This window comes from Mesocricetus auratus, unplaced genomic scaffold, assembly GCF_017639785.1.
Source record: "Mesocricetus auratus isolate SY011 unplaced genomic scaffold, BCM_Maur_2.0 Super-Scaffold_100013, whole genome shotgun sequence".
Taxonomy (NCBI): domain Eukaryota; kingdom Metazoa; phylum Chordata; class Mammalia; order Rodentia; family Cricetidae; genus Mesocricetus; species Mesocricetus auratus.
Window position 1 is genome coordinate 83,463,047 of NW_024429196.1, and position 72,089 is coordinate 83,535,135.

The window sequence follows — 72,089 nt, forward strand, 5'->3', positions numbered from 1 at the left end:
GTTAAAATGCAGTGTGGACACAACGAAATGCTATTCAGTGAATTTATTTTGATGTAAGTATTTATATGTTTGAATTTATATCTAGAATTCTTCATTTTGTTTTTGTTTGACCAATGTGTCCTTTCATAGCCCTTATTTTATCTTTCTTTTATATAAATTAAATATTCATATAACATTTTAACTGTACAATTTCCTTACCAGCTTTAATTTTATCTGGTGATTTCATGATCTGCAATATGACTTTAACATGTCATAGGCTACATTCAATGATATGTCACTTTACGTAATTATAAAACATATTTCATTATAGTGCTATTTAGTAACATTTTAAAACCATTATCACACATTCCAATTTTCTTATATATCGATACAGAATAGTTTTAATAATAAATTTTCTTATAATAAAAGTTTTTAAGAAAATTAAATAGCAAATCTGAAGGTTTTTATATTTGCTATATGTATTGCACTTTAGTTGCCTTCATTTTTATGTGTAACCCTTAATATTCCACTTTTAGTCTTTAAATGTGTTTGAAGAAAGTGGTTTCTAATAATATTAGAGAGAAACTGTGTCTTAGTTACTTTCTCATTTTGCTATGATAAAATACCCTGGCAAAGTCAACTTAAAGGCCAAAATGTTTACTTTGGTTCATAGTTCAAGGTTTAAGACCATTATGAAAGGAAGTGGTGGTAGCAGGAGCTTGAGGAAGCAACTATGCACATTGCTTCTGCAGGCAAGAAGGAATGGGTGATGAATGTTGATATTCTGCTAGCTTTCTTTTTGTGCAGTTGGAACCTATGGCCATCAAATGGTGCTGACCATGTTTAGGGCGGGCCTTCTCATTTCAATTGGCCAAATGTAGAAAATCACTCTTAGGCATGCCACAGAGGCTCATCAGTGATTGTCTCATGGGCGAGTCTAGATCCTGTTGAATATCAGTATTAACTATCATAGCTCCTCATAGATATCCTCAACTTTTGTTCATTTGAAGAAATTTTTAGGTAACCTGTACTTTAAGGGAATGTTTGATGCATATAGATTCTGGGTGAAGAATTTTCATTGTTTATAAGCTATATACATTATCCCCATTGCTTTGTTGTCATGTCATTATTTCCCATGATAACTAAGTAATGAACGCAATTTTCTGGCCGGTTTATTTATTTACACAATCTATCTGGATATTACTACCTTTGTATGGATAACTTCCCATTTTTAATTATGAGGTTTTAAAATTTCTTTAATCTACTGATTTTTATTTTTATCAAATTAAAAGAATGATAAGAATTATTTGTTGAAAAATGTGTTAGCATATCTAACATGCTGAGATAATAATGATTTGTATTTCTTTTGGTTTAGAAAGTAATGATACGTGTTTTAGGATATACTCTTAGATGTATATCATTTTATTTAGTCATGTTCACCCCATTATCATCTCATGCAATTCCCTTTCCACTCCTGTTATTGTCTTGCATAAAGGATCTTTTCCTCTACTCACTTAGGCTTTCTTGCTTAATTGTTCTATAACACAGTAGAGAAAAACAAAGAAAGAAGTGGTCACACTTTTCATATACCCTATCATCTTATAAAGCATTTTACTGGGAATTAAATAAAATGTGTAAGTATGATAATATCGAACTTTTTATGTTAAAAATCCTACTACTTTAAACATTTTATCTAAGTCAATGCAATCTTGGACCAACTAGAGCATTTCTATTTACTACATAAAATCCACAATATCATTTATTAAAATAAGGTAAACTTCTGAATACCTTTTTAAAAAGCTTATTGTATGTAATTGATAACTTTCCAGATTGCAAGATGTCATTCACCCTATACTATAACATCACAAAACATCAACAAAAACAGAATAAAACAAATCAATAATTACTTAAGTTAAAAAAACTCACAAAACTTGAAGAGGGAGATATAAGTAAATGAAGCAATAATAATCTCTCCTTTATTTCTGCAGACAAGAGATACAATGACTGAGACACTAACCAACATAACAGATTACATGGATTTCTTGCTCATGGGATACCCAGATGGCCAAGTGCTGCAGACACTGTATCCCACACTTTTCTTCTTGATTTACCTTGGAGCACTGGTGGGAAACTTCCTCATTATCACCCTCATCACTATGTGTCAGCATCTCCAGACACCTATGTATTTCTTTCTGAAGAATTTGTCCTTGATTGATATCTGTTATATTTCTGTCACTGTTCCCAAATCCATCATGAACTCTATGACTAACACACATTCTATCTCCTTCCTGGGATGTGTTTTACAGGTTTTCTTTGTTATATTTTTAGCAGGCACGGAATTTTCTCTGCTTTTAGTGATGTCCTATGACCGCTATGCTGCCATTTGCTTCCCTCTACACTATGAGGCCATTATGAATAGAGGTGCCTGTGTTCAGATGGTGGTGGCAGCATGGCTCAGTGGGTGTATCTATGGGTCCCTCCACACCACAGGAACATTCTCTGTCCATTTCTGTGGTCCAAATGTAGTGCATCAATTCTTCTGTGATATTCCATCACTTCTCAGACTTGCTTGCTTTGGAGACCAAATTCTAGAATATGTGTTTATCATTACTAGCTGTTGTTTCGCTTTCATATGTTTTATATTGATGGTCATTTCCTATGTTCACATTTTCACTATCATCCTAAAAATTCCTTCTATACAAGGGAGGTTTAAAATTTTCTCCACCTGCATACCCCATCTTACTGTGGTGACATTATTTCTCTCTTCTGGATTTGTTGCATATTTAGGCTCAACAGCAAAATCTCCATCATCACTGAACCTCCTTATGTCAGTATTCTACTCTCTGTTACCTCCAAGCCTGAATCCTGTGATTTATAGTTTGAGAAATTCAGATGTAAAAATGGCCCTGTGCAACATTTTTGGTGATAAAATTACCACAAGTCTCTAAATCTTCAAAACATTAGCTAATTTAATACAAACTATGTAAAAGATCTGTTAATTCAAATCTGTATTAAATTTATTTGGTATGTGTTATATTATCATGCTCTTACAAAAATGATGCAATTTATATAAGGAACTGAACATTAGAAGTATTTGTAAAATCATATATTCAGTGGAAATTTTCCAAGTATTATGTCTGTATTAAATCTATAGATTATAGGCTTAGAATATTTTTTTATTTTGTAGCCGTATATTTACCAATACCAATCTCATTAACTTTTGTGGGGTTTTTGATAATGCATCCTAAATATAAATATTTTATGATACTTTCTTTTAGTCATTCTTCTAGTTTTATCCTTGCAGCAATTAAAATAAAAATTAATTCCTAAGTGGAGAAATACTAAAATATTTTTCTTGTGTCTTTTAAAATTAGAAATACATTTAATTTACTTGGAGATTAATTTATTAGTCAAATAAAGATGTTATAGATTGTTATCTTGTAAATACAATATTTGTATCTATATTTATGAGAATAGTTCCTGGAGTATGTTGATATTAGTTGACAAGGGCCAACAATTATAATATTAAGAATATAGATAGTATGGATTTTTAGGTAAAATGAATGAAAGATTACAGAAGTTTTTACATCAAAGGGGTGAAATGTCACATTAGAAAGTGCTTGTATATATGTTTGTCATTCAAGAAATAACAATTTCCAATTGTAGAAGTGAAAATAGCAATGGTGTTTTTTATACACTGATCTAAGGAGAGGAAGGAAATGTTTTTGCTTTTCATTGATGTTCTGCACAGTAATGGAATCTGTAAAAAGTACAATGTCGCCTGCCCTCTTAGTCAGGTACCTAAAATGTTTCTGAAATAAACACATCACAAGAGAAGACAAACTGAGTCTTTATAAATATTTGCAGATATATGAAATATTTGTATTTTTCACAATGTTTGTGTCATGCATCCCAAAAGATGAAAAATAAAAGTATCCATGAATGACAAAAATATTTTTTAAAAAATTGGAAGCTTAACTTGGCAGATTGAACACATCTGTACCTTCTCTCCTTTTAAACTCCCAACAAAATGAAATTAATAACATTTTAATAGCCTAAACATGAAATAGTAAGAGAAGACAATATCATCAGTTTCCAAAGCTACATAGAGAAACCTTGTCTTGAAAAACCAGAAAAAAAGAAAGAAAGGAAAAGAAAAAGAAAGAAATTTCAAACAAGAAATCCAAATCAGCTAACCCCAAGGCACACTGTGATCAACAGGCAAAAATCATACCAAAAGAGAAAGGAATGAAGCATTCATTCTGAGCTCTAAAAGAAGAGTATATTCCAACAAAAATATTGTATATAGCAAAACTATTTTTCAAAAGTGTTGGGAAGGTTCCAGTTGCAGAGAGGGAGGAATGATGAGCAAAAGGGCTCAAGACCAGGCTGGAGAAACCCACAGAAACAGCTGACCTGAACAAGAGGGAACTCATGGACCCCAGACTGACAGCTGGGAAACCAGCATAGGAGTGATCCAGACCCCGTGAATGTGGATGTCAGTCTGGAGGTCTGGGCAATCTATGGGGCCTCTGGTAGTGGATCAGTATTTATCCCTAGTGCACGAATGGGCTTTGGGAGCCCATTCCACATAGAGGATACTCTCTCAGCCTAGACACACGGGGGAGGGCCTAGGCCCTGCTCCAAATGATGTGAAAGACTTTGAAGATCCCCAATGGAAGGCCTCACCTTCCCTGAGGAGCAGAAAGGGGATGGGATAGGGGGGTCAATGGGGTGCGGGGGAGGAGGGAGGGAGAGGGAACTGGCATTGACACATAAAACAAGCTTGTTTCTAATTTAAATTAAAAAAGAATAATTAGAATAGCTGTTACATGAAAAAAAAAAAGGTAAGGTAAGACTTACCTTTGGGAAGGTAAGACTATCCTAGAAAAACAAAGGATGAGAGAATACATTACAACTTGATCTTCCTCACAAGAAATGCTAATGGACTCCTTTAAGAGAAAACGAAGTCAGTCATTCTAGACAATAACCCAAGCAGCTACAAAATACCAAATCTCTTAGATATATTTACATATATAATATAAAATTTTATTATAATTGTATTAAAACAGCTTTTTATGTCTGAGATTTAAAAATCACATTTATTTATTTTGTGTTTATATACACATACATGACATACACGTGGTGTCAGAAGACAACATGTGGAAGCTGGTTTTCTCTTTCTATTAAACAAGTCCTGTGAATCAGTTTGTTAGGAATGGTAGGTAACACCTTTAGCTGCTGAAATATCTTGTCAGACTCAAATAATTTTAATTATGCTATAAAATTCAAAAGATAAGTGAATATAAATAATTATAAATCAGGATAATAGATAAACTAAGCAAAATTAAGTGTAACATCATTTATATCAAGATGAATGGGATTATATATGAAAAAGATTTTGCATATGATTGAAGAATAATTAGCAATTAAAATTCATTATAACTTCAAGACATTTTTGTAATCATCACCATAATTATAAAACAAAACACCTGTAAGTATATATAAAGAAATAATAAAGCAAACTATGAACTATTATATGAAATAAAAACAAAATAGCATAAAACATTAAGAAAGGAAAAGAGGGACAAACTAAGTAGAGGACATATAAAAAACAATTCACACAATCAAAACATCAAAATCTCCAACAAGTAATTGCTTTCAGTGTAGCTAAGTACCATCTTTTCTTTCATGATTTCTTACAAATTAGTATACAAAAATACAAATTTCTTATGGATTTTTTATTCATGCTTTTAATGTTTACTACAATAATTTTATGAATCCTTTTAGAGTTTCATATAATGTACTTTGTTCGTATTCACCCCTAACTTCTTCCAGACCCACCTTCAGTCTCATCACCCCTTCCCAACATTGTATTCTCCATTTTTTAATAAACCACTTAGTTCAATTTATGCTGCCCATTTACTCCTAGGTGTGAAGCCATTCATGTAGTTTATCTACTTAGGAGCCATGTCTACCTAGAAATCATCAACTGTCTAAGTTATAGGTATAGGATTGTGAAACTCTCCCTCTTCCTTGATAAAGTATCAACTTACTTGATCGTATTAAGGTCTTACATAGGCAGCTATAGCTATTATGAGTTTATGAATGCAGTGTTCTGTCATGTTCAGAAGACAATTTTTCTTCTGTGTTTTCTGATTTGTGGTTCTTACAATCTTTCTGCAGCCTCTTTGGGGATGGTCCCTGATTCTTGGGTGGGAGATAGTATATATTCAAGATTATGCCATTTATGGCTGGGCATTCCATAGAGAATTATTCTCTTCATTTTCATCAGTTATACGTTTCCACATTAGATACTATCTGCTGCACAGGGGAGCATCTCTGATGGGAATTTAGAGTGGCACTTATCTATGGGTATAGTGGTACGAATTTAGAAGTTAGTTTTAAACTGTGTCCATTTAGCAAAATAATAGTAGTAGATTCATTCCTGGGGCCTGTGAATGTTGTGAGATGTTGGATCATACTGTGAACCCTAAGTTTGTGTTAATTTAAAAATCTGGGGTCAGGAGGTAGAGACAGCAACTAGTTAGCAGGGAGTAGCTATAGCAGGTTAGAGGAATCCCAGAAAATGGATAAAGCACAGGATGTAGCAGGGAGGGACTTTGAGTTTAGCTCTCTCTCTCTCTCTCTCTCTCTCTCTCTCTCTCTCTCTCTCTCTCTCTCTCTGTCTCTCTCTCTCTCTTTGGTTTAGGACAATGGAAGCAACACTCTATTGCTGGGTTACCAGTTAAGAAGGAGGGTCAGCTTGTTACTTCTCAGATTTTCTGAACTAGCAGATTTTGACCTCCAGTATCTGACTCTTGAGTCTTTATTGGTAAAATAGGAGACAGAGACTTATTTAAAGACTACATTTGGCTGCAGAAACAGAGGTAGTTCTGGAAGGATGCAGAAGTCCCACTGGGCCTCAGCCTATGCAGCAGGGCAGTAATTGCTATCTACATTCATAGGGTACAGCCACTGTGCCAATGATAAAACAAGTGAGCTCCACAACCATAGATTCTTGGCAAGATGTATAGTATGAAGCATGTGTTTCCTCCAGTGGAGCATACCTTAAATCCAGCCATAAAGTGGTTTGGTTACTCCATAATATCCATGCTATACCCATGGCATACCTAGTCACGCTGGCCATTGGTATAGTTCACAGCATTAATACCTGCCTACATACCACTTCTGGACTATGAAAGTTAGTCAGAAGGGAGGAAACTTCCTAGTCTGTACCAGCTTGTTTTGTTCATGTCCTGTATCCAAAGTGTGTGGTGTTTTCAGCAATTAAATTTTACCATCAAATTTTCCTGAAGAACTATAGTAGTGACAATAGCTTGTATTATTTTTGGGTTCTCCTGAACAATGATGACCAACAACTTGAGGATAGATATCCCATACCTTGTACTGTGTTGTTAAGAGAACCTGTGGCATCTGGAAGGAATATTATATTCCTGTGTATTATTATCGCCTGTGTATTATTATCTCCTGTGTAGGGAGATTCCAACTGAACTCTTTTAGTTTTATCAACTTGACACATGCTAGAGTCATCTAGGTAGAAGGACTTTCTCAATTGAGAATATACTTCTTTCAGGTTGGCCTATAGGCAAGGTTGTGAAGCATTTTTCATAATTACTGATATTGAAAGATCCACCAATGGGCAAATGGTCCTAGGTTGTATAAGAAAGCAAGCCAGAATGCATAGTTCCTCCATGGACACTGCTTCCATTCCTGCTTCCAGGTTCCTACTTTGAGTCATGGTCCTAAATTCCCTTCATAGAAAACTGTAAGCTATAACCTGAAATAAACCCTTTCCTTAAAAACAAAGTTGGTATTGGTCACTATTGGTGTTCTCACAATAGAAACCTCACTAGGATACAAGCTAAATGTTCATTAACAGGTGGTTGAATAAAAATATGGTCTGGCCAGGTGGTGGTGGCACATGCCTTTACTCCCAGTACTTGAGAGGCAGAGATAAGCTGATCTTTGTGAGTTCGAGGCCAACCTGGTCTGCAGGGCAAGTTCCAGAACAGGCTCCAAAGCTACAGAGAAACCCTGTCTCAAAAAAAAATCACCAAAAAACAAAACCAAAAAGCATGGTTTGTTTAATTTCTAAACAATGTTATTCAATCATAAAATCCTGAAATATTGATTTATATAATCACACAGATGAGACTTAACAATGTCAGTCTGCATACATTAAATCTAAAACAAAAAAAACTTTGTATATTTGTACTTCCATGAAATGTCAAAGAAGCAAAGTTAGAAAATAAAGGACAAATATGAGTATTTTGTAAGAGTAGAAGATAAGTAAATGGGAAATTGCTGTTAAAAGGCATACTTTGTTGTAGCTGATTCTTCTCACTTCTCTCTAATCTCCCTACCTCCACTTCCTGCTTTTACCTTTCTGCTCCCAGTATGAACCTTTCCACTTTCATGCATTTTATTGTTCTTTCACACCCTTCATCAGAAAATTCTTTGGAGTTGGAGAGAAGATTCAGTCATTAAGAGCACTTGCTGCTCATGCAGAGGACCCAGGTTTGTTTCCCATCACCCACATCGTGGCTCACTGAAATTGGCTTTTCTAACCTTTGCTCTTTGGGGACCTGCCATCCAGCTCCCAAATAAATACACAGATACTTACTCTTGCTTATGAAAGCCCAGCCTTAGCTTGGCTTGTTTCTATCCAGCTTTCATTAACTGAAATTTTGCTGTCTACCTTTTGCCTCTGGGCTTTTACCTTTCTCTATTCTATATATCTCTATTTATTTCTTTCTCCATAGCTAGCTGTGTGACTTTGTGGTTGGCCCCTGACATCTGTCTTCCTCCTCTTCTTGCTCCTCCCTCCTCTGCCCTCACTTTTTCTTTCTTTTATTTATTCAGTCTGCCAGCCACACCTATTTTTCTCTTCTGCCTACCTATTGGCCATTAACCTCTCTGTTAGAGCAATCAGGTGTTTTAGACAAGCAAAGTAACACAGTTTTACAGAGTTAAACTAATGCAATATAAAAGAATGCAACACATCTTTGTATCATTTTTTTTTTGGTTTTTACGAGACAGGGTTTCTCTGTATTGTTGTGGAGGCAGTCCAGCCTGGCCTTGATCTCACAGAGATCCGCCTGCCTCTGCCTCCCAAGTGCTGGGATTAAAGGCGTGTGCCACCACCACCCGGCACATCTTTGTATCATTAAACAAATATTCCACAGCATAAAAGAATTAAACACATCTTTAACTAATATCCTAAAACAGCTCACAGTCCACATTGAGGGTATCTAATACCTTCTGACCTCTGCTAAATCAGGCACACATGTGGTGCATTTATACACAATCAAAAGATACATATACATAAAAGAAATAAATAAATGTAATTCCCCTAAACAAAAACCTTTCCAGTATCTCAAGGCCCTTTTTCTCATTTAAACATATATACTCACAAAATTAGATCCTAATATGTATATTTTGGAATGTGTATTTTTTTACTTTCTGAACTGTTTCATTATCTTACTTTCATCCATCTGCCTGCAAATTTCATAATTTCATTTTTCTATATATCTGGACACATTCCATTGAGTATGTGAGCCATATTCGCTTTACATTCTCATCTGTGTGGACATCTAGATTGAGTCCATTTATTTGCTGTGGTGAATATAACAATTTTAGCTATAGAAATGCAAATATCTCTGTGCTAGGGTATAGAATCTGTGGTGATATATTATTCATTATTTAATAAAGATTGCCTAAAGTATCAAAATGCAAAACCAGCCACACTAGTTAGCCATATAAAGTGGGCAGTAGTGTTATACACTTTTAATCCCAGGACTCAGGAGACAGAGGTAGATGGATATCTCTGTGAGTTCAAGGCCATGCAGGGTTATACAAGATTGAATCAGTCTAAAAGAGAAACAGCTGACACAAAAAAGATCTCAGCACTTGGAATCACATTCCTTTAATCCGTGGACTAGGGAGGTGGAGACAGCAGTGTTATGGCCAGGCAGAGAGAGGTATAAGGAAGAAGCAAAGTCAATCTCAGAGATTTTGTCTCCAGTCATGTTGAGGAGAGGTAGCAGTCTGAGACTTGGAGGAGAGCTTGTGGAGACAGGATCATCCCTTTCAGTCTGAGGTAGAGGTAACAACTAGTGGCTCACTGCTTTACTTGTCTACTCATCAGCTTGAAGCTTGAACCCCAATATCTGTCTCTGGGTCTTTATTTTTCATGTTATAAGAATCTTTGGTTATATGCATAATCATAATATCATTGAGTAATACACTTCTTCTTTGGCTTTTAGGGAATTTTCATTTTGATTTCCATAGTGGTAACTAAAAAGGGTTCCCCTTTCCAAACATTATTACCAGCATCTATCCCCTTTTTCCTTGATGATAGTCATGCTACCATTTCATTTCCCAAAAGGCTAAGGATGCTGAATGCTTTTTAAAAAAATATATGTTGATCATTTGTGTTTCTTCTATTAAGAATTATCTTTCTATTTCCATTTGGCCACATATCAAATACAATTCTTTATGTACTCTAGCTATTAACTTTTTTCTGAAGTACAGATATCAAACATTTTCTCCCATTTTATAGGATACCTGTTCACTCTTCTGATAGTTTCTTTTCTGTGCAGAAGCCTTTAAATTTCTTATAATCCCATTTGTCTATTATTTTGATTATTTCTAATGCTATTTGGGTTGTATTCATATGTCTTGCCTATGCTTATACCTTGAATTGTTTCCCATATTCTAAGCAATTTCAGTAGTACTGCAGCCCTCACCCACTGAGCCAAGGATGGAAACCAGAGCATTGTATTTGTTCTACCACTGAGCTAAATCCCCAATCTCAAGACCCAGGATTTCAGTTTTAAATTAAGGTCTCTGTGCACTTTGAATGGATTTTTTTTGTGTTGAGTGAGATATATACATCTAATTTTATTCTTCTGCAAGTAGATACCCAGTTTTGTTTATGGCATTTTTAATAGGCTTTACCCCACAATATCTATTTTTGCTCCGTTTTCAAAATAAAGGGACAAGCATGTCCTCCATTTTCTTCCATTACCTGTTTGTGTGCCAGTATGATGTCGGGTCTGTCGTTATGGCTCTATTGGGCAGTTTGAAGTTAGGTGCTGTAATAACTTTAGTATTACTTTCTCTGCTTAGAATTACTTTGTCTATCCACGGTATTTTGTGTTTCTCCATGAACTTTAATTTTTTCTAGTTCTGTGAAGGATGTCATTAGAATATTGGTGGGGGTTGCACTGAGTTTGTAGATTACTCTTGTTAGTATAACCATTTTCACAATATTAACTCTACCAGTCCTGGAACAAGTGTCATCTATTTCTATTTTCAATGTCTTAAAATATTTATTGTTGATGCCTTTAACTGACTTGATTGCATTTAACTCGAAAGTATTTATTCAGGTGTTGTGAATGTGGTATTTTTCCCAATTTTTCTCAGCAAGTTCATACATATGTATATATGGTAGACATAAGAGCTATTAATTTTCGTGTGTTACTTTTTGTATCTTGTAAGTTTACTAAATGCAATGTATTAGAAAAAATGTTTCTGGTGAAGTTCACAGGGTTTTTTAAGTATCAAACAATCCCATCTACAAATAAGAATAACTTGACTTCTTCCATTCTTATTTTTATCCCTTTTATATTTTCCTCTTATTTTCTAGCTAAAACTTTGATGGTTTATTGAATACGAGTATAGAGATTAGGAACCCCTATCTTGACAACTTTTTTGAGAAAATATTCTATTTTCTTTAATTTAGTGTAGTGTTTGTTATAGGCTTGAATGTTGGTTTGAAAGAAAATAGCCCACATAGGCCCACAAGGATTGGTACTATTAAGAGGTGTGCCCTTCTTAGAGTAAGCATGGCTTTGCTGGAGGAAGTGTGTCACTAGGAGGTGGACTTTGAAGTCTCAAAATCTCAAGCCAGTTTAATTCCTGTCACCTGCCAATTCAGATGTAGAACTCTCAAATACTTCTTAAGCACCATGTCTGCCTGCATGCTGCCATGCTTCCTGCCATCATAATGGACTAAATCTCTGAAAAGGAAGCTAACCTCCGATGAAGTGTTTTTCTTTATAAGAGTTGCATGGTGATGATGTCTTCTCACAGCAATAACACCCTAACTAAAACAGGTGATCATATATGCATCTGTGTTTATCAGTGAAGTTGGTCTTCAGTTGTCTTGGTTGTTATTATGTTTTTATCCATTTTGGTGTCTGGGTAATAAAGACTCTGTTGAATGAGATTGATTGAGTTCTATCTTTTCCATTTTGTGAAACAGGTTGAATGTGTTTGCATTAGATCTTCATTCAGATTTTGGTAGAATTGAGCAGTAAATCCATCCCATCCAAGGCTTTTCTTTGTGCTGAATCTTTTAATGGCATATTCAATCTCATTGATGTGGTAATATATTATTTTTGCTTTAATAAAGCAATTGGAGATTAAAATGCAAAGCTAGCCACAGCCATAGAGCCAGGCAGTGGTGGTATATACCTTTAATCCCAGGACTCAGGAGACAGAGGCAGATGCTAGTTCCAGGCCACACTGAGCTATATAAAATTGATCCAGTCTAAAAGAGAAACAGCTAACACAAAGGTGATCTCAGCACTGTGATCACATGCCTTTAATCCCAGCACTAGGAAAGCAGAGGCAGAAATGATATGGCTGAGTGGAAAAAGGAATAAAAGGAGACAGGAACTGAGGGGATTGCAGTCTGAAGCTTGGTGGAGAGCAGTGCAGTCAGCATTGCTGAGGATGCGTGGAGACAGGATCACCCATTTTGGTCTGAGATAGAGGTAAGAACTGATGGCCTGGATGCTTTGCTTATCTGTTCTTCAGCTTGAACCCCAATATCTGTCTCTATGTTTGTATTATTCATGTTACACGTTGAATGCATCAATCTATTTAAATTTTTATGTACTTGTACTTTATTTGGCAGACAATATATGTTAAAAATGTAGCCATTTGTTATAGATTTTCCAGCTTGCTGAAATATATTTATAAAGTATTCCCTAATAATCTTGTGGGTTTCATTGTGGTATGTTGTAGCAACTCCCTTTTAATATTCTAATTTCATTAATTTTAATCTTCTCTCTTTATTTACATTAATTTGATTATAGGTTTACCAATTTTACTAATCTTTTCAAAGAAATAACATTTCACTTAATTTTATGTATTGTTTTTAGTCACTTTTATAAATGTCAGCCCTAAACTTAATTACTCTTTTCATATATCTGGTTTCTGTTTGACTTCTTTTTTATAACCTTGAAGTTCCTCACTATGTTATATTCTTAAGCTTTCCATGATTATTAAAAAAAGTCAGCACTTAAAGCTATGAGATTCACCCCCTGATTTCTTCAGTGATTCCTCATTTAAAAGTACTCTTACTCCATATAATTGTCTAGGATCATGTTAGTGTTACTATTGATTTCAGTCAGCTGTGGTCTGGTAAAATGCAAGATATTTCAACTTTTATATTTTTATTTATTTAATTTTACTTCTATATTTTAAAATTAGCTTATATAATAACAGATGTCAGTATAGCATTTTAATAGTGATTAGTTTGGCTGATTCTGCACCACACTCCTCCATATATTTTTCTATCCCTTCTTCTGGTGTAACCTTTATCTCCAGTATTTCCCTCTCTACTTTCAAAGCATATGTATTGGATTGACCTCCACCTCCATCTTTGAAGGCTCTATGGCTGTGGCTAGCTTTGCATTTTAATCTCCAATGGCTTTATTAAAGCAAAAATAATATATCACCACATCAATGAGATTGAATATGCCATTAAAAGATTCAGCACAATGCTTAGAAAGCCAGTAACAGAGAGGGAGGACTGATGACCAAAGGGATTAAGACTAGGCTGGTTTAACCCCCAAACAGCTGACCTGACAAGGGTTAGCTCTTGAATCCCAGGCTGATGCCTGGGAATCCAGCATGGGACTGATCAAGACCCCCTGAATGTGGGTTTCAGTGAGGAGGCCTAGGTAATCTATTCAGCCTTGGGCAGTAGATCAGTATTTATCCTGGGTATACAAATGGACTTTGGATTCCCATCCAACAATGTGAAATGCACTCTCACCCTGAAATCTTGGGGGAGGGTCTAGGCCCTGCCCTGGATGAAATGACAGACTATGGATACCCCCATGGAGGGCCTCACCCTCCCTGGGGAAATGATGGGATATTGAGGGGATGGGGGGAGGGCACAGGAGGAGGGGAGGGAAACGGAGAGGGACCTGGAACTGACTTGTGAAGCAACCTTGTTTCTAATTTAAATTTAAATTTAAAAATAAATAATAAAAAATAAAAAATAAAAAAATGATAAAAAAAAGAATCAGCACAAAGAAAAGCCCTGGATGGGATGGATTTACTGCTCAATTCTACCAAAATCTGAATAAAGATCTAATGCAAAAACATTCAACCTGTTTCACAAAATGGAAAAGGATAGAACTCAACCAATCTTATTCAATAAAGTCTTTGACTACTCCTATTTTTAAAAACAGGTATTATGATTTGAATTTGTCTTGTTTTGCTTTCAAATCCTTACTTCTAGGACTTCTTTTTGCTACTTTCCCAAGTTGCCTGAGTGAGCAAACTCTTCTTGTTAAAACAGATCCCTGAGGAATAAATCTCTGATGACCAACACCAAGGGAACTATATATTCTTCATTCTTATCTCTTATAACATTGTTCTGTGGAGTACATAATTTACTCCAGAGTTGAAGATGAACTCAAGAATCAGCTAGAAAGTGAAGGAGGGACACCACACATTTAGGTGAGGTCTATTTTGTAGAAAAAATAATGTTTTCTCAAAAACCCTGTGACCAATTATATTAAATATATTTAAATTGTAGTTAAATTGATTGAGCTTCTAAATCAATCATGATTTTTTCTGAGACTTACAATTGATTCATAAACAATCAATTCAAATGCCCAGGAGAAATAGCACATTCTTAACTATCAATAACAGTAGCATTGAGATTGTGCTTACTATGTGACAAGAATCTCTAAACTACTTTCACCTATAACATTTTTTGTCTTTACAGTTACTATCACTTTTAATACCCATATCTGACAGGTATAACTACTATAAAAGTAGCAATAATAAGACATTAGTTCATGAGAACCCAGGCTTTCTGATACCAGAGCCTTATATTAACTAGTACACTGAACTATTTCTCCGTGGCATATTGTTACAGCTTTGTGTATTAGAGATTCATAGCAATTTGTAAGCAACATGAAAACCAGTAGCTACAATTTTTCCAAATTTCATATACCCCCATACATACAAATACCTGCCTCACACACACGCACAGCTTAATCATTTACTTGAAGCTTTAGAAAGTCTCTCTTTTCTTAAAGAGTCTTATTTCTACATCAAAGTCCCAACTAACTGTAGTCCAAGTGTTTCTTAAGAGAGGATGCTTAAATAAATTATGGATTTTATGTGGTATTTCTGTATTAGCTCATGAAGAAGTTTGTATTAGAGATGAAAAGGAGGTAAAAGAAAAATTGTTTAACAATAGTATATTTAAGTAAGACACCATATCAACTAAAATGAACATGTCTAGTTTTTATAAGAAACTTACGTATTGTTTGATTTATTTTGTCTTATATTTTAACAAAAATCATCAGTTTGCTTAGAATATGTCCAATAAATATTTTCATGGGGTGAGTAGTGCCTCTCATGATATACATATCCTATTTTATATAGTTTATGAATATGTCATGATACATTATAAAAGGAAACTTTCAGACACAGTCATGAAAAATAATAAAATGTGATTATTCTGGAATATCTAAAAGGATCTAGTGTCATCATAAGGGCCTGTATAAGACCTAATGGGATACACAAATCAAAATATGAAATACTAAAACCAGAGAGGTTAGAAAGAGAGAATGCTAAGCATCTGGCTTAGAAAATAGAAAACATCACAGACCAAGAAATATAATGTGTCTTTGGAAGCTAAAATTTCTTTAGATCCTTAAAAAGGGAAAGGGCAGTATTCACATTGTGGGTCATGTCCACATAGAAATGGGGTTTTTGTGTATGAAACCTTTAAATCTAAGATAATATGTTATGGAAGAAGTAAGAAATTAGATATTGAGACACAGGACTCTAAATGAAATTATTTTTCATAGTACTTATCACTTGCCAACATCTCCCAGCATATCCAACATAGCAATTATTATAATACAGAACTGAATCAACAGTTTTGTCTAATGTATCCTCATGTCTGTCTTAGCGTTTTCTTGTATTGCTAGGGATTAAATTTAGAACCTTGGGACTACTAGGCAACACTTTACCACTGAGATATATCTGTAGCCCTTATTTTTGCTGTTTGATTTTAAGACATCCATATTTTTTCTAAATTGGGAATAAAGTAAATGCATGATTTAAAATACCTCACAGTTTCAGTTCTTGTGTTTTGTTGGTGAGATGAAATGAGCATAATATCGATGTGTTCATCAATGCTGACTATTTGTATGCCAATTCTTATTTATTTCCATTTCCTTTCTCCTGCAGCTGTGCCTTTTACTTTTTGTCATAGCATATGGAACACAGTAGACCAAGATTGTAAACAGAATGCTTTTAATGACACACAGATGTCTATAATTTAATTTAATCTTGTAAGTAATAAAGTATACTGGGTTTGCAAATTTTCACTTTCTTTTGTCTTCTCCTCTTCCATCCTTCTGTAGTGTGTTCATAAAATGACAAATTTTACACATGTCTCAGAATTTGTTCTACTTGGATTCAAAGGGGGTCCTTGGATTCAAATGGTACTACTTCTGATTTTTTTAGTTTTGTACGTTATAGCAGTGGTGGGAAATTTTGGCATGATTATAATTATTAGGATAGATGCACACCTGCATACCCCGATGTATGCCTTCCTCCAAAGCCTTTCCTTTTTGGACATCTGCTATTCTTCCACAATTGCTCCTAGAGCTCTGATAAACTGCTTGAAACAGGACCACACAATATCATTTGGTGGGTGTGCTACGCAATTCTTTTTTTTGTCTTTTTTTGGTACTACAGAAGCTTTTCTCCTGGCTGCTATGGCCTATGACCGCTTCATTGCCATCTGCAATCCACTTCTATACTCTGTGAGTATGTCTCACTGGGTCTGTGGATTATTAGTGTCAGGGTCCTACTCATGGGGTGCAGTGAATGCCATCACTCAAACCACAATGACCTTCACTTTGTCCTTTTGTGGGTCCAATGAAATCAATGACTTCTTCTGTGATGTCCTGCCACTATTAACCCTCTCATGTTCAGACACATTTATAAACCAGCTGGTTCTTCTTGGTTTATGTGGTTCCATTATTGTCAGTACCTTCTTGACTGTTTTTGTTTCATACATCTATATCATCTCAACAATACTGAAGATCCGCACAGTGCAGGGACGCCAGAAAGCCTTCTCCACATGTGCCTCCCACCTGATTGGTGTGTGTTTGTTTTTCGGTACTGTTTTCTTCATGTACGCACAGCCCAGTGCTGTCTCTTCCATGGAGCAGAGCAAAGTGGTGTCTATCTTCTACACTATTGTCATTCCTATGTTGAACCCCCTCATATACAGCCTGAGGAACAAAGATGTCAAGCAAGCTCTGATAAGAAGCAAGCAGAGATTCTCCACCTGATTCTGCAAACGTGGGTTTCACAAACTAACCTCTAATCCCTTTCAGTGGTTATGCTGTAGCAATAACTTCTGTGGTTATGCTGTAGCAATAGTTTCTTTGTTGATGCCTTTGATCTGGGAGATAGAGTATATTTATTTTATTTTGTACATATTTAATAATAAGAGAAATCAAGGCTGATGAGAAATACAAAGTAAAGTGGAAGAATGGATAATTGAATTGATATTTTTATTTCACCTCATATGCAGGAACCTGATCAAGATTCATCATAAAATGATTACACAATCAGAAAATATTTATTTTGAATACAACTCACGGAGTAGTAAAGCATATCCTTCCCACTGGATGGTGGCAGCGCTCCTTTAATCCTGGCACTGGGGAGGCAGAGGCAGGTGGATCTCTGTTGAGTTCAAGTCCAGCCTAGTCTACAGAGTGAGTTCCAGGACAGGCTCCAAAGCAATACAGAGAAACCCTGTCTCAAAAAACAAAACAAAACAAAAAAACCAGCCAAACAAACAAACAAAACCATATCCTTACCAAAGGTGAAGAAAACCAAAATGCTTAAATATTTTTAGTAATGTATAAATTAGCTATTGGTATTTTTCATATCAAAATTAATAATAAATTAGACAAATTTCATTGATAAATTATTTTAAACAGCCTCTATGGAGTATAATAAACATCCATAAAGTCATTCAATTGTATTATAAAATATGTTGTATTTTAACACACATATATACTTGTATGATCGTCGCATAGTCAAGGTAACAAACCTGTACCCTCTGCCAAATATTTCCTTAGAAAGCCTTTCTAATACTCTCTCACTTTCCTTATGATACAATGCCTCACTCTGAATAACTAGATCAGCTTGCTTTCCCTCAGGGGTCACATAATAGGACACAAAAGAGTTATTGCTCTCTTAATAACTACTTTGACATATATCTAACTTGTATTATTATCAGTAATTTATTATACATTATTTTTTGTAACATTTCAAGATATGAATATATTATATGAGGGTTGATGGTACAACAATTTGCTCATCATTTATGTGTTGCTAAATGTTTGAGCTATTTTCAGTTGGGGAGCATTACAAACACGGCTGTTACAGGTGGATGTGTGTGTGTGTGTGTGTGTGTGTGTGTCTATACTTTATCTGAAATAAATGCCTGGAGCATTAGTGCAAATTTTATGCTTTGAAAATGTTTGCCATTTTCCATTCTTTAGAAGTTCAGATTTTCAGTTTGTGTTTCAGAGCCTCTCCATTTTCATTAACGTGGCATTTTCTCCCTTTTGATGTAAAATATTTTGTTAAATTTTTATGGCATCTATGATTTAAGTTGCATTTGTTAAATTTCAAATGGTGTCCAAAATATTTTTCAAGTGCTTACTTTCTTTCACCATGTTTTTGTTTTGTGATGTGTGTATTTTTTATTATTGGGATTTGAAGTGCCTTGTGTATTTTAAATAGATATCCTTTATGAAATATGAGGATTAAAATATTTACTCAGGGTGTAGCTTGCCATTTCATTGTTTTAACAACCCCCTTGTAAGAATAGACATTTAATTAAATGCAGTGTATTAATTTGTTCATGTACTGATTGTTCTTCCGTTGTCTTATATAAAAGACCTTTGATGCTGACATGATAGTACATCCCTACACTCTAAGCACTCTGAGAGCTGAGGTAGGATGGTTATGAATTTAAGGGCAAGCTAGTTAACATATAGACAGATACTGCCTCAAAAATGGAATTTTAAAAGAGATCTTTGCTCAATTCAAACTTACAAGAACTTTCTACCATTTTTCCCATGGATTGTACAGTTGCAAGTTGATAGTTGGATCCAAGACAATTTTTAGTAAATTTTGTTTTATATTTTAATTTAAAATTTTACTTTATGAGCCTTACTCAAAACTTCACTTTTCACACGACTTCAAATGTTTCAGGACTATTTATGGAAACTTCAGTTGTTTTTGTTTCTATTGAATTATGTTTGGACTTGGGTCTGAAAGTTAGTTATCTCCATATGAATGAAGGTTTTATTTCCAGGAGTTTTTTTTTACTGTGTCCTGTTAACCGTCTACTTTTACACCAATACCACACATTTTGGTTTTGATTATAGAAGACTTCTATTAAATAAAAGAATAGATAATAGCAGCTTCTATCCCAGAAAGGAAGCTGATACATAATCCATAGTTTCTATTAGCTGTGATATTTATTAGATGGAAAGGATCAAAGTCTACCATGTGTCCTCAAGGTGGAAGGGAGAGAATTAGAAAGAAACAATACAATATACAGGTATCTAAACATAATGGGGGCTTAAAGAGAAGGAGAGGTTTCCCTTTAAAGTTATCTGGAAGGTACTTAATAGCAATGGGAACAAGAGAAATAGAGAGAGAGTCACATGAAAGAAATAGTGGAGCTCAAAGGAACTTCTATAGAGAGCTCTTTTAGTACATCCCCTGAACAAAATTCCTGAGTAGTCTCCAGACCAAATATAAAGAACGTAAGAGAAACATGACAGTTAAAAACAAAGGTCTATGTGAGGCAGAACACATCTCCCACTTTTCAAACCAATGGGTTTTCTTCCCAAATACAGAAATCCTGAATAAGCCCACAAATTTTGGGGAAAGAATAATCCTTATTTCACAATAAGATCATTGAATACTTAAGAGTTGCAAGTCAAATAGTTTATTCTATGGTTCTGCAGGAAAAAATTGGCTGGCATACTGTTTCAAACAAGACAGTCGTATTTTATATTCCAAATTCATTCCCCTGTTCCTTAAATTCCTCATTTGGTGAGTTCTTCTGGAAAATGCATTCTTTCATACTTCTCTAATATAGTCTTCACTCTGAATTCTGCATCCTCTTGGACTCCAAATCACCTTGCTTTCCTGATATGGGGCTCAGTTATGTAACTAATTATGTTTTTTCAACCCTAAAAGAAACTAAATAGTATCCATGAAAGCAAGATCCAGGTGCTAGCTAGGGAAGACAGGGTCTTAGTACCTCCTGTCTATCCACGATTCATTAATGATCTGTAAATGCTCCATAGTGAAAACAGAACATAATGACTTATTTCTTGTAGATTACATCCCCTTATTATCAGTCTGGGGATTTGTGAGAAACCCAGGAGTGGAGCAAGTCAACAAATGTCATTGCTTGGCATTTCTCAGACCCATAATCAGTTCTTTTATTCAAATGTACTAGAGGTTTTAATAATATAGACATTAAAATTTTAGATTGAATGAGTGCATAATGTGTTGCAGTTTTCCCTGTATATATTATTTTTCTGAGACTATGAGTGCTAGGCATCATGAGAGGGTACCAGCGTCAGCAGAGAGATGAGGGATCTGGGTAATAGGCTTTTTTATTCCAACGGTAGCATCAAGAGAAGATTGAAGAATTCATATGAGAGGGCCTGGGTTGTGAGGTGGGTGGTTTTGGAGACTGAGGATAATGAATGAACCTTAAAATTCCTGAGTAGGGTTTTGTTGGTCATAGGTGGACCTAAAAGAGGAAAGGATGGGTTATTATTTTTGACATTGTCCCTTTTTCTTGAGATTATAAGTATACTATTTTCCCTTCCCTTTCCTCCCTCCAAACTTTTATATATATATGTCTCTTTACTCAATCATATTCATGGTGTCTTTTTCCCTCGATGTGGTCACACACACACACACACACACACACACACACAGAGAGAGAGAGAGAGAGAGAGACAGAGACAGAGACAGAGACAGAGAGAGAGACAGAGAGAAACTTTTAAATAACTGGCTTACTCTATATAGCGTTACTCGTATGTTTGTTTCAGGGATGAACATTTGGTATTAGATAATAAATTGGTGTATTCTTCTTTCAGGAGTATTGTGTTTCTCACATTTAACGTTACTTTGTTGTCTATAGTTCTTTCTGTAGTTTGAGGCATTGTGAGCTTTCCTCTGTCCATTTTGGCATGTCTACTATTATTGTCGTTGTTCAACTCATCTTTTGGCAGTCATGTTGATGAGATATTATGGGTATAGCTTTTGACATTACTAAGAAACACAACCTCACAGCAAACTCCCTGATCCCCTGGCTCTTATCTTTTACTCTCTTCTGCAATGTGCAGGAATTGTTTTGTAGCTATACCCACTGTGGCATTGCTCCATAGCTCATTATTTTTGGCTAGAGTTTTCTGTAATGGTCTCTATCTGTTGCAAAGAGAAGTTTCCTTGATGATGTGTGAAGACTTCACTATCTGTGGATATAAGAAAAAATATTTGGAGTGTGGTTAGGTATTATGCGAGTTTAGTAAAATGGTGATTGTGGGTACTTGTCCATGATCCTGGACTTCACTAGCCATGTGTAGTAAGTTGAGGTTCCAGTGCCAGACATAGATTTCATACTGTTGAGCAGGTATTTAGTACATTAGAGATCTATTGGCTATCACCAAGTTGTGTATTGCACTATTTCACCTTGAGGATTATCATCCTATGTTGGTCTTTGTTGTGATTCATAAGAGTCATAACTGAGTAGGACTGTTTTTTCCCTCCTTTGGAATCTTCCATCTTATCTTCTGGTGCCATAAAAACTAGCTGTTAGGGAGGAAACATTTAGTTTAGTTTCAGTAGGGTCATTTAGACTTATGTCTGAAGTACATGGTGTCTTCAGCAATATTAATTTACCCTCCACCTCATAGCAATAGGCTCAATGTTTTTGGAGTCTCTTAGACAACTTTAAAAAATAACTTAAAAGAGGGCTTCTCTTGCCTGATGTTGGGGATTTTGTTAGGTGGTCTTTTGCTCTTGGAGAGAGGATTGTCATCCCAGCTTTAAAAAATTCAATTAAACTATACATGCGTATTTGTAAGTAAACTTAACATGTATCATAGTTTTTTGTTTTTAATAAACTTTTAAATTAGAAACAATCTTATTTTAAATATCAATCCCAGTTCCCTCTACCTCACATCCTCCCATGTCCCCCCACTGACTCCCCCATCCAATACCCAGGGAGGGTGAGGCCTTCCATGGTGAATGGGCTTCCCAAAGTCCATTCCTGCACTAGGGATAAATACTAGTTCCGCTACCAGAGTCCCCATTGACTGCCCAGGTCTCCTAACTGACACCCACGTTAAGGGGACCTGGGTAGTTCTTATGTAGGTTCCCCAGCTGTCAGTCTGGGGTCCATGAGCTCCCACTTGCTCAGGTAGGCTGTTTCTGTGGGTTTCCTCAGCCTTGTCTTGACCTCTTTGCTTATCACTCATCTCTCTTTACATCTGGATTCCAGAAGTTTGACTCAGTGCTTAGCTGTGGATCGCTGCTTATGCTTCCTTCAGCTACTGAATAAATGCTCTATGATGACATTTAAAGTAGTCATCCATCTCATTATAGGGGAAGGGAATTTAATGTAGCCTATCCACTATTACTTAGATTCTTAGTTGGGGTCATCCTTGTGGATCTCTGGATATTTCCCTAGTACCAGATTTCTGTTTAAACCTGTATTGGCTTCCTCTATTAAGGTATCTCTTTTCTTGTTCTCCTCTATTCTTCCCCTGATTCAATGTTCCTGATCCCTTATGTTCTCCTCCCACCTCTTCTTCCCTCCTCTTTCTCCTAAAGCTCCCAATTTGTTCAGGAGCTCTTGTCCCTTTTCCCTTCTCTGGGGACCATGTATGTCTCTCTTAGGGTCCTCCTTGTTCCTAGCTCCTTTGGATGTGTGGTAATCCTTTGCTTTATATCTAATATCCATATTTGATTGAGTACATACCATGTTTGTCTTTCTGTGACTGGTTTACCTTACCCAGGATGGTTTCTTCTAGTTCCATCCATTTGCCTGTGAATTTCAGGATTTTATTGTTGTTTACTGCTGAGTAGCACTCCACTGTGTAAGTGTACCACATTTCCTTTATCCATTATTTGGTTAGGGGCATCTAGGTCGTTTCCAGTTTCTGGCTATTACAAATAATGCTGCTATGAACATAGATGAACAGATGTCCCTCTGGTATGAATGTACATCCTTTGGGTACATGCCTAAGAATGGGATTGCTGGATCTTGAGGTAGACTGATTCTCATTTTCCTCAGAAATGCCATACTGGTTTCCAAAGTGGCTTGCACTCCACCAACAAAGGATGCATGTTTCCCTTTCTCTACATACTTTGCAGTATAAACTGTCATTGGTGTTTTTGATAGAATGGCAGCTTGAGTCTCCAAGTTACATGTTGCTCTTGGTAGAGAAAGGTGTGCCTGGAGACCTTTGATCAGGGAGATGAGAAAGAGATTGGAAATGGGGAAGAGACTGATTGATGAATCAACCCTGAGAAAACAGAATTCAGAGTATATTGTACATTTGCAAGGGCAGTTTCTTTTCAGTATTAGAAAGATCCATACTACCAGTCATGAGTCCTGGGAACAGAAGGTGATCCAGTACCAGAACTTAAATTCTACATGGTGATCCCCTTTAGAATATCTAAATGTGGCCACAGAATCAGGGTCTGGCTGGAATATGTTAAGCCAACCAAATTGCAGCTCTTAACAGTCTTTTTTTCTAGGAAATGGGCCAGAGGAAGGGCCCATGTGCCCTGAAAGGATCATATTAAAGGGATCAGTTACCTTAAGAGTACATGGCTGGACAGAATTTAGCATTCCGTTGGTAGGGTGGGATAAGTGGTTCTGTAAAACAAAAGTCTGGAGAGTGAAAGAAGAAATCAGGGTCAATTGTTGAAAGGAAATGTATAAGCAGAGTTCCTATGGGCCAGAAACCTAGTGGAGAGAAAAAGACTAAAGCAGTGGGGACTAGAGAATTTATTATTAGCTTACTATTCAATTTCATACAAATGTTAAATAAAATGAGAGATAGTAATTGGTAGTCAGTCTAGAAAGAAAGCTAAACCTAATTCATAATTCCACTTAGCTCTGAAACTTATTAGAATGAAAGGATCTCAAGGCCACAGTATATCCTTGCTGTAAGATGGAGAGCATTAGACAAAGACAATACTATATATGGAGGTCTAAACATCGGGGGCCTTAAAATGAATAAAAGACTTTCTTTAAAAATAGTCTCCATGAGAAGAATGACAGGAAGGGGCAGGAAAGCCTCTTCAAGGGAGGCTTCAGAGTGTCTTCCTGAGCAAACTCTCCCTGAGGAGTCTTCAGACAAAATCCCCAGAAAAAGGAAAATATGACTGTTTGAAGCCTTTTTTGACATTGTAAAAGACCTCTTTATTCCAAAGTATACATCCAATAATGCCCCAGAAGACATGAGTAATGAGCGTTCTTCCCAGAATAACAGGAACCCATTGCTTCAGAATTTCTGCAGAAATGTTATTAAAATGAAAAAGAGAAGTTGCTTGTACTGAATTGCAACTGTTGGTTTCAATGCTAAACTGTTTGTCAAGTGCTGTTGCCTGGGATCAGTGAAAGTTCATATAAGACCAAAATATGTCACTAATTGGTTGTGTACTATAAGAAATTCTGCTTTGGAGAAAGCTAAATGAAAAACTTTTTTTAATTTAAAGATATACTGTTATTTTTTTCAGGTAGAATGCATAACTGTCTCTTGAGAGTATTTTTAAGTAAAATGCACTTTTAAGATGAGGGAAAAGAGTGCTGTGGATGATAGGTAAAGGTTTCCAGCCTCCATTTGAGCTGAGGGAAGGGGCTGCTTAACTAACTTCTTCAGATAATAGATCAATAAAATGAACTGATACACTTACTATTTTTGGTTAGATTATCCAGCTGGGATAATGCAATTATTTATTTATTTATTTTTATTTAAATTAGAAACAAGCTTGCTTCACATGTCAATTCCAGTTCCTTCTTCCTCTCCTCCTCCCCCTTCTCCCCAGCTCTCCCCAACCCCCCAACCCCCACCTAATCACCACTACACTCCCCCAGAGAGGGTGAGGACTTATATGGGGCATCTCCAAAGTCTGTCATATCATCTGGGGCAGGACCTAGGCCCTCCCCTATGTGTCCAGGCTGACAGAGCATCCTTCCATGTGGAATGGGCTCCCAAAGTCCATTGGTATGCCCGGGATAAATACTGATGTACTACAAGAGGCCCCATAGATTGCTGAGGCCTTCTCACTGACACCCAAATTTAGGGGGTCTGGATCAGTCTCATGCTGGCCTCTCAACCATCTGGTTGGTATCCATGAGCTCCCCCTTGTTCAGGTCAGCTGTTTCTGTGGATTGTACCAGCCAGTTCTTGACCCCTTTGCTCATCACTCCTCCCTCTCTGCAACTGGGTTCCAGGAGTTCAGTTCAGTGTTTAGCTGTGGGTGTCTGCCTCTGCTTCCATCAGCCACTAGACAAAGACTTAAGGGTGGCATATAAGGTAGTCCTCAACCTCACTCTCAGGGAAGGGCATTTAAGATAGCCTCTCCACTATTGCTTAGATTTCCAGTTGGTGTCATCCTTGTAGATCTCTGGAAATCTCAGTAGTGCCAGTTCTCTCCTCAAACATTTAATGACTCCCTCTATCATGGTATCTCCCATTCTGCTCTCTATTCTTCCCCTGACTCAACCTTCCTGCACCCCCATGTCCTCCAATCCCCTCCTCTTCTCCCACTCTCTTTCTCCCAGCTCCATCTCCCCCACCCCGCCCCATGCTCCCAATATGCTAAGGAGATCCTGCCCACTCCCCTTGTCTGGGATACCATGTACATCTCTCTTAGGGCCCTCCCTGTTTCCAAGAATCTCTGGTGGTGGGGTTGTTTTCTCCATCTATAGTGATTGAAAGCTTTGCTGAGTATAGTAGTCTTGGCTGGCATCCGTGGTCTTTTAGTGTTGATAGAATATCTATCCAGGACCTTCTGACTTTCAGAGTTTCCATGGAAAAGTCTGGTGTGATTCTGATAGGTTTGCCTTTATATGTTACTTGGCCTTTTTCCTTTGCTGCTCTTAATATCCTTTCTTTATTCTGTATTTTTTGTTTTTTTACTTATCATGTGCCCAGGGGACTTTTTTGTGGTCCACTCTATTTGGTGTTCTGTAGGCTTCTTGTACTTTCATTGGCATATCTTTCTTTAGGCTGGGAAAGTTTTCTTCTTTTGTTGAATATGTTTTCAGCACCTTTGAATTGGGTTTCTTCTATGGCTATTATTCTTAGGTTTGACCTTTCCACAGTATCCCATATTTCCTGGATATTTTGTGTTAGGGATTTGTTGGACTTAAGAATATCTTTGGTCGATGAATTTATTTCTCCTAGTGTATCTTCAACACCTGAGATTCTGTCATCCAACTCTTGTATTCTGTTGGTAAGGCTTGCATCTGTAGCTCCTGATTGTTTACCCACCTTTTCTAATTCCAGCATTCCTTTAGACTTTTTTTTAATTGTCTCTATTTCAGCTTTCAATCCTTGCACTGTTTGAATAGTTTCTTGTGATTTTTTGTTTGTCTTTTCTTCCATTTCTTTAAAGGATTTTCTCATTTCCTCTTTTAGGGCCTCTATCATCTTCATGAAGTTGTTTTTGAGGTCTTTCTCTTCTGCTTCACCTGTGTTGGGATGTTCAGGTGTAGAGTCTCTAGACTCTGGTAGAGTCATATTGGTTTTTCTGTTTCTTGAATGTGTTCTTATATTGTCGTCTTCCCATCCCTTCTTCCAGTGGGTACAGGTGGGGTCTCTTCCTCTCTTGATGGGTATGGGTCCAAGGTTCTCTTACAGTGGGTGCATGCAGGTCTAATACTCTGATGGGTCTCAAGGTAAGTGCAAGTGTGTCTGAGGCACTCTGTTTTCTGGTGGGTGGGAGCTGGATTAGGACAGTGCCATCAGCAGACTTGTGGTTGCTTGGTGAGATGGGGGCAAGTCAACCTGTCTGTAGTCCCCAGGCCAGGAGATCCCAGAGTGGGTAAGCAGAAGTCAGGCCAGAGGTGGGAACTGAAGCTCACCTTTGCCCTGAGTGGCAGTGAAAGTCAACCTGCCAGGAGATCCCAAAGTCTGTTTGAAGCTTTTTATAGATGGTAGTTATGTTTTATATCACACGATTTAGTTCAACATAACATTTTTTCATATAAGATGAGTTATCTCTGTAGACCTATAGCACAATTAACATACAGTAATGCATTATATATTTGGAAATTTGTATCTTAAATGTATTCATTTAAAATACCTACCTATCTATCCAAGGTGATGGATATGTTAATGAGGATGTACTTTTTATCTCTTTTGTTTGTGTGGCCTTCACAGAAATTTAAGTATGTTGTTGATTAACATTAGTGAAAGAGGTACTTTTGATTTATTTATAATCCTGGATAGATTTCAATACTTTTCCATTGAGTGTGATGCTAGTTGTGAGTTTTTCTATTTAGGTATTTTAAATTGAGATGCTTCCCTTCCATGCTGCTTCTATATTTCCCTTCTAAACTGTTGTTGTATTCAAAGTTATCAAATATTTCTCTGAATTGATTGTAATGGTCAGGAGCCTTTTTATTTTGTCAATTTGACATAATATATTGATTGGTTTTCATAGATTATGCCATGTTGTATTGAATGTATAAATTTAACCTGTTCATGAACATAATTTTAAATTGAGCTATCAAAATTAGTTTTCTTGCATTTCATTTACAATATTTTCATTAATATTGCTTGGTGGTATTTCTCTGTGTTTCTTTTGTTTTTGTCTGATAGTGATTTTAGTGTAGAGACTAAGCTCTTAAGCTTTTCAATAGAAATTGAGAAAGATGCTGTCTAGTATTGAATCATTTGGTAGAATTCTATAATGATTAACAATTATGTTTAGTTTTTTAAAGAAGACATTTTCAAAAAATGACTCATTATAAATAAACTAAACTCTTAATGCTTTGTTTCCATCCACTTGAAAAGTTTCGAACATTAAGATAAACAGAATTACTTAGTGGAAACATTAATGGTTCTTTTTTATTCAATGAAACATGGTTTTGCTTATAACTTTACAATACAGTATTCTTTAGGTTACTTTTTCCTTCTTCAGTGGAGCATTTTTCCTATATTGTATTAAAATCATGAATTTTCTCAGCTCCACAGTGATATTCACTTGTTACCCTCTTAGTTTCCCAAGAGATCCTCATTTCATCAAATGTCTGCCTGTAGATGTTACTCACAAGACTATGATTCATTTTTGATAAGGCCCCCAGAGGACAAAACTTTAAAATCAGCTCTAGGAGATAAAGTTCATCTTGTTAGCTTAATGAGTCCCATGACTATTCTTCAAATAGTTGATTTAAAAATGTTTCACAATATTATAAGACCTTACCTCATTATTTCATGAAGTAATTCTTAAATTTTTTCTTCTTTTAATATCACTGTCCTATGTAGTGTTTTATCTATGCCTAATAGGATTAGAGATACAGGCTTTGGGTACTAATTGTCTACATTTTAGGACTGTTATACACTAATTTCAGGCTATGGTTAGGTTAGGGTTAGAGGAACACAGGGTAACTCAAGGAGATATAAACAAAGTCCACAGTGTCCTTGGGACTGATAACCACAGCCCCATGTATAGAAAGAGATGGGTTCTCGGGATCTGAATCCATCCCTCCCTAAAGACTCTGACTCCAGACCTTTACCAGCTCTATCAAGCAATTTCCTTGTTTTATAGAAGAAGCTCTGTTTCTTTCTCAATATATCAGGGCCTTAGAGAAAATTCACAAGGCCTACACATATTGCATAGGGGCCTAGTTTCAAGTGTCTTCTAAAAGTTCTGCATTTTGAATTTAACATTAAGGTATAAGATTCATTTGGAGTTAATTTGTGGAGTTCGTAAATGGCATCTCATATACTGGGTAGCACTCCACTACAAAGCTGTGATGTAGAAGAGTAGAATTGGTGACATAAAGGATTTACCAATGATTAGGAGCTAGTCACACAAAGTAGAATTTAGTTAAGGGAGGGCTGTCTCTAAAATAGCATAAAGATAAATAGTGTGTTACCCAGGGCTGTTAGAGCTCAGATGCTAGGATGTAAATGTTCATTCACTTTTTATGCATACTGTTATTGGTCACATGTGTGTAATAAAACAGGTAATGGGATTCTCATCCATGGAGAAGATAAAGAGACCTTCTGCATAAAGATCTTTCTATAGTAAGCTAGGGCCTCATAGTTTTAAGAGGAATTTTGAACATATGAGTTTACATTAACAAGACAAATGGTGTGCTTTTGTTCTTTTAGTCCCCTAATGATAAGACATTTTCTGGTTCTCTATAGCCATTATGCCTAGCTAACATCTGCTCCACTAATTTACACTCAATCATTCCTACTAAGTCTCTTTAATTAAATAGCTCTTCTGAATCTTATTCCCTAAGACTTCAATCATCCCACTAAAGTCCCAAAATTCAACTTGCTCTCTAGCAAAAAAAAAGTCATATTAATGAACTCCTAGACATTTTACTTCTCACTCTTCCTAATCTTAATTTCTCTTTTTATTTTGCATGTGTATTCATATGAAGATACACATGTGTGTATGGGATGCAATGTTCATGAGGGGGCAAGAGTACAACTTTACGTATTATTCCTCAGGCGCCATCCTGTGACTTTATTTAGGAATAAAGATCAAAGTGCATGATACCTGGAGCAGATCTTACCCACATCCAAACCATCCTTCTGTTTTATACCTCTGAACAAAATCATCATGCTTCGGTAAAAGCTGAACTTAAGAAAAGATAAAGTCTTGGGAGAGGATCAAATTATTTGAAAAGAGTAATACTAAAAGATAACTAATTGTGAGAGTTTATTTAGTTAGTTAGTTAATTTTTTTTTTAGTTTGCTACTTTATTTTATTTTCACTACATAGCTAAGGCTGGCTCTTAACTCATGACTTTATCTGGTTGGCTTTTCCTCAACATGACATAAGCTTGGATTATTTGGGAAGAGGAACTTCAATTATAGGGTGCAGGGAGAGATCTAATACCCATATTGCTAACCACACCCATTGGGCGTGGTCACCAGTATGTAGAATGTAGGGGGGGGGATAAAAGAACTTGGGGTAGGAGACACTCTCTCTTTAGATTCTGGTTAAAAATATGGATGAGCAAATTATGAGGAGCTCATTGCCAGGACCTAGGTCAGGTTTTTGGAATTTTCTGTGGTTCCTGTTATGGGAATACTCAAGGGTCTAAACTTCTTGGGAACAAGCATGAGTAGTCACAAACCCACACACTGACATCACATAATTAAATCTCTAACCAAACAGATTTTCACATGTGAATATTTTTCCTTGTAAGCAGTTATTCCTGTAACTCAAGTGTTGAGGCATTTAAAGTCTTAACAGTTTTCCTTCACCATGAATTGGTTCATGTAACAAATCAAGCACATAGGATTGGATTTAGAGAAACTTACTAATCTGAATGAGGTTTTTAAATGTAATTAAAGAAAAGTGTAAAATCAAAAAGGGTTACCTTATCATTGAATTCGTAGGACTTTTGTCCATACAAGCTTGTAGGTGCAAACAAAATAGAGACATCATAATGCTTGATCAGATTGTTGACACTTGTCAGTTTTCTCTCCAGAATCTTGTGTAACCAAATGTATGTTGACTGAACCTCGAACCAAATCCTTTATAATAAGATTCCCTTCAGTATGAACTTTCTCAATCCCTCAAAAATTATTGTGATATGCAAAGGCACAACTTTACCACACTGATTATATTTATAGGATTTCTCTGCAGTATGTTTTTCATGATTTTAAAGATGGAGGTTACATACAAAGACTTTACCCCATTAGTTACACTCACAGGTTCTCTCTCAAGTACGTGTTCTTTTATGACTTACCAGATTGCACTGTTGTGAAAGACTTTACCACATTGATTATTTTCATAGGGTTTCTCTCCACTATGTGTTCTTTGATGTGTTTGCAGACTACTGATATGTGAGAAAGCTTTACCACATTGATTACAGTCATATGGTTTCTCTGCTATGTGTTCTTTTATGACTTACAAGAATGCTTTGTTGTGAAAAAGCTTTAGCACATTGATTACATTCATAGGGTCTCTCTCCAGTATGTGTTCTTTTGTGACTTATGAGGGTGCAATGTTGTGAAAAGGCTTTACCACATTGATTACATACATAGGGTTTCTCACCAGTATGTGTTCTTTTATGTATTTGGAGACTACTGACATGTTAAAAGGCTTTACCACATTGATTACATTTGTAGGGTTTCTCACCAGTATGTGTCTTTTAAGATCACCATGACTTGCAAAAGCATAGGGTCTCTCTCCAGTATGTGTTTTTTTATGTTTTTGAAGTTGACCGTAACTTGCAAAAGATTTATGACATTGATTACATACATAGAATTTCTGTCCAGTATGTATTCTTTTATGTCTTTTAAGATTACCATGGCATGCATAAGCTTTACCACATTGATTACATTCATAGGGTTTCTCTCCAGTATGTGTTCTTTTATGTCTTTGAAGGTGGTTATGACTTGCAAAAGCTTTATCACATTGATTACATTCATAGGGTTTCTCTCCTGTATGTGTTCTTTGATGTACTTGGAAATAACTGAGTCATATAAAGGTTTTACCACATTGACTTCAGTTGAAGGCTCTCTCATCTTTATGTGTTCTTTTATGTCTTTGAAGCTGACCATGACTTGTAAAAGCTTTACCACACTGATTACATTCATTGGTTTTATCTCCAGTATGTTTTCTTTATGGAGTTGGAGAAAACTGTGACATGCAAAGATTTCACCATATTGAAGACTTTCATATGGTTTCTCGCTGGTGTGAATTTTTTCATGCCTTTGAAGATTCCTGTAACACACAGAAGTTTTAACACATTGAGTATATTCATAGGTTTTCTCTACTGTATGGCTTCTTTCATTTCTGCATAGACAATTGGCACATGTAAAAGCTTTACCATATGCATTATACTGATAAAACTTAGTATTTGTATAAATTAATTTTATAATTTGGCCTAATTGTAAAGAGGAATCAGATCTTAAGTTTTACATTCATGATGCTTCCCTTTGTGATAGGTTGTTTTGTGGCTTTGAAGATACCTGTGATAGTAAGACATTTTATTTCATGGCCCGCATTTATGGCATCTTTTTTATGTGAGATATTTCACATATTTGAAAAGAACTGGAGCAACTCATAGCTTTGCCATATTTTTTGCATTCATAAATTTTCCTATAGTGTGAGGCATACTATACTGGCAGGATGCACCAGGATAAATGGAAGTATTCTCACATTCCAATGCTTATAGGGCTTTTCTGCAGTGTTTGTTGATGTCACATTCAACAAATCTACTCGAAGTGGGAGCTCCTAAATAACTTTCATATTTACTAATTGTTCTGAGAGTGAAAGGGGGGCTACATTGCTTCTTTCCATATTCTAGGCTCACTTGGCTTGTATTTAGTGTGACATATGATATGGGTTTTTCTTGTTTATTTTGTGTAGCTTTGGAGCCTGTCCTGGAACTCTCTCTGGAGACCAGGCTGCCTCCAACTCATAGAGATCCACCTGTGTCTGCCTATGGAGTCATGGATTAAAGGTATGTGCTACCTCTGCCCTCCTTGACATGATATTCTTAATAAAGGAAGAATAACAAATAAAAGGTTTCCACATTGCATTCACACAGCTTGACTTTCTTTTCCTCATAGACATGTGGTATAGGAATTAAGGATTCTCAACAATAACCTTCTTGACTCTCATAAACAGAACCTTTCCATACACTTAGCAAAGTCACAAACATATGAGTAATGACAGCTTCACTATAGACTCTTTTTTTCTTAGAAAGTCTTGGACACATACATATCATCTATTCAACAATTATGCCACTTAAAATATCTGAGCAATATGAAACAAAATGGATTGGCATTTCTACAGCATAGCTTTCATGGGGCTATAATTCAAATGTTGGTATCTGTTAAGGCATTGTTTACTTGTCTTCTTTTTCATGGGAATGCCTTAAAACACATAATAGCTGATATTGAGGTACCTGTTTTATAAGAAATTAGGAATCATTAATATACTTTAAGCTATACTTATTTACACAGTTGCTTTCCTTTAAAACATCCAGGACACATTAAAATCTCTGCAGATGCAAATTTGGATAAACTGGTACATGAAAATTACCTTCTGTGTCTTCTAAAAATTTCACAATGTTCTTCAGTATTATGGCCATGTCAGCTGTAGCCTAAAATACAATACCAGAAAATACATGATTTATGAATAGAAATTGTACAAAATTTAAGATAATATCTTAAATAAACATTAGAACTATGTCTTATTCACCTAATTTTCCTTTTTCTCAATCAAAATTACAGAAGAGTATCAATAACCAAGAAACATTTGTCCCCTTATTTTAAATCGTGAAGATAAATTCAGTCTTACCTATGGCAGTGAGGTTCCCATAGGTCTCCAGCATCACATCTTCATAGACACTTTTCTGAGAAGGATTCAACAAAGCCCACTCTTCCTGAGTGAAGTTTATATGCACATCATCATAGGTCACTGCATCTTAAAATAACCCATACATGTGTAAAACAGGAAATGTGATACACTGTTTTTGTATACTTCTTTGACAGTATATTCATATCATTTAGGTCCTTCCCACACTTATTTCATTACATGAACATTATAATGTATTCATCCAGTCACTTTAGAAGGAAACTGAGTAGGAGGTTCACATGCACCATTTCTTGGTCCTTTAAGTAGCATATAGCCTGGAGAAAGAACTCCCAATGTACAGACATAAAGGGAGAGGTAAGTATGAGATCAACACTACTGAGAACACATCAGAGAAATTGTGTGATAGGGCCAGCCTATCACAGCAATACCCCAGTTCCTGGTACCAGCTTCTGTCTCTGTTAGGTATTCATTGCTGTGAAGAGATGCCATAAATCATGGCAACTCTTACAAAGAAAACATTTAATTGAGGTGTATCCCTTAAAATTTCAGAGGTTTAGATAATTATCATCATGGCAGGGGGCATTGCAGCATGCAGGCAGATGTGGTGCTGAAGGTCAGAGTCCTTAAATCTTGATTCAGGGGCAACAGGAAGTTGACTGACAGACACACTGGGCAGCATTCCGAGTATAGGAAGCCTCAATGCCTGACCCCACAGTGGCATGCTTTCTCTAATAAGGAAAAGCCCACTCCAACAAAGCCACACCTACTACTACAGTCACTTGTAGGAGCTCACAGATTATGGACTGACAGCTGGTGAACCTTCATGGCACCAAACTAAACCCTCTGAGTGTGTGTGACAATTACGTGACTTGATCTGTTGAGGGGCCCTGTGAGTGAAGCAAGGACCCATCCCAGGCTCATGAACTTGCTTTTTGGAGCCCACTCCCTGTGGAGGGATGCCTTGCTCAGTCGATACAGAATGGAGTGACTTAGACCTTTCTCAACTTGGTATGCCAGACTTTGTTGAGTAACAAAAGAAGACCTTACCCACTCTGTGGAATGAATGAGAGATAGGAAGGGAGAGAGGTAGGGGTCAGGAGATGGGGAGGGAGGGGAACTGGGGTTGGTATGTAAACAGAAAACTAAATTTTAAAAATAAATTTAAAAAGAAACAATGTATGATTTGTATTATGTACCCAAAGTTACTGGTTTTGCTCTCATGTTTTATAAGTAACAAGAATTTTAAAAATAAGTTTATACCAATTTTTATGTATACAGTTTGTGTGTGAGAGAGGTTTTCCATGTGTGTACATGTGACATACCAGAGAAGAGGGAGTTAGATAACCTGATCTAGAGTAGCAGATAGTTATGCACCTCCAAATTTGGGTGTTGGGAATCTGAACTCAGGTCATCTTAAAGAAGAATATGTGCTGAGCCACCTACCAAATCCCATAGTACTTTTTAGGCAAAACACTAAAAGTCTTTCAGAGAATAAACATAACAAGAATAAAAGAGCCTACATAAATAAAGTAAGTAAATAATCATTGGGAACTTGATGCCTCAATATTAAGACACTGTATAAGGTAAATTTGCAGCAAGAACCGAATACAATCCAAAGAAAATGTCCAACACCTTATAACAGGGTATCTGATTCTAAAGCTACATGCAAGTTGGAAACAGATAGAATTCTCAAGAGGATTACAAAAAAAAATAGTACACATATTGGCACAATGTGACTTCTATACTTACAACAAATCTGCAGCAATTGATAACATGTACAATATTTGGAAAGAATAAATGAGGTGGAGAGTAAAAGCCAAGAACAAAAGCAAGAAAATATAATCAACTTTTCATCAAAAAAAAAGGAAACTCAACCAGGTAAACTGAGATTTTGACAAATGTTACTCAGCTACCCATGATTCTATGTGTTTAGAAATTAAATAAACAGACTTCACAACTCCCAGAAAACTAACTCTAAAGGACCCTTAAACTGTTCTGCTTCTGACCTGCTAGCTATCGATATTTCTTCCAAACAGTCACTCCCCACGGTCTAGAGCTCTCTCTACAAATGAGGGTAATATCTTGCTATGGTTCTGCAAACTCTCACATCCCCTTGTGGTTTGAAGCAAACACAGCCCCATTGATACCCACACAGAAATAACATAGAAAAACAATCTAGCGTCTGCTTCCTGCCACATGTATCATGACACAATATATGGAATCTGCCCTATCCACCCACCCAACACTATGCACACCTGAGAAACTTCTGCAAATCGGAAATTCCTCTCGTTCCCTGGAACTCAACTTTCTGAATCACATCATGGTAGCTGGTAGTAGCAGAAAGTTAAAAGCATTCCGATCACATATTGCTGAAAGATGATCCCCATCACCTTCTTCTACCAATTTCTAAACTGTGGATATCACGTGTAAGACAAACTTGAAAGTGGAATGTAATTTTCATAAATTCTAGAAGCCACACTTTCAGTTTTCCAATGTATGATCCCACCACACACCTAAAGCAACCCTGTGATGCATACTGGACACTGATATTAGAAGTATCACAGCTTCCCACAGCCAGGGTTGCAAAGCCTCCCTCTCTCCCCAGGGAACTTACATTCAGGGAAGCACAGAGTACAAGAGCCACTGCCCAGGAGAGCACATGGCTCATGGTCCCTCACAGTCCCAGCAGCAATGACAGCTAGGCAGACCTGCTCCTCCTGCTCTGAAGCCTTCACACTCATTCTTCATTATAGCTCCTATAAGAGAACCAGCAGAGAATCTTGGAGAGAACGTGCCTCCAACTGGTCCTCCTGAGTGCTAAGCTTTCCCAGAGTGCCTCATTAGCTAGGGCCACAATGTTGGACCACAGAGCATCAGCAACTCCCCTCTCGGGTAGGTGGAGACCAAATAGCTCAGACAGCATAGGCATTCCTAGCACTGCCCTTCCATCCCAGCAGACAGAGCCCTAGTCTGGGAAGTTTGTATTTTAGTAGACATTCTCCCAATCTCCCAGAGCACTTTCTGTTCTCTTCCAAAGCACAAGGCTTTTTATGTGCACATGCCATTACACACTCAGTATCCAGGGAAGCCAATACTTGACTTAATTCTTGGAAGTCCCACAGCCATACACAGGTCACATTCAAACATTCATAGGTCACACAGTATTGTTACTGTGTAACTGATGTTAAAGAAAACAGGTCATTAACTAGAAAACAGTGAGGGGTCATAGTAGGGCTTGAAGGCAGGAAAGACACTATAGACACTATATATAGATATGAGGCAATTATAATCTGGAGAATTCTTTTGAAAAGTTGCAATAGGCTTTATGGCCATCTGCTCCAGAGATAAGGGATTTGGATGAGAGAACACCAAGGATCACTCATGTATTTTCTTGGGCTGTACATCTTAAACCAGTAGAATAATAATCCTATTAGGAAGGGTCACACCGTATTACACAGATTTTCTAGTTTGGTTGAATTAGTATAACTACAGCAATTTGGTTTCATGATAGCATCAGTCCTTTATCCAGATATTGTTTGCCCTTCTCTGTGGGACCCCAAGAAATGGGTAGTCAGGAATTTTATCAATCATCTAAAATTGATTACAAGACTCCATACTGCTAATTTCCACTGCTGAAGAGCAGGAAATTGCTCATGGTCCTTCCTTCTCCCACCCTTTTCTGCACTGTGCCTACACCAGCTTCAAAGCTGGTAAATGAACTCAATTCTTTCATAGACCTCTCTTTATTTGTAGTCCCCAATACAAGCCAGAGGGATTGGTAAACACTCATTAAATGGTCAATATTTCCTTCTCAATGACCAGTCAAAGTCCAATCTTGAAGGAATTGTAGCAGTGTCCTCCCAGCACTGGGTAGCAGAGGCAGGATTATCTGTGTTCAAAGCAATTCTCAACCACATAGCCTGGGGGCATGCCTGAGCTCAATATAACCTTCCCATATTGTGAACCCACAAATCCGGTCTGTCTTCATTCTTATGACATGAATTAATACATCCTGGAAATTTAAAGAAAAAAATCACTGAATCTTCCTGTCCTAGTTAGGATTTTTATTACTGTGAATAAACACCATGGCCACCACAACTCTTATAACAAACATTTAATTGGGGCAGCTCACTTACAGTTTCAGAGGTTCAGTCCATTAGCATCATAGTGGGGAGCATGATGTAAAGAATAATGCGGTGCTGGCTACATCTTGATATGCATGTCACAGGAAGTTGACTAATATGCTTGGCAGTATCCAGAGCATAGAAAATCCCACAGCCCATCACCAGTGATAATACACTTCTTCCAAAAATGCCAAACTCACTGCAACAAAGCCATGCCTTCTAATAGTGCCACTCCCTATGATATTATAGGGCAAATTACATTCAAACTATCACATTGCCACAATCAGGTCCTTTTTCATGATGGTGACTCAAGCAACTTATTTCCAACCCTGTTTCCCCCTTGCAATACACTCAACAAACTATTCTTTCAACTCTGGTCTGAAGGCAGAAACCTTGCTCCAAATGTAAATCCTTTTCCTGTGACTGCAATGGAAAATGAACAACATGACCCAAATGGATTATTTCAAAACTCTGAGGTCATAGAGTCACCTAATTTAAGAAGGGGTAAACAAGAGGGCATCAAGGTAATTGCCCTGGAAAACAAGACTGGGATCAAGTCCACCTGTGTCAACATGAGAGAGCTTGTCTCAAAAACATTTCCTAAAAGGCTGAAAGTGCAGCTGTTCTAGAATTACTATGCCTTTCCAATGAGAAATAACTCCACAGACTTAAGAGATTAATAAAGAAAAATCTCTGTAATGATAGCATGCATCCGTCTCTGGCTAATGTTCAAAGAGGAGAGAGCCTAAAACAGATTTGTTTTGTTTTGTTTTGTTTTGTTTGAGACAGGGTTTCTCTGTGCAACAGCGGTAGTTGACCTGAAACTACCTCTGTAGACCATGCTGGCCTTGAACTCAATGCAATCTGCATGCCTTTGACTCCTGAGGGCTGGTATTAAAGGCATGCACCACCAGCACCTGGCTCCTAAAACAGATTTTGCATTCCACATATGCTGTCATCTTTAAGTTCCTTTATGGTCAGAGTCCAGCTTACACTTTGAAAAATTTAAATAGTTGACAGGAAACTGCAAGTAGGGACAGTTAGGCAAATGAAAGACTTAAACAACAAAAGATATCACCATAATTATTTCATAGTACACGAGTAAAATGAAACATTACATCATACTTTACTGGCAGGTCTTGAGGTAGAGGTGCCAGAAGATGAGAAAGACAGGAAAAGCAGAACAAAGAAAAGATAAAAGCTGGGGCAGGTAGGTCTTACTTAAGCTATGTCTTATTTTAAGTAAGCTTCTTAAAAAGAATAGCTTCTTATATACTATTTCCAGGGGGAAATGGGAGACTTCTAAGAAGTCAGCAGAAACTATCATACAGTGGGACAAACTCAAGAGAAAGTTACTTAAACAATGCAGCACAAGGGGAACACAGGGTATCCCAAAAACATTACTGACTAAGCCCACAGTGACCTTGGGACCCATAACCACAACTCCACGTCGTGGAAAGAGTTGTATTCTCGGGATCTGAAGCGAACCCTCCACGAAGGCCCTGGCTCCAGACCATTACATTCTCTCCAAGCATCTTCCTTGTTTTAAAGGAGGAGTTCTATTTTATACTTGATATCTCAGGGCCTGATGGAAAACTCACAGGGCTATGTCCCAGGCTGTTACTGAATCTACCAAGCATGTTCCTGGGTTTGCTTGCTCATTCTCAACCCTCAACACAGCAGTGTTTTCTTTTCAAATACTTGTCATCGTATCCCATGTATCCCATCTGGCAAAACTATGATTTTTCTCTAGAAGGAAACTGGACCTTTATGGCACACCATGCCCTAATGTTCATTGTGACCACGTAATGCCCTCTTAAGCAGCTTGTGAAAGCCCTGTTCTCTGTAATGGGGATGGGCCGAGAGGCTGTAAATCAGGGGTTTCTCATTTGTCATGGTTTGGAACCAAATGTCTGGACAATCATGGAGAACAAATGTGTATTTTAGCATCCTAATCTCTAATAGGCCTAGTTAGCATACTACTTATTTTTGGGTTATGTTAGAGCGCTTCCTCAATTCAATTCTATTTTGTGGGACTCACTACTCCCTAAGAATTGGTAAATACTTTATATCAACAATTCTTCCACATCACAGCTTAGTTGTGGAGTGCATTCATTTACGGATATCTTTTGTGGCCTATGCCTTTAATCCCATCACTGGGTAGGCAGAGGCAGGCAAATCTCTATGAGTTAGGGCCAGCCTGCTCTACAGAGCAACTTCCAACTCAGGCTCCAAAGCTATACAGAGAATACTGTTAAAACCAAACATAAATAATATAAATAAATAAATAAATAAATAAATAAATAAATAAAAAGAATGTCATTTATACCATGCACAAAATTAACTCAAGTGTATCTTACACCTAAATGTTAAATGTGAAGTGCAGAACTTCTAGAAGACACTAGAGAAGCAAAGCTGCTCCAAGTTTGGCAACTTGCTTCAGTATGCACCAAAAGCATGTTGGTGTTGACTACAAAGATGTTTCTACACAAAACTCCCTGATTGAAATGCTTTTCACAGATTCAGCCCACAGAGTCAAGTATTCATAGGTCAGCGCCAGGGTCTCGTGAGTTGCTAGGATCATATGGGACCTCACAGAACACTGAACAGCAGGTTCCTACCCAGCCTCCAGGAGGGCCTGCCACACTGTCTCCTACACCTCCCCATTCTGTCCCCTCCACCATCTTTGGATAGTATCCCCTCACTCACCATGCTGTGGCTTCCGTGCTCATCCATTCTCCCCACAGAGTTCCCTATGACATCAGTCACAGGACAGCAATCAATCCACTAGTGCCTGTTCTGCTGTAAAACCAAATATACAGCATGGCTCCAGGAAGTGTCCTGAAAGACTTGTGACTGGCTGGTTGGCCTGGTGTCCCTAATTGGCTAGTGAGGCTTGAGCAACAAGAGCACTTCCTTAAGGGTTAGAGTGTGCTTAAAGAGACAGCACAGAGGTCCCTGGCCCTGGCTTCTACTCCAGACCCGGACCTTTTAGAGATCTGCAGAGATGCTCATTTCAATAAAACTTACCCCTGTTTCCAATAGATGAACCAGCTCTCTTCCTGAAGTTCATAGGTACATTCTCTTCTTTCTCCTACTCACAGTGTGCCTAATTTGCACAGACCATTACACAATGCGGACTTGAATGATTCTCCTATTCAACAGATAGAAGGGTGCCCAGGATATTAAAAGATAGAGAGATTTTTAGGACACAAAAGAAGAAGTTCTGGCACATGCCTTTAATCTCAGCACTCGGAAGGCAGAGGTAGGCAGATCTCTGTGAGTTCCAAACAGGCCTGGTCTACAAGAGCTAGTTTCCGGACAGCCTCCAAAACCACAGAGAAAGCCTGTCTTGAAAAACCAAAGAAAAAAAAAAGATGTTTGTTTTGTGGCTTTTTGCTAAGTTCAGGAGAACTGAGTCTACTTTTTACAGCCATGATAGAAATGCAGGAACCAGATCACAAACAAAATGATATATCCTTCACCTGCCAGAAGACTGGGTGAAAGCTCCATTGCATTGTGAGTTTTATTCCTGAAATTCATGTCAAATTCTTGAGAAATGAATAATAATGAAAGCATAGCCTTCGTGGTAAGTTTAACACTCAGAGGGAATGGGACTAAGAAAAATGCCTTTAAGAGCACTATGATGGACCTTGAGAGCTTGTTGAAAACAAGGAGCACAAACAAACTATTACCACATTTTACCTTTTTCATCTAAAATAAAAAAGGTTATAATTAGTATAAGAAAAACTATATAATAAATAAACTAACTATACACAATATATACAGGCAATAAATGCATCAACAATGTCTAGCCAATCAGAATTTGATGAATTCTAACAGACATCGTGTGTCCATAACCCAAAGAGGGTTGTTCTCTCTGCCTGGACTCTTAGGGAAGTGCCTGGACCCTATCCTGAATGAAATGATAGACTCTAGATATCCCCTATGCGGAAGGAATTGGCAATAGGGTGGGAGGATGCGGGGGGGATGGTGGGGGGGTGCGGGAGGAGGGGAGGGAGAGGGAACTGGGATTGACATGTAAAACAAGCTATTTAAAATTTAAAAATATATATATAAATAATTTGATGAATTCAGAAAAAAACTATTCCAGTCTCTATCTTCTTTTGCTGAGTCCAAAAGATTGTACCTAATTTACTTTCTATTCTAACTTGCATTGTCAAAACTATCTTTTTCTGTCTGTCAACCTTATACACTTTACATTTCTTAAGTGAATTTCTTTTCTGAATCTGATAATAAGTAAAACTATAACTATTGTTGCCCAATTTTGACAGCATTCTGTTAGCAGTTGAGGCAAGAGTACTTTCTTTCCCAGTGGCTTACTTTTACTATAAAGAAAGTAAAGTCCATATGAAGTTTCTTTAATGCCCATCATCTTCTCTGAAGTATATTGGTGTTGCCAGCCTCAGACATGCCTCATTTTTATTAAAACAAACAAACAAACAAAAAACTATGTAGCTAGGCAGTGGTGGTGTACAAACATAGCTCTCAAAAATCCATCAAGGCATGGGTGTTGGTGGCTCACACCTTTAATCCCAGCACTCGGGAAGCAGAGACAGGCAGATTTCTGTGAGTTCAAGGCTAGCCTGGTCTACAGAGCAAGTTCCAGGACAGCCTCCAAAACAATACATAGAAACCCTGTCTCAAAAAACAAGAAAAACAAAAACAAAAACAAAAAAAACAAAAAAGGAAAGAAAGAAATCCATCAAGTCAGGATGCTACTGGAATAAGGTATCTCCATTTAGAAGGTGATGTTAAATTTCATTCAGTACTTTAAATTTATTTATTTTTATTTTGTGTGCATTGGTGTTTTGCCTGCATGTATGTCTGTGTGAGGATGTCAGGTCGCCTAGAACTGTAGCTATAGACAGTTGTAAGCCACAATGTGTGTACTGAGAGTTGAATCCAGGTCCTTTGGAAGAGCAGCCTGTTTTCTTAACTGCTATACCATCTCTCCAGCCCCGTCATTCAGTCTTTTAACTACAATTGTAAATGGTGGCTTTAGAACTAGAGACAGAATTTACTTTCTTATTCCTTGGTGATTGGAACTTTGATGATGGTGTTTCCTTTTTAAGCATCGATTTACTTAATTTTTGAACTTTATTAAGTTTCAAAAATGAATGCCTATAAGTTTAAATTAATAAACAGGAAGTTTTCCACTAAGTAGCAAGTATCTATCAACTTGAAAAACTAAACAACCAAATTTAGTCATGTATCTAATGGCTCATATTATTTTAGAAATTTTTCATCAGAAATAAAACCCAACACTGTCTCCCATATTCTTTAGCTTTATATAATAGGAAATGATATTTTCTGCAAATTTATGTATTATGGCAATAAAGTACTTGCTAAAGTTTCTTATGTATAGTTAGAGTATAAATCCAAAATCTAAAAGTATAGAAATTTAATTGACTGGAAATCCCAGTGTATTAGTCAGGATTCTCTATAGAGTCTCAGAACTTAAGAATAGAATCTCTTTCTCCATCTATCATCTATCCATATCTGTCTGTCTGTCTGTCTGTCTGTCTGTCTGTCTATCTATTGTTGGGGAAGTCCTGTGTATATGTCAGTAAAGCACTGTTGGCCAATAGGGAAGCAAGATAGGTGGGACTAGGAGTTCAGGAGGATGCTGGGAAGGAGAAACACAGAGTCAAGATGTAACAGCCATAGGGTTAAGAAGCCTGGACCCTTTTCTCCAGTAAGAGAAGTACTTAGATTAACAATTATGGGGTAAATACTAAAGTCAGAGCTAGCCAGTAAGAAACAAGCAAGGCCAACAGCTTCATAATTAATATAGCCTCCTGTGTGTTTATTTGGGACTAATGCGACTCTGGAACCAGGCTGGCAGGAAGGCTTTCACATTACAAATGGTTGTCAGGAGCGGGATTGAATTTCCACGCAGAATGATAAAAGCTTTAAAGGAATTTTAGAAACAAAAGAACGGAGAAAAGCATGGGTTCTTGGTAGCAGCATTTTTCTCAGGTGGACTCTATTTTGCTAGCGACAAGCAAAAACTCACATGGCTTGCTTAAGGGAGTCTTCCTGACTCAGCATTAAAAAAAAAAACAACAACAACAAGGTTCTTTTAAGAGGCTCTTCTAAAGATTGAAAAGTTGTACCTACAGCTGGAAGTGGCAGTGACCACATCTCTAAGCCGGCAGTTTTTGCTAGATGTCAGCATAGACTCAGCGTGAGCTGGAGTTGCGCTTATGCCCGCTATCTTGGAAAAACTGCAGTTTAAACAGTCATGGTTTTAACAGATAAGACACGTGGTCAGAAAAACATAAAGATTTACAGTAAAGTCAGACTTGGATGAAGAAAAACTTCTAAATGTTTACAGTGTATTTAAAAATATACGTAGGATTGAGAGAGAGAAAATAAACCCCGCATATACTGGTAAATAGAGAAGCCGGCTGTTGTGCCGGTAGGATTTGCTGCAGAGGCAGAAGCAGACAGATTTCCAAAGAGAAACCCTGTCTCAGAGAAATAAATAAAGAAATAAAAGTAAAAAAAAATAAAGTAATAATAGATAAATAAATATGCCACATAAAGATGGAAAATACAGAGAAAGTCTGGATACTGTATACTATTGTGTTTTCCAGTTTTTTGATTGCTAAGGAAAGAACAACTACTAAAGTACACTTGATTATAAATGCTGCTGAATTAATTCAACTTATATCTTTTGAAAATGCCTTGACTTCAAAATTTAAGTATAAGGATATGTTACTTTGGAAAAGAGTTTTAGTTTATATTTCTACAGAAAATGAAAAGCTGAGGATTCCTTCCAGGCTTCTGTGGTTTGATGAACCAAGACCCCCGGAAGCAGTGGGCCAGGTATTCCAACAATTGAGACAGCTAAGATGATGGAGCTTTACAGACCATGAAAATAAGGACTTATACAGGTTTCTGAGTTTTGTCATGATCCTCATGGTATGAACAGCGCCCCCTTCCAGCATGAAGCAATTTGGAATGAGAGACGTCCTAATTCCCATCTTGTTTATAAATCTTTGTTTTCATTTAAATGGGTTGTTTATAATTAGTTAATGATCATAACCAATCTCTTTTTAAAGGAAAAAGTGGAGTATGGTATGGAAATGAGTACTTTGTATTGGTATTGTTTTTCATTTATTGATACAAATTCAAGGTCAGTTTTGTGATGTGTATATTTCTCCTCTTGATTAAATATTGTGCTTATACTGATCTTTTAAAATATAATGCATAATTAAATACAGCCTATAGATATTTACTTATAATAGTCAGAACTTATAGTTAGTTTTCTAGATATACAGAAATATATTTGAGATAGATAGTCTTCAAACCTTTCAAAGACTTTCAGAAAATGGCATTTAAAATAGTTTAGGGTTTTTCTTGACCATGGGAAATGTCTGCTCCTGGCATCACCTATTATGTCAGAGAGGAAGATGGGCATCGAAGAGACTCGTTAAGTTTGCTTTCAACATGGCAAGATTAGCCATTTGGGCAAGAAACAGCTCTTTCCTGGACTGCTTAACTGTTGCTGTATAAACTGGACATTCAGGACCCACAGGAAAGTGACTACTAAACTCAAATAGTCCTTCAGGGTTCCTGATTCATAGAAGAGTCTACGAGACTTTCTGAGGACACAGAAAAATGACTGACAGACTGCCAGTGCAGATGGACAGTTTGAAATTTCCTGCTTTGTTGAGAAATCTTCTGGACACATTGTGGCCTATGGGCTGAAGATGGATGCCCCAACATTACAGAGGAACTTCAGGTGACTGTCAATCCTAGTGTTTATATATTATCCTTCTGTGGTCTTTGATAGAGTTGAAGGAAGATAGTTATAATTATAGTTTTCCTTAGTTATGATAAAAGATAAGCTACATATATAACTTTGGACTCACAAGAATGGGATGGATGATATTTTCTTTAAATCTTGCTAAAATATTATAACTATGTTCTTACTTGATAACTGTTCTGTTATATATAATTTGACTATGTTAAAGTTAAGACCTTTCTTTTTGTTTAAACAGAAAAGAGGAGATGTTGGGGAAGTCCTGTGTATATGTCAATAAAGCACTGTTGGCCAATAGGGAAGCAAGATAGGTGGGACTAGGAGTCCAGGAGGATGCTGGGAAGGAGAAACACAAAGAGTCAAGATGTAACAGCCATAGGGTTAAGAAGCCCGGACCCTTTTCTCTGGTAAGAGAAGTACTTAGATTAACAGTTATGGGGTAAACACTTAAGTCAGAGCTAGCCAGTAAGAAACAAGCAAGGCCAACAGCTTCATAATTAATATAGCCTCCTGTGTGTTTATTTGGGACTGATGCGGCTCTGGAACCAGGCTGACGGGAAGGCTTCTCTTTACAATCTATCATCTATGTCTATCATCTATCTATCTATCTATCTATCTATCTATCTATCTATCTATCTTATATCTATCTATCATCTATCTATCTCTATGTGTATATGAGAATTTATTGCAATGTCTTACAGTCTGCAGTCCAACAATGGCTAAACTGAATGGAAAGCTGAAGAATCTAGAGTTGCTCAGTCCCACAAAGCTTGGTGTCTCAGATTTTTTTGATATGATGGAATCCCAAAGAAGTAGGCTTCAATGGCTGTGAAGGAATGCATGTGCTGACCAGGGGAAGGAAACCAAACAAATAACTAGCACACTATCTTCCTTCTTCCTTTCTCCTTCCAGCATAAGGTGTGCCTTACAGCTTCAAGGTCTGGATTAAAGGCATGTGTCATCTAGCATCAGGATTTGGATCAAAGGCATGTTATCTTCTTGACTCAATGTTCAGATCACAACTCTGCCCTCCATTTCTGAATTATAGTTCATTCCAGATATAGTCAAGTGACAACCAAGAATAGCCATCACAATCAATCCCTTGTCAGCCTGACATACAGTCATATCACCTTACATCATGATCAATTTCCAAATGAAAAGCAATAACCAGTTCATAATTATGCTTAAACATAACATAATTATCCCACACACAATCACAAATGCATTATATATTTAGAATAGTGGCAATGTCCCTTGGGGGACATCTTTCTAGTGTCTCACACTTACCTCTTATAACGACTGATATTCTCTTAATTGATGCTACCACATATGATGAGGAAACTGAAAGAAAATATTGTTGTAATTTAAAAATGTATCATGTGAGAGAAAGATGCCATATGACTTCCTTTGGGGTAAAATGAATGGGAAAGGGGGGAAGGAGAGAGGGGAGACCGGCCTCTGGGGACATGAATGGCAGAAGAGAGAGGTAGAGAAAGAGGGGGGAAACAAACAGAGAAGCAGAAAGAGAGAAGGGGAACAGACAGAGGGGGGAGAGAGAAATAGAGAGATGGGAGGTGGGCATGGCACTATTAAAAAGGGAATGTAGTAGATATGCATAGGGGATGCACTTAGTGACTGCAGCTAAGGTCATATTCTGTCAGAACCCCAAGGGCAGGCCAGTACAGATGCCTGAATACTAGGACATACAAATATCTGTACAAATAAATTACTCATAAAATATAACAAAAGCACTCATGTCAGTTATAATTCTCATTTTTGTAACTGGTCATGTAGCCTTAGATGGAATTTAGAGCTACCTTCCTCTACTACCCATTCTGTATTTCTTATACCCTCTGCAAGCACTTCAGCAGGTGACCCATACCTTCTGTCCTGATGGTTCTGTGCCTTTTGTCATCCTTCTTGGAATGAATTGTTGCAGTTTCCCATTAACTTTGATCACAGGGCACAGTAGCACCAAAAGATGCCCTAAAGGATCTCCTGGATTCCAGACACAATTCTTCTTACCTTTATTTTTGAGAGGCAATTCTATTTCCTCATGGTAATCTGAATATATCACTCCTCATGATGATGTTATTCCTTTCTTAGTCTGTTGGTTTAAGGGTGTTTGAAGCTCATTTGGAAGTCTGAGTTTCCAGTTCCATGGGAATGCTTGTTATTTCTCCTTGCAGGAGTACTTCCCCCTCTGTAACCAAACTTAGAGTTGCAGAAACAGGAAGCAAAACTTTCCTAGTTCACAACTAGGGGTTATAGTGAATGAATCTATTTCCACCACTTGGCTACTGGATCTTGATTCCTGTGAAGTGAGTTCCCTGGTAAGAAGCAATAATGTATGAAATACCACATTGGTGGATGAGACATTCTTTAAATCCACTGATGACAGTTTTGGCAGTAGCATTACATATAGGGAGAAGGTGTCCTTTCCATGGAGAAAGTGGTCCAATGTACCCAACCTGCCACTAGGTTGCTGGCTAGACACCCCAGGGAATGGGGCCATATCTGGGGCTCAGTGTTGGAAAGTACTGTTGGCTGATCTGATACTCAGCAGCAGTAGTAGCCAGGTCATGTGTGGTGAATGTTAGTTGAGCCCATGCATGGATCCTCTCTTTGCCAACATGGCCATTGTGTTCATGGGCCCATTGGGAAATGACATCAATGGAGCAGCCTATCTATTTGATTATTGAACTCCTCCTCAGCTGAAGTCAACTTTTGGTGAACATTTACATGGGACACAAGTATCTTCACGCTCTTTGCCCATTTGGAAAGATCTACTTACATACCTTTTGCCCAGATGTTTCTCTCACCAACTTTCCAATCATTTTATTTCCAAGTGCCTGACCATCCAGTCAATCCTTTGGCTACAGTTGATCAATCATTGAGTAGTTGCATATTTGGTTATTTCTCCTTCCAAACAAACTATATGACCATGTGTACTGCCTGACTTCTGCCCACTGTGAAGATTTCCCTTCACCAGTATGAAGTGTGATACTAATTAATCTTAATCAATAAAAATCCAGAATCAGATATTTAGTGTGAAAGTTGAAAGATCAGAGAAGCAGAGCAGCCAGGCACCATAGACCTGTATGAAATCTTAGACTAAATGGGGGAAATCCTGCCTTTATGAATAATCATAACTAATAGGCAGCCGAGATCTCTACCTGCTTTAGTATATTCTTTTCTTTACCTCTCCAGTGCTGTAATAAAGTTTTGAGCCACCACCATCTGGCTTTCTTTCTCTTTTAGACTGTGTGCCAATGATGATCTTCAACTTCTTATCTTCCTACTTCCTTCTTGCAAGTGCTGGTATTAAAGGTGAATGCCACCACTGCCTGGCCTCCATTGTTAAGTAGTGACTAGCTCTGCCCTCTGATCTCCAGGAAAGCTTCATTTGTCAGAACACAAACAAAATATCATATACACCAGTATCTTTCAGGCTTGTCCCAGAATGGAGTTGGAATGCTGCAGTTGTCCACTTCTAGGTGGTGTCTACATGATGTTCAGAACCATTAGTAAACCTGGCACTAGGTTTCTCTTCCTCAGTCAACCAATCATATGGAAGACCCCATGAGATTATAGGAGTATGGTGGCAGCAGAAGGCATTGTAACAGGAGTAGAAACAATAGGGGTATGGACAACTTCTTCTTGTGTCTTACTTGTGCCTTCAGGACCTGATCAGTCTCAGTCTCTCTCTCTCTCTCTCTCTCTCTCTCTCTCTCTCTCTCTCTCTCTCTCTCTCTCGTTTTTTGGAGACAGGGATTCTTTGTGTAGTTTTTTAGACCAAGTTGGCCTTGAACTCACAAGTGCTAGAATTAAAGGCATGAGCAACCACAACCCAGCAGATCTACTCTCTTATATATCACAGCCATTTGATAATAGAATCCTGTAATGTATATCCTACTTTATGATTTGAAGGGTTGAGGTCACATGGTAAGTCCTTGGCCCACTGTCAAATGTTCAGTTTCTTCCAGTGGCTGGGATTAATGGCATGTGCTCACATGATAAGCTATGTTTATTTTTGAAAATGATTCTACGACAGTCAGTGGCAGACATTTGAAATGACTTTAATAGGTATCGTATTGTCCCAGTTCTTCAATGTTCCTATTATTGTAGGTTGTTAAGTTTTTTTCTTTCCGTGTGTGTGTGTAGACTCTGTATCACAGGCTTTAAAACTCAGATTGATCCTCTTGCCTCTGTGTCCATATTGCTGGGACTAAAAGGATGCACTACCACACATAGCTTGAAAATAACTTTTATAGTTTAAGTCTCCTCTTTTTATCATGACAAGGGAGTCCAGGAGATGGTGTCAGAAGCCCTGATATGTGGGTTACAGACAGTAGTGAGCTTCTATATATAATAGGAATGGAAGCTGTATGCTCTGAAAGAATTATCAGTGCTTTTCAATGCTAAGGTATTTCCACTATAAGTTTTCTATTTGTTTTTGTTTGTTTGTTTTTTGAGACAGGGCTTCTCTATGTAGCAGTTCTGGCTGTCACAGAACTCAGTCTGTATACCAACCTGACCTTAAATTTATAGAGATACACCTGCCTCTGCCTTGAGTTCTGGGATTAAATGCATATGCCATCACCTCCTATCAAGTTTTCTACTCTTGATTATGTTTCCTCTCTAAGGCAGCTTTGTCAGGGTCAGGTACCTGATGCTGATTAGAAAGGAGAATTCTCCTCCATTTGAGAGAATAAGCATCAGGAAATAAAACAATGTAGGGCAATTATCCATATAAGTACAACCAACAAAACTGTATGAAGCTGGTTGTATTTATGTATTTCAGTATACTTATTCACCCATACATAACAAGAAAGTAGTTGGTAGGGATTTGGGAATGGATGGAGTGAAGAGATAAAAGGGAAAAGTGGTATTATAAATTCTAATTTTCAGTTTTACGGAAATAACTTATAAATAAAAAAGGGACTAGAGAGATTGCTCAGCAATTAAGAGCAGTTGGTGTTATTACAGAGGTCCCAGGTTCCATTTTCAGAATACATGTTAGTTAACCATTTGAGGTAACTCCAGTCCCAGGTATCTCCTGCTTTCTTCTGGCCTCAGAAAATAAATTTTTTAAACGTTAGAAAAGAGAAAGAATGGAATTATTTACAGTGATGTGGCAGCCTTGAGACAGAGAACAGCCAGGTCTAGTTAAAATGAACTCCTTATAATCTTGCATGGAAGCAGCTATGACCTTCCACTGAGCCATCCTGCTCAGAGGCAAAAGCAGCTTTGTTTGGAGGTTAATAGAGATCACCATAACCATTAATCTAAGAGTATAGTATATAGTGCTGTTCCATGACTTTTCCTTGAGATTTTCAGTATTTGTGTTCTCTATCTTTTGTATCTGTGAGAATTGTGTCATATGTAAAGTTACATTTTAGATCAAACATCAAGATTGACAAGTAACATAGGATTCAAAGCAAACTACTTTTCACAGTGTCATTTACTTTATTGTCAGCCAAGATATTGTGGTTCAAGATGAACATGCCAGAGGCATTTCCTTCCATAATTTTTATAATTTAAATATGTTCCTGCATGACTTTGAAGTAAGAATGTACCTAAATGTCTCTGCTTTTCCATTGTGATCATGTTCAGAAGATGATTTGATAACTGAGCATGCTTAGAAATAGGCAGAACCCTGCATGAATGTGTCCAGACTCACTAAGTAAAATCCCCATGCTTCCTTTGTTTAGGAAAAGCATTGTTTTTGAAATAACTCCCATGCTCTCCTTACCTCCTGAAGGTAAGAGCTCTTTCTCCTTTCTTCTGTCTTAGCTGTTGTGATGGCTATTCTTGGTAGTCAAACTGACTACCTCCAGAATTAACTAAAACCCAAACAGTTGGGTCATCTATGAATGATTTTTCCTGAAGGTTTTGAAATTAAAGACATACCTTTAATCTGTATAATATGAGTTAATAAAAGTCACCTTTAGCTGATTGGTGGCAGTGCATATCTTTAACCCCAGCACTCTGGAGTCAGAGGCAGTTGGATTTTCTAAGTGTGAGGCCAGCCTGGTTTACAAAATGAGTTCCAGGGCTACAAAAAAACCCTGTCTCAAAACAGCAAAAAAAAAAATCAAACAAAGAATAAGATTCACCTTTAATCTGGACCATAACTTCTGGTAACAGCTGGCATATATGAATGATCTTGAAGAAGGAAGTTCTCTTTGCCTGCTTGCTCTACCTCTAGCTACCATTACTAACATTAGAGGAGGCTTCTATGGAGTTTTGGTGTATACTGAAGACCAGTTGAGAATCCAGTATCATGGGCTGAACAATTTAAATTTCCATTGGTAGGCAGCCATTATTGGACTACCTGGACAACAAGCTTGTGAGACATTCTCCATTCTAATAAATCTACTTTCTACATAGATGAAGAAACTCATTCTACCAGTCCTGTTCATGTAGAGAACCTATAATAATACAGTTGGTTTTTTTTTCTCCTGCTCACTGAGGAAGATGTACAGGCTAACAATATTGCTCATAAAACATTCTCCCTAGTTCCATTATTCTCTAAGCATTCAACTTTCCATGAAGACTACTCTTTAGGGGCTGGTGAGATGACTCAGCAGTTAAGAGCCCTGGCTGCTCTTCCAGAGAACCTGGGTTGAAGTCCCGGCACCCACATGGCAGTTCACAACTGTCTGTGACTCCAATTCCAGGGAATCTGACACTTTCATATAGACATACATGGAAGCAAATCACCAATGCACATAAACTAAGAATCATTTACAAAGGGAAAAAGAAAGATAACTCTTTATTATTATTATTCATTTGCCAAGAATTTGCTCTGAATTTCAATGGAGTCATCATTCAGCCTTGTGATTGGAGAAAGAACTATTTTCATGTTTGAGATCTGGTTCCTGCTTTTTTTTCCCTTGGTTGTCTGAATTCCCTGTCACAACCAGGAAAAAAGTACCTTCAGTTCATCTGACCTCAGTGTGAAAATACAGAACAAGCATCTTTTGTGTCTAGGAATCTCTCTTTAGTTGTTAATATTCTGGGTACCCTTCCACCTGTGGGACAGGTAATACTCACTCAACCTACATTGAATAGTGACCTGTGCAAGCTAGCTAGGCACACTGTGTCCAGGAGGAAGAAGGGAGTGCAGGAAGACAGCAGGGTTTGCTATTGGAGCCCAGGGCAAGTACTATTGAAATGCATATCTCTGCTGATCTATAAAGGGTGTTTGTCTGGGGTGGAAGGCCAGGTCAGGAATCATTGTGCTGTGTCTTTAACGACACTGTAACCCTATGGACATTGCTCTTGTCAATTAGGCCTTACTAACCAATCAGGCCCTACAGGTGACCTGCCAGTCACAAGAGGTACAGGGCCCTCCCAGGCACCAGTTTCAGGCTTGTCTCTGAAGAGGAACTGGCTCCTTTTTTGTGTGCTGTGCTTCGAGAACTGCTATAGCAAGCTGAGTGGAGACCTTGAGCAAGGTGGGTAACCACGACATGGTTAGCGAGGGACTTTTGTCCCCAAATGGGGAGTGGCAGATGGTGAGGCATGGGAGCCAGTGTGGTGGGTCCTCTCCACATCTGTGTGGGAACCTGCAGCCAGATTTCTTGTCCTCTGAGGTTTCACATGTTCCTTGCAACTCCCTGGACCCACGCACAGGCCTCTGAATAACTGCTCTGTGGGTTGAGTCTGCTCAGAGCCTTGGGAGCTATGTGTAGAAACATCTTTTTAGTCAACTTCAACATGCTTTTGGTGCAGCTAGGGAAAGTTTGCTGAGCTTAGAGAGGCTTAGTATCTTCTAGACATTCAGCACTTTGCATTTTACCTTTATGTGTAAACATCCATTATTGTGATGTAAAAAGCATCTCATGTATTTGGTTGCACTCAACTTACATGCCTTGATATAGAATAGTAGAATTGTTCATATAAAGTATTTTCCGATGCTTAGGCAATAAATAGTAAGTCTCACAAAGTAGAATTTAGCTGAGTGAGGACTGCCTCTAAGGCACCCAAAAGGTAAGTGTATGCTAACCAGGCCTGTTAGAAATTAGGATGCTAGTCCAACAATGAGAGATGCACTCTCACCCTGACTCTTGGGGGAGGGTCTAGGCTGTGCCCTGGATGAAAATGACAGACTATGGACACCCCCATAGAGGGCCTCACCCTCCCTGGGGAAATGAGGGGATATTGGAGGGGTTGGTGGGAGGGCAATGGAGGAGGGGAGGGAAAGGGAGAAGGACCTGGAATTGACATGTGAAGCAACCTTGTTTCTAATTTAAATTTAAAAATAAAAATTAAAAAAAAAGAAATTAGGATGCTAGGATACACATTTGTTCACTAGGATAGTGACATTTGGCTCCAAACCATTACAAAGAAGCCTCCCCTGATTTACAACCAGCCACTAGGCCCATCCCCATATCAAAGAACAGGCCTGTAACAAGCTGTCTTAGGAGGCATTACAGGGTTATAATCAACCTTAAGCCCTTCTGTGTCGTAAAGTTACAGTTTTCTCCTTGAGAAAAGCATAGTTTTTCTGCCAGATGGGCAATAGGATACCAGGTGACAAATATTTGAAAAGTAAAACACTATTGTGTTAAGGGCTTACTCTGATCAATCAAGGCTTTCATTTAGACCCTCAGTCAGGGAGGAGGAACATTCTTGGGATAGCTAGTAATAGCCTTGGGCCTAGACCTTGGGAGCTTTCCCTAAGGGCCTGATGTATTGACAGTAAAACAGAGAGCCTTGCCTAAAACCATGAATTTACTTGGTAGAGCTGTTAATGGTCTGGAAGAAAGCCTTTGTGGAGGGGTTACTTCAGATCCTGAGAACCTTGCTCTTCCCACCATATGGAGCTATGGTTATTGGTCCCAAGGCCACTGTGGACGTAGTCTGTAATTATCTCGAGGTACCCTGTGTTCCCCTTGTGCAGCCATATTTGAGTGGCCACCTCCTGAATTTGTCCCAACATATGATGCTTCCTGCTGCTTCATGGAAGTCTCCTTTTCCCTCCATATCCCCCCAGGGGTAGTATACAAAATGCCATTCTTCTTAAGAAGCTTAAATCCCAGCACTCCAGAGGCAGAGGCAGATATTCATAGTTAGTATAACATTTTAGTATGCCAAGGGTTATCACACAAGATTCAAACTCTGAATTCCCAATTATGTTCCTAAGTCTATCCCACCAGGACTGCTCATCTGTGCAATGTATCTTAGCTGATGTTCAGATCCAGTCTCTAAAAGAAGTCTCTGAATCATGCACCCTGATCCTCGGGGAGATGCTCTAACCCCAGGGCTGATCAAGGTGATATCTCTTCACATGTCTAGAGTAGAGCATTGTTTATATACTGTCCATGTCATGTGGTTCTAGTACTGTGTCTGGTTATCTGGAGTGAGTGATATCATTGCATTCTGGATATCAGATACAACCCTGGATGTAGTGGGGTATGTGACTAAGCTGTTTTTATATGTCTAAAATGTGGTTTTCAGCATTTAATAAGATGATCATGTGCTTTTTTTCTTTTCAGTTTGTTTATATGGTGGATTGCATTGACAGATTTTCCTATCTCTAGGATGAAGCCTACTTTATCAGTGTAGATGATTTTTTCATGTGTTCTTGGATTCGGTTTGCCAGTATTTTACTGAGTATTTTTTTTTATCAGTGTTCATAAGGGAGACTGGTCTGTAATTCTCTTTCTCAGTTGAGTGGTTTGGGTATCGTGATAACTGCAACCTCATAAAAAGAATTTGGCAATGTTCCTTCTGATTCTATTGTGTAGAACAATGTGAGGATTATTGACATTAGCTCTTCTTTGAAATTCTGATTGTATTCTGCACTGAAACCTTTTGGCCCTGGGCTGTTTTTGCTTTGGAGACTTCGTCTATTTCTTTAGGGATTATAGGTCTATTTAAATTGTTTATTTAGTCTAGATTTAATTTTGGTATGTGGTAACTATCAAGATAATTGTCCATTTTTGAAGCATGACCTAAAGATTGTCCTGATTTCCTTAGTATCTGTTGTTATGCTCCACTTTTTATTTCTAATTTTGTTAATTTGAATATTCTCTTTCTGCCTTTTAGTTGGTTTGGATATCTTGTTGATATCACTGATTCTTCATATTGTTGTTTCTATTTTACTTATTTCAGCCTGGAGTTTGATTATTTCCTGTTGTCTACTCCTCCTGGGTGAGTTTGTTTCTTTTTTTCCAGAGCTTTTAGGTGCGCTGTTAAGTCACTAGTGTGAGAATTCTCCAAATTCTTTATGTAAGCACTTAGTGCTGTGAACTTTCTTCTTCACACTGTATATGCCATGGATTCATTTTCATTGAATTTTATGAAGTGTTTAATTTCTAATTTTATTTCTTCCTTGACTCAGTGGTAATTCAGTTGAGAGTTGTTTGTTTTTCATGAATTTGTAGGTTAGGTTTTCTGTAGTTTGTGTTGTGATCTGGGAAGATTAATGGTGTTACTCCTTTTTTTTTTTGGTGTCTGTTGAGATTTGCTTTGTGACAGAGTATGTGAACAATTGTAGAGAAAGTTCCATAATATACTGAGAAGGTATTTCATGTTGGGGTGAACTTTTCTGTAGATATCCGTTAAGTCTGTTTGAGTCATAACATCTATTTCCGTTATTTCTCTGTTAAACTTCTGTTTAGCAGACCTGTCCATGGTGAGAGTGGGATGTTGAAGTCTCCCACTATTTTGATGTGTGATTTAATCTTTAGTAATATTTCTTTTACAAATGTGGGTGCCCTTGTATTTGGGGCATAAATGTTAAAAATTGAGACTTCATTTTGATGGATTTTTCCTATGAATAAGAAATTTCCTTCTCCATCTCTTTTGATTATTTTTAGCTTGAAGCCTATTTTGTTAGATAGTAGGGTAGCTACACTGGCTTGCTTCTCAGGTCCATTTGATGTGAAAATATTTTTCTGATTCATCATTTTGAGGTAATGTCTGTCTTTCAAGTTCATCTGTGTTTTCTGTATGCAACACATGGATGGATCATGTTTTCATATCCATTCTGTCATTCTGTTTGTCTGTGTCTTTTTATTGGTGAATTGATATTAAGAGATATTGTTAATTCTTGTTGATTTTTTATTTTTGTCATGGCGGTAATGGTGTGTGTGTGTGTTTTGCTGTTGTGATAGTATCTATTGCCTGTGTTTTTGTAAGCACAGCTAACTTCCTTGGGTTGGAGTTCTCCTTTTTGCACTTCCTGTATGACTGGGTTTGTGGGTAGGTATTGTTTAAATCTGGTTTTGTCATGAAATATCTTGTTTTCTCTTTTTATGGTCATCTAAAGTTATGCTGGGTGTAGTAGAAGAGAACTCCTGGTTAAACTGGGGACAGTGGGGGTGGGTGGGTAAGATGGCAACAAGTAGTGTCTTGTTGGCATGGTTGGGGGTGGAAGGAATGGCAGAGTAATTAAAGATATATCTAGATGGGGGGCATTTTGGAGTTAGGGAGGAACCTGGGATTCCACACCCAGAAATCCACAAGGATTACCCCAGCTAAGATTCCTAGCAATAGTGGATATGTATCCTGAACTGCCATCTCGTATAATCAGATTGGTGACTACCCTAGTTGTCATCAGAGAGCCTTCATCCAATATCTGATGAAAGCAGATGCAGAGATCCACAGCTAAGCACTGGGTTGAGCTCTGGGAGTCCTGCTGAAGACATGGAGGCAGAGCCAGGAGAATCAAGGTCACAACAGGGAAACCTTCAGAGATAGCTGCTCTGAGCTCGTGAACGCTCACGGACCCTGGACTGAGAGCTAGGCGTGGGACCGACCTAGGCCCTCTACATGTGTGTAAAAATTGTGTAGCTTGGTCTGTTTGTGGGACTCCATGCAGTGGGATCAGAAATCATGCTGATTTGCCTCCTCCAGCTTTGATGAAGGGGGAGGAACTTGGTCCTTCCTCAACTTGATGCCATGGTTTGTTGACTCCCAAGGGAGGCCTGCCCCTTTCTTTAAGTGGATGGAGGAGGAATATGGGGGATACAAGGGAGGTGAGGGGAGGGAATGTGAGAAGAAGAGGGAGGGGAAACTGGTCAGTATATAAAATAAATCATAAAAATTTAATAAAAACTAAAGAACAAAATGAAAACGCATCAAAGTTATAATACTGTGTGAGAGGTACCACTCATATTGCATAAGGTATGCTCATTGAATAAGTCATAAATACATGTTCAAAACCCTCTAAAAAGCAAATAGTTCATAGTAAAGCTTGTGTTATTCACATACTTGTGATTTTTCGAATTTTAGTGAGAGGAGGTGTCAAGAGCCAAGGGTGGCTGTTGTCTAGAAACCTTATTGACTATACCATATGTCTACGAGGAATAGAAAGTTAAATGGTGTGAATGTTTATTTGTCACTCTTCCTTTATTAAGTATATCATATGTCACTCTTGATACAAGCCCTAAGAACATAGGGATATCTAAAAAAGCAACATAGCCCTCTCTCTCTCTCTCTCTCTCTCTCTCTCTCTCTCTCTCTCTCTCTCTCTCTCAGAACAATTAGAAGATATTTAGCAGCCCCCATTTTGAATAGATTTGTTGAATGTGATGCAAGTTATAAGTAATTGCTTTTCCAGCTTCATTGGAAATATATCAACAAACTCAAACTCATACTTCAGAAAAGCCCTATTGTACTAGGAATATGTATATATTTCTGTTTGTCCTGGTTCACTTTACAAATGTAGTATGACTCATACTATAGTAAAATATATGAGTTTTTTCTGTTCTCTTCAAACATGTGAAAAAAAATCTCATATGTAAAAAAGATGCTATATGAGTATTCGATATATTAGAACAAAGAGTATTATTAGAAATTTTCAGTTTAGTCAATATTTTGATTTTCTAATCATCAACTCTTAATTTTCATTTGTTATAAACATGCAATACAAAGTCGCAGAAGAATTTTTAAGGCCACTTTGGGAATTGGTGAAATGTTTTATTTAATACAAGTTAAATTCCATTGATTTTGTAATAAAATTTAAGTCCTAAAAAAAGATGCAATAAATGTGAACCATCACAGGTATAATCAAAGTTCCAAACCAACCTTAATGAAGGGGAACAGCATGAGTGTAAACAGTGATAAAACCTTAAGATCTGATTCTTCTTTATAATTAGACCAAATTGTCATAATGGAGAGAAACCTGAATATTCTCAAGGTGTTAAAGTCTATGTATATCATAATCATCTTAAGAGGCATGAAAGAATCCATAATGGATGGAATGAATGTTGGAAAGCCTTTTTACTAAACCTGATGGCTCTCAACCATGTGTATATACAGCTCCTAAAGGTGATAATTTCTCCTGATCTCCACGGGCACTTGCATATGCATGTACATATATACACATAATTTTTAATAAATATTATATATATGTATAATTTTTGAGACATGGTTTCTCTTTGTATCATTTGCCGTCCTCCAACTCAGAGATCCACCTGCATCTGTCTCCACAGTGCTGAAATCAAAGAGTTTGCTTTTTAGGGCAGGAGAGACTGGGTGGCTGGCAGAAGGAAGCAAGAAAATAGATCAGAAACCACAACACAAGGGAAACACTTCTCCCAGAGCTGGAGGGCTGGACTCCATTGAATCGGATGAAATGGAGAGGTCAAGGAGTCCAGGTAAGAACAGGAATTCTGTGCTGGGTCGGGAACGAAGCACCCCTCATTTCCTAGTCTCATTTTAATCCAGCGGGAGAGGTAGCTCTGGGTGGGGGTGAGGGGAAAAATGTTTGGGGGCAGGTGCACCTGGGGGCGTTTGGATTCTCCTGCCTCTGTGTAATGCTCTTCGGCTGTGCTTGGAAACTTTAGGTGGGCTCACATGTTATAAACTGAATCCTCAGCATATGATAAATTGTCAGATTTTTGGCTGTATTTGTGAACACTGGCCGGCACTAGCACCTGTAGTCATCCTGGGTGTGGTTTAGGCACCATCACTTAGCAAAGCCACCTGGGCTCTGCCCAGATGCTTTCTGGAACCTGTAGTTCGCAGCCACCCTTTCAGAGTGTGTGTGCTGGGCAGGCCATGGCATGGCTCTGGCCATGGATTGGCGGCCTCACTTAGCATCCATGCACAAGGCGCCTGGATCTTGCAGTGTCTTCTGAGCCTGTGCAGCCACTGCTGGTGTGAGATACCTGCAAACCACGAGGTGCCAAACACCCAGTTAGGATGGGGGCTTTTAACATGCCCCAGGGGTGGAGCCTTGAATGGTGGGTTTTCTAAAGGTGGAGTCTGAACTGAGATGAATCCAGGGGAGTGCTCGCCTTGGCACCCCGAGGATGGGATTTGGAAAGGTCCTGCCAAACACTATCTGAACTCACACAAGCCTCTCTCTACCTGCATCTCCCTATTATGGTGGAAGCTTAACCTAATCTGCCTTCTCTGACTCTTCAAGCTCGATACCTGAGGTGTACAGAATGACAGTTAACCCATACCTCCTGTTGAATGTGAGCCCACCAACTCCTGACTCCCCCCGCCCCCAACACGCACACATTCGTCTCTTGTCAGCAGGAGGAAGCCAGACTTAAACGGACGCCCCTATACCCGAGGAGTCTGGGTTGTTTAGGTGGAAGCCCTACTGGCTCCTGTATCTATACAAAGAAGTTGGAATGTTTGGTAGACCCGTTCCAAACACCGGCCTCCAGGTGACAAGGGTGGGCCCTCCCCTGGAGTCACCTCAGTCCAGACTCCAACCTTAAAAAGGGCTTCACCCCTGGAGGGCATTAAAATCCCCACCTCTGGATTCACCTCTTGGCTTCTGGTTTTCTGTTCCCCTGGGGCCACCCAGGAATTCTTTGCTCAGGTTAAACCATTATGCTGTGCCTCTTCTGCTCACCTGGTCCTGTCACTCAGGTCTCACTAGCCAATCAGAGCCTCTAGCGGAACCGCCAGTCAGATGGGCGGGTTCTTCCTGGAGCCAGGATTTCTGCTCAGCTCTTTGCCTCAGGAAATTAGAAGTTGTCTTCTTTCCTGTGCCTTTGGTTCTGGGGAGAACGTTGGTCATCTCAGCAGCTGCACTATGGTGAGTGAGGTGCTGCTCTTCACAAACTGAGAGGAGCGGTGGGCCAAAGTGAGTGAGGGACTGCTTCCCCCATGTGAGGAGAGTGGCTGGCCATGATGAGTCAGGGCCTACTGTCCTCAGAGTAGGTGGAGAGTCCGACTGAGGCTCGGAAGCCGGCGTAGTTGGTTTTCTCTAGGCTGGGTGGGAGCCAGAGGCCAGACACAGAGTTCACCATATTCTTGCCTGGTCCTGCCTGGTCCAGCGTGGTCCTGTGTGATCCGTGCAACTCTGTGAGCCGGGCTGGCAGCCTCTGAATAACTTCACTTCCGGGCAGAGGATTGGGAGAGAAACTGTGTTTAGAAATATCCTAGTTATTGATATCTCTGTGGTGCTCATATCGTCACACATTTGCTAAAGTCGGAGAGTACTAATCTCTCTAGTATCTTCCAGAAGTTCTGCACTTTTAACATTTAACATTTAGGTTTAGGATCCAGATGAAGTTAATTTTTTGGAGCTTGTAAACCGTATCTCCAAGTGTGGTAGTATTTTGTTTTTACTTTAACAAATAAAGCCTGCCAGGCCATGGTGGCACACACCTTTAATCCCAGCACTTGGGATGCAGAGGCAGGTGAATCTCTGTGAGTTCAAGGCTACCCTGGGCTACACTAGATTTTCTAGTCTAAAAGAGAAACAGAACCAGGTGATGTTGGTTCAAACCTTTAATCCCAGTACTTGGAAGATGGAGACAGGAGTAATACGGCTGGGTGGAGAGAGGAATATAATGCAGGAGGAGACTGAAGCTCATTGTGTTCAGTCTGAAGATTCATAGGAACAGGATTGCTCTTTTGTTCTGAGGATTCAGTAGAGTTAAGAACTAGGGGTTGACTGCTCTGCTTCCCTGATCTTTCACCATTAACCCCTATATCTGACTCTAGGTTTTTATTATTAAGACCAATTATAATTAGTGCTACAATCTCCATTGCTAACCTGTAATGCAGAAGAGTAGAATTCATGGTAATAGAATTGATAGTTTAAGGATTTACCAATTCTTAGAAGGTGTTAAGTCACACAAAGCAGAATTTATGTAAGGGAGGGTTGTATCCCAAATACCCCAAAGATAAGTATGCTAACCACACCTGTTAGAGATTAGTATTTTTTAGATGTAATGTTTGTTCACCAGGATTAAGTAACCTTTATAGTCCCATAACAAAAGAGACAACCCTGACTTACAACCAGCCAAAAGGACCACCTCCCCATCAAAGGCCTCTAACATGCTGCACAAGAGGACATTATAGGGTCACAACCAACGTTAAGTCCCAGTGTGCAATAAACTTATAATAATTCTAGAACAGTGGCTTCTCCAGTCTTTTTGAAAATTAGTTTTGAGACAAAGTCTCCTATATTAATTGAGGTGGACTTGAACCCTGTCTGAGGTCACACAGGGCATTGCTCTTGTTTTCCTCCTGACTAAACACCATAAATTCTTGGATTACAAGTCTATAGCATCACAGAGTTCTAAAATTACCAGTTTGAGTAACATAGTTGACTGTCCATTGCAGTAACAGGAAAAGGAATTGTGTGTGGAACATGACTTCTCCCTTCAGACAGAAAAGGAGGAACAGTGCACTGTGTACATTGCAGGGAGAAACAGTCTAGACAATAACTATATCAGAGAGTGGAGTTTAAGGCAGTGAGCTGCAGTGGTCTCCATTATAAAAAAGGGCCTGATGGGGCAGGGTGAGTGACTTTCTGTATAATTTCCCTGCTTGTATTAATTCCTTCTATGTGAATGGAGACAGGCAGAATTGGTGGGTGTACAGTTTAGTGAGGATAGCTTGAACTACTAAATATTCAATTTTCAATTAGCCAACTCTCTTATGCAGATATGTACAATTCTGGTTGACATAGTTAAGTCAACTCAGAGTTTTGAGACACAGGCTGTTGGCTGTAACTCCATGCATCAGCTTACAGCACTCATGTTACATGTGACAAAGTCACACAATGTCTTATTAATGTCATTATCCCTACCAGGAAAATACCTACTCTGTTTCAAAGTCAATATAGGTAAGTGTTCTTTCAATCTTTTTTAATCTCTTTAAAAAAGTCAATTATTGATAACATTTTTAAAATTTCATTTTCTTTAAATGCATTACTGCCATAATCCCTTTAAAATTTTTTTCATTGTTTCCTGCTTTAAGAATTTCATTCCATTTTTTTCTTAAGTGCCACTTATTCATTTCTTTATCTATTTATTTATATGTATCAGTTTAGAGCAGTGCTTCTCAACCTGTGAGGTCACAGCTCCCTTTGGGGGAATCAAATGACCCTATCACAGGAGTGACCTAAGATCACCGGAAAACACAGATATTTATATTATAATTAATAACAGAAAAATAATAGTTATTAAGTAGCACTGAAAATAATTTTATGGCTGGGGGTTACCACATCATGAGGAAATGTATTAAAGGGTCACAGAATTAGAAAGGTTGAGAACCACTGGTTTTGATCAATGTCTCCTATAGCTCAGGCTTGCTTCACAAGATGTAATTGATAATTGCTTTGAACACCTAATCTTCAGTGTCTGTTGTTTTATCCCCTTCTTATTTCTAATTTTTTAAAATTTCTATATCTTCTCTCTGCCTTTTAGTTGATTTGGATATCTTGTTGATATCACTGATTTATGGTATTGTTCTTTATTTCTATTTTACTGATTTCAGCATGGAATTTGATTATTTCCTGCTGTCTACTCCTTCTGGATGAGTTTGTTTCTTTTTTTTCTAGAGCTTTTAGGTGTGCTGTTAAGTCACTAGTGTGAGATTTCTCCAAATTCTTTATGTAAGCACCTAGTGCTATGAACTTTCCTCTTAGTACTGCTTTCATAATGTTCCCTAAGTTTGGATATGCCATGGATTCATTTTCATTGAATTTTAGGAAGTCTTTAATTTCTATTTTTATTTCTTCCTTAACCCAGTGGTAATTCAGTTGATAGTTGTTCATTTTCCACGTGTTTGTATGCTTTCTTTAGTTTGTGTTGTGATCTGGTAAGATTAGTGGGGTTATTCCAATTTTTTTCTATCTTTTGAGATTTGCTTTGTGACCAAGTGGACAATTTTAGAGAAGATCCCATGATGTGATGAGAAGAAGGTATATTCTTTTGTTTTTGAGTGAACTTTTCTGTAAATATCCATTAAGTATCTTGAGTTTGATGTGTGTATTTGGGGCATAAATGTTAACAACTGAGACTTCATTTTGATGTATTTCCTCTTTGAATATGAAATGTCCTTCAGTTCTTTAAATTAGTTTTAGTTAGAAGCCTATTTTGTTAGATATTAAGGTAGCTACACTGGCTTGCTTCTTAGTTCCATTTGATGGGAAATTCTTTTTCTGACTCTTTATTTAGAGGTAATATCTGTCTTTCAAGTTTATGTGTGTTTCCTGTATGCAACAGAAGAATGGATCCTGTTTTCATATCCATTCTGTTTGTCTGTGTCTTTTTATTGGTGAATTGATATTAAGAGATATTAATCCCAGTGATCGATAATTCTTGTAGGTATTTGATTTTTGTCATGGTGGTGATCGTGTGTGTGTGTGTGTGTGTGTGTGTGTCTGTGTGTGTTTCCTTTTTCTGTTTTGCTGATGTGATAGTATCTATTGCCTGTGTTTTTGTAAGCGCAGCTAACTTCCTTGGGTTGGAGTTCTCCTTTTAGCACTTCCTGTATGGCTGAGTTTGTGGGTAGGTATTGTTTAAATCTGGTTTTGTTATGAAATATCTTGTTTTCTCTTTCTGTGATCATCTAAAGTTATGCTGGGTGTAGTAGAAGAGAATTTCTGGGTAAACTCGGGGCAGTTGGGGTGGGTGGGTAAGATGGCAACAAGTAGTGTCTTGTTGGCTTGGTTGTGGGTGGAAGGAATGGCAGAATAATTAAAGGTATATCTAGAAGGGGGCATTTTGGGGATAGGGAGGAACCTGGTGCTAGGGAAACACCCAGGAATCCACAAGGATTACCCCAGCTAAGATTCTTAATAATAGTGGATATGTACCCTGAAATGGCCATCTCCTATAATCAGATCTGTGACTAGTTGTCATCAGAGAGCCTTCATCCAATACCTGATGAAAGCAGATGCAGAGATCCACAGCTAAGCACTGGGAGTCCTGCTGAAGACATGGAGGAGTACCCAGGAGAATCAAGGTCACAACAGGGGAACCCATGGAGACAGCTCACCGGTGCTCATGGGAACTCATGGACCCTGGACTGAGAGCTAGGCATAGGACTGACCTAGACCCTCTGCATGTGTGAAAATTGTGTTGCTTTGTCTGTTTGTGAGGCTCCATGCAGTGGGATCACGAACCATGATGGTTTGCCTCCTCCAGCTTTGATGCAGGGGGAGGAACTTGGTCCTGCCTCAACTTGATGCCATGGTTTGTTGATTCCTATGAGAGGCTGGCCCCTTTCTTTAAGTGGGTGGAGGAGGAGTGGATGGGGGCTACATGGGAGGTGAGGGGAGGGAGTGTGAGAAGAGGAGGGAGGGGAAACTGTTTAGTATATAAAATAAGTGAAAAAAATTTAATAAAATTAATGAACAGAATTAAAAGGTATCAAAGTGATAATAATGTGTGAGAGGTATCTTGGCTGGTAGGTACAAACCACAGCAGGTAAGGGACAAACACTCCCTGCAAACAGAGCTTACAGGAAGTTTTATTAGAGGAAGACCCCCTTGAGGCAATACACAGTGCCAATGGGGACCACGTATAAGAATTATTAACAGTTACATAGCAATTTTCAACTTTGGGCCCCAACAAGAAAAGAGAAAGCATGCACTGTATATTAAAATTAATAATAAATAAATGATAGAAAATAAATTTCAGGCACTAAAACATACAATTATTAAGCAAAATAATTGTGACAATACAGATGACAGGATATTTATATTTTCTCCATGTTTTGTATGTACCAAGTTGAAAACACATTCAGAAAAAAAAAGGAAATACAATCAACCCCAAACAAAAATGTTGTTAATGGTGTCATAGTAGGTTTGGAGCTGTAGGACACTGAGCTAAGCCAATCATTGCATAGCATCATCCTAACCTGGCCAGTGTCAAGTAGGAGAATGTGGTTCTTGGCCATGGGAGAGGTTTTTCTTATTTCATTAATGAAAATAACTCAGAGTCCAATAATCTTCATAATTAGCATCTAATGTTTCTTCTAAGCCTTCTTATTTTTGTTACTATTATGAACAAACAAATGATAAAATCATGATTTATGCTATATGGTGTGATAGTCTGTTGAGGATGTTGAGGCTGGGATGTGAGTTCATTTGGCTCTGTGGAAAGAAGACTCTGATGTACTTTTAATAATGAACTTATTCATAGCTGAGGGGGTCTCCAGCCTCAGTGGACTGAAGTTCTTTCCCTATGGTCAGGGCATTTTACTTTTCTCAATATTTATACTTTAGCCAGTTGGTTACCATATGCTCAGAACAACTTGAATGAGGCTTTCAAAAATATGAGGCCAACTGCAAATCTTGATTCATCAGGTACCAGTTATGTCTATTAACAGGCATTACTTTAACATGGTGATATCCCATTCAAGGAGTTCAGAAACAACAGTGGCGACCCTCCTATTCAGTTTTCTTTTTAAGTGACTTGGTGATTGTTACATTAGCTGTGTTGTCAGTATAACTTTCTTTTTATACATTTATGGTATATTTTAGAACACGGTGACCTGTGTAGATGTTCATTTTGACTTCATTCAGGATTAGTGGGCTTTGCTGGATCCTTCCCAGAAGAATCTCCTTAAAGATGTGATGGTGGAGACTATAGGAACTTCACTGCTATAGGTAAGACTATGAATTTTCTTTCACATTTTAAAATAAGGGGGCAACTGTCTCTTGGTTATTGATGCTCTTCTGTAATTACAGTTGAAACTGAGCAAGGATGATGTGAATGAATCAGGCATGTTTCTAAGGTTCACTGAAAGTAATAAATGTTGCACAATTTCCAATAATATATCAGACATTTTCTGGTACTATATTTTAGGCTACACAGAAGGTAATTTTAATGTACAAGCTGTAGGAGGAAGCCTGTATGCCGCCATTAACCATGTGACTTACTAGAGGCTTGTACAGATGAGGTAATAAAAGGGCGGTTTACCACACCGCTAACCACACCCACTTTAGGCATGACTAAAGACGTATACGGATGGATGTTAAGACGTATACATACATAGGCGGTGAACTATGCCACTAGCCAGGCCCACTTTTGCGGGGAAGGCATAAAAGACAGCACACAGGAAGCCTTGGTCTCTTTTCTCGGATTTCGGCTTCCGGTTTGGCAGCGAGGAAAACCACTGGGCTCATCTGGGTTACTTGCTTAGTATCTTGTGAGTAATTTCTACAATAAATACTTAGTTTTACTTTCAGTAAGTGTGCTGTTTATTGTTACAGCATCAGTCTGGTGGCAGCCTTCTTGGAACCAGTCCCCTGGGGTATTTAGTCCAGGCTTCCTCATAGATGTTTAGCTGTTCTAACATATTAGGTGTATCAGCCTCGTGTTCTTTATTCTCATCTGTAAGAGGGTTGTCATGAAGCTTCAAATAGATCTCGATGGCAATTCTGGCTGCAAAACGTATGATGCTGAAGCACATCTTTTAGCTTTAGTAAGTCCACATTGATCTAAGGGTGATCTTCCTCATACCGTATGTATGAAAGTCAAACTGGTTATCGGTGATTTCTATAAAATGTCTCTCAATTTCATGACATTTCTTGAGTGCGTCACCAAATCTGTTTATCGCTTTGTATGCCTGGGCACACTCCGTCTGGAACCACATGCGCTGCATCTCATTCCGGTTCTCTACTGCGGATGTCCCATCCCTTGTAAACTTGGAGCACATTTCTTCAGCCTCTTTAATCAGATGGGCTTTTAATATGTATTTTGCACACTTGGAATTAATAAATCTGTCTGCTCTCCAGGGCCTGGGCTTCATCCATCCACCTGGCAGCTTCTTTAATGTTCCCAGCATGCTTATAGATTTTAGCTTTTACAAGAAAGTGTTCTATTAATGTTGGTGTACTTTCAATAGCAGTATTTATGTATTCCAGAGCAATAGATGGCTGACCAATCTTATCATAATGTTGTGCCAAATAGTATTGGACCCAAAGTAATGTGGTGGGTGGCTCCTCCTTTCCATCATCATTGGGGTTAAATAAGCGACAACTTTTTAGAGAGGTTTCATAACCAACTACTAGTTCTTCTACAATTGCCACCTTCTCCTTATCTCGGTATAAAGACCTCAATGTATTGAAGACAGGAGGACAACCCTTACTGAAATTCATCCTTAGGAATTTATCCAAACACTCCTTAAACTTCTCTCCAGATATGCCTCAGAACCAATTTTAAGGTGTCTGTAAGTTTTAAAGAAAGCAACAGTATAATTAAAGTGCATTGATGATTATTAAATTCTCAAAAAACCATTTACCTCAGTGTCAATTAGGTGAATTGTGTTCACAAGGCATAAATTTAAGAGAACAGACAAGGAAACCATGCCTTAATAGATACCACCATTTCAACCATGGCCTCATGATAGCTCTGCTGTGTACCTGCCAATCCATTTAGTTTCATACCACTCATGTTACATAAGGTATGCTCATTGAATAAGTCAAAAATACATGTCCAAAATCCTCTAATAAGCAAATAGTTCATAGTAAAGCTTGTGTTATTCACATACTTGTGACTTTGCTAATTTTAGTGAGAGGAGGAGTCAAGAGACAAGGATGGCTGTTGTGGAGAAACCTTATTATCTATACCATATGTCTACGAGGAATAGAAAGTTAAATGGTGTAAATGTAATGTGGACACCTTTTATTTGTTACTCTTCCTTTATTAAGTATATCATATGTCACTCTTGATACAAGCCATAAGAACATAGGGATATCTAAAAAAGCAGCATAGCCTGCTCTCTCTCTCTCTCTCTCAGAACAATTAGAAGATATGTAGCAGCCCCCACTTTGAATAGATTTGTTGAATGTGATGCAAGTTATAAGTAATTGCTTTTCCAGCTTCATTGGCAATATATCAACAAACTCACATTTCAGAAAAATCCAATCGTACTAGGAATATGTATATACTTTTGTCCTGGTTCATTTTACAAATGTAGTATGACTCATACTATAGTAAAATATATGAGTTTTTTCTGTTCTCTTCAAACATGTGGAAAACTCTCATATATAAAAAAGATGCTATATGAGTATTAGATATATTAGAACAAAGAGTAGAATTTTTCAGTTAGTCAATATTTTGATTTTCTAATCATCAACTCTTAATTTTCATTTGTTATAAACATGCAATACAAAGTGGCAGAAGAATTTTTAAGGCCACTTTGGGAATTGTTGAAATGTTTTATTTAATACAAGATAAATTCCATTGATTTTGTAATAAAATTTAAGTCCTAAAAAAAGAGTGCAATAAATGTGAACCATCACAGGTATATTCAAAGATCCAAACCAACCTTAATGAAGGGGAACAGCATGAGGGTAAACAGTGATAAAACCTTAAGATCTGATTATTCTTTATAATTAGACCAAATTGTAAAATTAATTCATACAGTTATATTCAACAGTGGAATGGATGTGTTAAAATTTTAGTACTGTGCCAATTATCATTGCAGGCATGAAAGAAGTCATACTGGAGAGAAACCTGAATATTCTCGAGGTGTTAAAGTCTATGTATATCATAATCATCTTAAAAGGCATGAAAGAATCCATAATGTAGAGAAACCTTATGAATGGAATGAATGTGGGAAAGCCTTTTTACAACAGAGTTATATCCAAATTCTTAACATTACCCTTACTGGGGAGAAACACTATGAATGTAATCAATGTGCCAAAGGCTTTACACAGGACAGTATTCTCCAAACACACAAAATAACACATACAGGACAGAAACCGTATGAATGTAGTCAAAGTGATAAAGCCTTTCACATCACAGTATTCTCTTAATGCATAAAAGAACACGTATTGGAGAGGAACTCTATGAAAGTAATGTTGTAAAGCCTTTGTACATCATTGTAGTCTTTGAAATTATGATAAAAAATCATACTGCAGAGAAACTATAAATGTAGTCAGTGTGGTAAGGTTTTACACTTTGTGGTGGTATACAAGAGTAAAACTTTTAGTGTTCGATCATTCTGTTAAAGTCTGTTCATATCACAATAGTTTTTGACGAACCGAAAAAACTTGTACAGAAGAAAGTCTGGCTATAAAGGATCTCTAGGTAACACGTTTTAGCTACACAAGAGCATTCCGGAGAAAATAGTTTCACTGTGTCAACTATCTGTTTAAGCAGTATAATGCCCATCTTTATTTTGTTTGCACTTGAAACTCATATGGACAAAATCCTACAAATTTAAATGATAAAGTAACCCTTTTAGATTTCCTCTTCAATGACATGAAATCACTAATTCAGATATAGAACTTTATGGATATTTATATGTGCCTTTTCTGTTGTGATATAACATAATGTCTACATCACCTCATGAAAGAATTTAATCTGACTCTTGGTTCCAGAGGGTTACAGGATCACCATGAAAACAGCAAGGCAACAGGTGTCAGACATGGCAGATATAGCAGGATGCTAAGATCTCACATCCTCAACCTGCAGAATGAACCAGACAGTGGGAACTGGAAATGGTATGCAGATGTCAATTATAAAACCATACCCCCAGTGACATATTACCTCCAGCAGGGCATCATTTCCTTAATCATCTCGAATGATACCACCAACTGGGAAGTATTGATTTCTCTGACTTCAGAACTACATGCTCGCTTTTTGTTATATGAAGCAGATCATGATACAGAAAAACTGTAGGTAAGCCTTTATCAGCCTCAACATCTGGGTTATAGGAATGAATGCTTTGAAAAGAAAAATAGTCATGATTGGAAACGTTTAATGATTTTTGTTAATTTTTATTTTGTTATGTCAGTGTGTCTTTAGATATGTGCATGTTCTTAGAATGGTAAATCCTTTAGTCTTCATGTATTTATTTTTAACAGAAATCACAGAATGTTGTCAAAAACCTCACCTTGATTCTGGGCAGGGATATGTCTTAACTGCTTGACCCTGTCTTTATCCCTCTCAATATTTTAGACCTTGGTCCTGGAAATGAACTTTTAACTGCTTGATCATATCTTTAGCCATATGGTATTTTAAACCTTTATATGTCATCTTGACATTAGGAAACAGGGAGGAATGAGAAAAATCCTGTTCATGTAAACAATATGGTAAAGAATTTACATATCACAGTTGACTTCAGTTTCAATGGAAAGAATCTGTTTCATCTATTTCATTCAAGTATGATGGCAGAGATCACAGCATTGTAGTTTCTGATTTTGAAAGTTTTGTATGAGGTATTAAAATGTCCTGTATATGTGGCAAATCCACATACTGAAGTTTATTTGCTAGTTCATGTATTCCTTCAGTTTATCTGCTGGTTCAGAAATTCCTTCTTTGACTCTGTTCATCTTCTGTTGTGCTTTCACTTGATGATAGGCAATTTTTTTACTGAAATGTATAGAATGGGTTGATTATTATCTAAGTGGATCATTGTTTACTTAACTATTAGGTAGTGTTATACTTTTCACATAAAGGTCTGTGAAAGGTTGATGGCTTCTTGTTCCTGTTTTTTTTTATGTTTCCACAAATTCCCTTCAGACGTCATTGTTTGTTATCCATCCTGGTTTGGATGTCAGTACTTTGTCATGGCTACCTTTGAACTCCTATGTCTCATGTTTCATCCTCATGAGTTCAAGACCAAGGGTAGATGATGTACCCCTGATGTGTGCTCCTTTGTTGACATGTTTCAACAATGTTAATATTAACATGCTTAAGAAGGTAAGAAAATACTTCATGTGTCTATCCAAAGAATTGTTTACATTTTACATCTGTCTGTTAGAGATATAATAAAATAGAATAATCAGTAATCAACTGTGTATTTAAAAACATAGCTTGTTGTACTATGGATATGTATAGTTTTCAATATCCTGCTTCTTCATGATGCAGTTTTTTTTTGTTTTTGTTTTTTGTTTGTTTTTTTTTTTGCTTTTTGAGACATGGTTTCTCTGTGGCTTTGGATGCTGTCCTGGATCTAGTTCTTATATACTATGGTGGTCTCGAACTCACATAGATCCACCTGCCTCTGCCTCCCTAGTGCTGGGAATAAAGGCGTGCATCACCACTGCCCGGCCA

The 72,089-nt window shown here is 37.8% G+C and overlaps 3 protein-coding genes and 2 long non-coding RNA genes across 6 annotated transcripts in view; 4 read left to right on the forward strand and 1 right to left on the reverse strand.

Annotated features, from left to right (window-relative positions):
• The first annotated feature begins 1,979 nt into the window (after positions 1–1,979).
• LOC101837981 (olfactory receptor 14A16-like) lies at positions 1,980–2,927 on the forward strand. The gene has a single exon (XM_005078484.1). The coding sequence runs from the start codon at positions 1,980–1,982 to the stop codon at positions 2,925–2,927; it is 948 nt and encodes a 315-aa protein (XP_005078541.1).
• Positions 2,928–16,706: 13,779 nt separating this feature from the next.
• On the forward strand, positions 16,707–17,633 carry LOC101826901 (olfactory receptor 12-like). The gene has a single exon (XM_005078449.1). The coding sequence runs from the start codon at positions 16,707–16,709 to the stop codon at positions 17,631–17,633; it is 927 nt and encodes a 308-aa protein (XP_005078506.1).
• A 14,299-nt stretch (positions 17,634–31,932) lies between these two features.
• Positions 31,933–36,677, reverse strand: LOC101828087 (zinc finger protein 431-like). The gene is made up of 4 exons (XM_040755240.1): positions 36,551–36,677; positions 33,919–34,044; positions 33,661–33,721; positions 31,933–32,334 (listed from the first exon to the last, which is right to left on the reverse strand). Exons 1-3 carry the CDS (start codon positions 36,675–36,677, stop codon positions 33,711–33,713), a joined length of 264 nt encoding a protein of 87 aa, XP_040611174.1. The 3' UTR covers positions 31,933–32,334; positions 33,661–33,710.
• Positions 36,678–60,752: 24,075 nt separating this feature from the next.
• On the forward strand, positions 60,753–64,192 carry LOC121143798. The gene is made up of 3 exons (XR_005881123.1): positions 60,753–60,871; positions 62,882–62,914; positions 63,935–64,192. It is a non-coding gene; the product is annotated as an uncharacterized LOC121143798 (long non-coding RNA).
• A 1,295-nt stretch (positions 64,193–65,487) lies between these two features.
• The window catches only part of LOC121143717, an 8,287-nt gene continuing 1,685 nt past the window's right edge, over positions 65,488–72,089 (forward strand). For both annotated transcript variants that reach the window (XR_005881048.1, XR_005881049.1), the window contains exons 1-2: positions 65,488–66,688; positions 70,412–71,735. This is a non-coding gene — a long non-coding RNA (uncharacterized LOC121143717). The remainder of the gene's footprint in view (positions 66,689–70,411; positions 71,736–72,089) is intronic.

Excerpts from the sequence above, each read along its gene's own strand:
- LOC101828087 (XM_040755240.1), bottom strand. The coding sequence starts at position 36,677 with ATGAGTGTGAAGGCTTCAGAGCAGGAGGAGCAGGTCTGCCTAGCTGTC. Across the intron at positions 34,045-36,550 it reads TACTCTGTGCTTCCCTGAAT|ATGCAGTGACCTATGATGAT; the intron begins GTAAGTTCCCTG and ends GGTTATTTTAAG.
- LOC101837981 (XM_005078484.1), top strand. The coding sequence starts at position 1,980 with ATGACTGAGACACTAACCAACATAACAGATTACATGGATTTCTTGCTC.
- LOC101826901 (XM_005078449.1), top strand. The coding sequence starts at position 16,707 with ATGACAAATTTTACACATGTCTCAGAATTTGTTCTACTTGGATTCAAA.